This window comes from Protomyctophum parallelum (assembly GCF_964188405.1).
Source record: "Protomyctophum parallelum genome assembly, chromosome: 9".
Taxonomy (NCBI): Eukaryota; Metazoa; Chordata; class Actinopteri; order Myctophiformes; family Myctophidae; genus Protomyctophum; species Protomyctophum parallelum.
The window spans coordinates 11,826,506-11,898,594 of NC_139706.1; the positions used below are offsets into that span (position 1 = coordinate 11,826,506).

Consider the following 72,089-nt stretch of genomic DNA (forward strand, 5'->3'; position numbering starts at 1 on the left):
GGCGGAGCCTTTGGCTTTGGCAGTCCATTGTGTATAATTCATACGTACTGTAATGTGGTTGGCGTGGCGCGACCTTGCGACCTTGAGTGTTGCAGGTCCTTCTCGAGTTCAGGTGGTCAATGTAGGCCTAGGCTACTTTTTCTTTTGCTATACCAACTCATCCCAGATCAACATTTTATTCTTTTGACCAGTTGTATGCTTTTCTGAATCTGTGTTTATCTGTGTTTATCTGTTATATCAGCAGTGTGTGTGTGTGTGTGTGTGTGTGTGTGTGTGTGTGTGTGTGTGTGTGTGTGTGTGTGTGTGTGTGTGTGTGTGTGTGTGTGTGTGTGTGTGTGTGTGTGTGTGCGTGCGTGCGTGCGTGTGTGTGCGTGCGTGCGTGCGTGCGTGCGTGCGTGCGTGCGTGTGTGTGTGTGTGTGTGTGCGTGTTCTTGTTCGTGTCCGTGCACGACTTCACAAAACCTACACCTGATTATAACTTGTTATAAGAAAGAAATGGTCTCTTTACATTGGCAAAACAGTCATACTCTTAGAGATAGAGTAGTAAAAATGTTACCTACTTTGCATATTGGACAGTAAATTAGTGCTCTTGAAATATGGGGGGCAAATATTCTGCACATTCTGCATAAGCAATGCAGAATGTGCAATGCGGAATGTGCAGGATTAGGGGGGAGGTGTGAGGTATCATACAGATATGTACTACTGCAAGTAACAGTGTGAGCAAAATGAGCATGGTTATTTATGGGTGACTGCCTTTTTTCTTTTCTTTTTTAACTTTTTGTCCTTGTTTAGCCAGTGCAATTGCTAATTGTCGATCTTGTTAATCAGTTCTTGTGTATAGGCCTATCTGTTTTGGCTGTTCCTATGCCAGCTCCGAGCAATATTACCCTGGATTTCTGTCTTGGCTCCTAATCTACCATACTGATCTGTGTTCTAGTTTTCTGTGTTCCATCTCAGATTCTGTTCTGCCGTCTTTATCCGTCTATTTGTCCCTGTGTCTGTCCATGATCTCTAGATAATTGCCTGCTATACCCTTTTGGATTTGTTTTCCTGTTTGTACCGCTTTCTTAGTTTTGACCTCCACCATCTTCAACATCCTTTAAGCCCTATCCCTCATTAAATAAATGTATTGTTTATTTATTTATTCCATTTAGAGTATAGCCAATTATTTATTTTTTTACCCTTGATTCCTCCTCACACACACATTTATGTCAGTGTTGTCACTGCTGTTGTATCCCACTGACTCACCTGCCTGCAGTGAAGAGCCCCCACCGGGAGGACGTAGAACCTTTGTCCTACTTTTCCTGCCCAACACTGCAGGAGTACATGCAATGGGCCAATATCCCCCTCCCTGCCCTGAACATGGGCTAATTGTGTTCATATAGAGACTATAGAGTCTATAGGAACACAATACACTATACAACGGAGCACATACAATTAATCCTGTTGTACTTATTTTCTCCGGAGTCCGGACACAAAAATTAATGACACGTTTATCACATCTAAAGGTGTAGTAGGGGGGGGGGGTACATGTGACTTACTGTGACTATTTATACTTGACTTGTTAAAGGGTCTTTTTCCCCACTTTAGCATGCTGACCGATGAATACCACTGGAAAATATATGGAGGAAACAATACAGCATTGAGTTGTTATGAAACCGTCCAATTTTAGCGGCTACTCACAATATTTTCTATGTTTCGCGTAAAGGAAGAGAGATACAGTAAATAAAATAGAGAGGGAAAGAGTTAACTTTCTGTAACGTGGGTGACCATTGCCACATCAATAATTGGTGGACATTGACAACATATTAAAAAAAGAATATGTTCTTTTTGAGTGGTGCAACCACTCCATTACACAGCTACAGTATGTGTGTCCCTGGGGTCAGTTTATCACTTTAATTACCACTTAAACTCTCAGCAACTACTTAGTGAAATGGACCCGAGTTGTAACTGTACTTGACCTGCTCCTGTTTCCTTCTACACCAAATCCTTTTTGCCCGAAATAGCCGATCTACAAGCTCACAATGTGTTGCGTTATTTCTCTCCCAGCATATAGATGCTAAGTGGTTAAGAAATACATCTGTGTTCTCATTTTGCCGTCCAATGACTTACAATCTTCAGAAAAATATTGTACGACTATTTGATTTAGCTATGGGTCATCAATCCTTTAGTACAAGCCAAAGCACAATTGGTCGTACCTCACTGCCAAAGTTAACTGTAAACCTGAATAATAATCAATGGTGGGACAGTAGAGTAACTATAAGTATTTATTGAGGACTGTACTTAACATAAGGAATGTAGTACATCTGTACTTTTTAGTAGGCTACTTTTGAATACTTGAGTATTTACTCCAGTAGTAGGTCAACTCAAGTACAGATTTGACAGAGCAATTCTCAATTGCCACAGATTAATATTTGACCGGGAGAGTATCTATACTTTGATACAAGTGCTCGGACTAAACCACCACTGATTATAAAAGCCACTGCAGTCAGACAGTGAGTGCTCAGCGAGCAGTCATGGTAGATGAATAGAAATATGGCAATTAAGCAATCCATATGGCATAATCTGCCCTCTGTCACTGTCAATCATACTGCATCTCTGTCTGTATCTGGCCTGTGTGCATGTATAGTTCACATGAGGCCCTGCTGGCTTTAACAGGGGTTACACAAGGCTTCAGAAGTATCAGAACCATTCAGAGTCAGACATCATCAGGAATGCTGTCAATCACAGAAGCATTTATAACTCAAATGTTGTGGTAGCGTACTCGTTTCATTGTCCTGCATGCGTAGAGAATGTGAATGTGCTTCCAGAGTGGAATGAAACAGAGCATTAGAAATGTACATGGAGATACAGTTTGGACAAATTGTTGTGCTGGAGATATAACGGCACAAAAGGGAACATCCGCCATGCTTATAATGTCCTGTTATGGGAACAAGCCTTTGTTGTACAGTGCTATTGGTGGACCGTAGAGATTAACCAAGTACATTATTGAGTGCTGCAAGTAAACTGTCACACAACCAGTTTCTCCAAACAATAAACTTCCTGTTATAATTATGCTTATTTAGGTCCTATTTTGTTATGTTTCAGTCTCTATTTAAACAAGCAACTGAGGTTACAGGGGAAAAGTTCAGAAGAGTTCACAATGTGCATTAAGGATCTCCGCAACCTTCAGACACCAGGTAATGGGGGACAAGATCGCTAGTAGAGAGATGTACAGACAAAGAGGCAGACAAGACAGACTAAGTGGTGCCAGGTGACCTTCTGGTCATTACAGGTATAAACAACCCTGATATCTGCAATTACAGCTGAACAAACACTCACTGAACACACAATTTATATTCTGTCGCACAAAGGTGTCGCACATTGAAAATAGGCGGTCTGCTATTTTTGATGCTGACTTAAGCAATCACACATAACATGGATGCCTACTCTCTGTCTAGTGCTAGACTAGTAAAGTGTTATTTTTATAAAATGTCAAGTTCCCATCGGTTTCACATACAAGAGCCAAGGGATTGGACTATTGAAAACTCCCTACCACTGCACGCACGCACGCACACACAGACAGACAGACAGACAGACAGACAGACAGACAGACAGACAGACAGACAGACAGACAGACAGACAGACACACACACACACACACACACACACACACAAAGCTGTGGCAGTTTTACTCACTAGTACACCCTTGGAACATCCACGGAGGGTCTGCTTCAGTGTTTAAGACGGTCCTATACAGTATTAACAATATGTAATTAAGATAGCACATTAAAGTTGGCATTTAGGGGACAGGTCTGCTTTTTAGCCTTTATGTCATAATAGAGATGGACTGAATCAGAGAAATTCCATGTAAATATAAATTCTTATCTTCAACAGAATACACCAATTTAAATAGCATAATTATGTTGGTATACAGTTACATTGACCTCAGAACAGAGACTGTTAACACTGATTGAACAGCGAAAAAATGGAGTTGGTACAACTGAGGTCCAGGCAGAAGACAACCAAACACAATTTGCCCACTCCGCCCAGTACGTGCCATCTCCTGGTCACCAAGCAATTGACAACTCCTCCAAATGCCAATCAGTGTAGCATTTAACCCATTCTGACCTGAGATCAGATTCTAAAAATGTCTATTACATCCTGACAGTTTCATTATTAACCCATTCTGACCTGAGATCAGATTCTAAAAGTGTCTTTGATTTTTCAAAAATAGCAGACCTACAAGCTCGTATCGCGCCACTCGGTGGCGCGATATGAGCTTGTAGATCTGCTATTTTTCAATAGCTAAAACACAACATGATGCCAACACCAAAATGGGTGCCCGGTCAGAATGGTTAAAGAAACCCAGCTGCCAAAATCACTCACAGACTGTGAGATGGTAGATCGTGTGCACCGTTTCCTCTTCTTTTTCTCCTTCTATCCTCTTCTCCAGGTTCCAGGTGGGGTCCCTCAACCTCCTCACAGGCTTGCGCCTTGGACCCCTAAGCCAAAGTATCTGGGTCCGCGGCCCCCCAGAACATCCCTCCTCGGTCACACCCCTTCCTCACCACTCCTGCCGTCTCATCTGCTGTGCTCTTGACCATCTAAGCCGCACACACCACACTTGCATACAAGTAATAATAATAATAATAATAATAAAACTTTATTTGTATAGCACCTTTCATGACATGAAATGCAGCTCAAAGTGCTTTACAGAACAATGGAGAATAAAAGAAAAGCAAGGCAACGACATTAAAAGAAAAAAAACAAGCAGTAATGCAATACAGTGAGGACATGAATAACAAAAAATAAAAAATAAAAATAAAAGATCAATTAAAAGCAATGTTGTAGAAGTGGGTCTTGAGCTGAGCTTTAAAAATGTCTACAGAGGCTGCCTGACGAAGGTACAGTGTGATGACCTTAGCATCTAAGGCTTAGATGATCACGCCGAAATGTCATTTTCATGCCCATGGCCATCTAAGCCGTACACTCCATGCTCGCGTGTACTGATGACCTTAGATGACGCTGGCACCCCAAATGTCATGTTCATGCCCATGGCCATCTAAGCTGCACATTCCACAATTGCGTGTAGTGATGATTTTGGAAATTTTTGCTGCACGTCCCATGGCACATAACAACTAGAGATGCTCCGATAATCCGGTGATCGGCAATTTACCCTATCTGGAGAAACCGATATTTTACACCATTTAAGTCGTATAGAAGTAAATCAGATATATAGTATAATATAATTTTGCATTTTTGTGACAAGCCTAAACATTATCCCCTCCCTCCCCACACAGGAACAGTTTTGACGTGTATTTTGACATAATAATTTGGGAAATATTCCAATTCGCCTCTTACGCACAAGAGCGGTATCGGTACCGGCCGATCGTGAGGAAAACAATCTGTGATTGGGATCTGTCCACAAAACCTGATATCTACATACGACGCGCGTTTCTTTCAATAAATATTTTTTATTTTTGTATAAAGCTTGTCTAAAGATTTACAATTGTTCCTGCATTATAATCTCTCCTCGGGTCTTGTTCGCCAACGCGCACTGCCTGAAAATCTGTGTACACTATTATGTGGAGGAGAGGGTTTATGCCTATACCCACCCTTGATACACATTGCCCCAGGCATTTCCTGGTTGTGCAGACTGCTGATACAGCATTTTGTTTATTGCCGGAGGTGGTGGTTCTGTTTCATGATGTCGTGCACGTACCTAGCAATGTCATCTGTGATTGGTGTGATTCGGTCTACTTTTGAGATACGGTGCAGACAAACCATGTTATACGGTGATGGCTTAGCCTATCAGTGCACATCATTCAAATAATTGAATCTTCAACCGTCAGTAGACAATTCATTGAGTGTATAGGCCTGACAATATCTGACATGCACTCATTCTGCACTGAATGCTTAAAGGAGCATTCCGTGATTTGGGTGATTTGGAGAAAAAAAACAGTCCGCCCCGGTAACAAGATGTGCACATGCACACACTCTACAGTGGGGAAAGTACAACAGACCAACAGCACGTGCACCAAGGCCCGTCCCACTCGATCATGATTGGAGGAAGGCCCCTCTCTATCCTGATTGGATGAAGGCTTTGCCACCCAAAGCCCAAACCGAAACTAGGGTTTTTTGACACCATGCAGGGGCTCACTGGTGATAGGGAGGAACTCCTTATATGGTCAGCTCACTTCATAGTAGGGAGGAGTATCCAAAAAATAAGAAAGAATAAGTGACATTTGAATGAAGTGAAATCACTGAATATATACCTTTAACTGTCACGTCTCCCGTGGGAGGAGGAGAGGGAAAGGAGTGCCACTGTGCCAGTGAGGCTCATGCTGGAGAAAAGAGGCTTATCGTTTTGTTTCTTTGTTTTCTTCTTCTCCCTTTTCCCTCACACTACTCATTTCGTTCTCATGCCTGCGGTTGCCATGGCAGTTTTGTGTTTGCATGAGCACCTGACTCACAGAAGCTCTTCTAGTTGTGGGGGAGGAACTCTGAGCTAGGTCAGATGCCCTCACTCTAGGTAGCCAACCTGCATAGTGCATACACTACGTCGTCATAGGCTCTCTTCCTACATAAACCAGGCATCCTCCTACACAAACCAGGCAGCCGCTGCGCTCCGTCTCTCACACCCCAAATGCATACCAGACAGCTAGGGTGCTCTACCGGCCACTCTACAACTGTTTCTAGAAAAGTCTAAATATATTGTAACCTGTATAGACACATCGACATTCGTCAACTGAATCATCCAAACGAGTTTCAGAAATGGCAACTGTAGATCAGTTCCAAACATAACCTTGTTTTTCCTACCGCTGTTCAAGTCGGCAACTTTAAATGGAGTTGGAACAACTGTGGTTTGGAAGGTTTGACCAAGCAGAAGACAACCAAACACAACTCCATCAGCCATTAACAACTCCACCCTGTGCCACCCGTGCCAACGCTCTTGACCACACACTACAGCCACACGCTACACGCTTGTGTGTGGTGATGACCTTAGATGATCATGCCGGCACCTTTAATGACATCCCCCGCTCTTGGCCATCTAAGCTGCACACTATACAAGCTTGCGTGTACTGATGACCTTAGATGCCCATGCTGGCTCCCCAACGCCATTTCATGCCGTGGTCGTTTATGCCGCATGTTCCAAGCTATACGCATGTGACACATCCATAAACGACCATACTCCCAACCCTAAACCTATTTTGTCTAATGCGTGGTCTTTTTTGTCCTTTTTTGGAAGTTTAATAGGCAGTTAAAGTTAGTTTTGCAGAATAGATGTCAGAGTGCTAAAAACACCATAGTAAAAACACCATAGTAAAAACACAAAAGGTTACTCTCCTTCCGTGATGGGGCCATTGTACTTCTTATTACTGGTTACTTTTATAACTTTGCTGTAAATCACTCTGAATAAGTGTCAGCTATATGCCAAAATAATATACTCATACATTGTGTACGTGTTCTGTGTTTTCTGATCTTATCTATACAAATCGTGCTGTACAAAATCAAGCTTGACGTTGACAATCATATAAAAAGTGCTTAATGTTATAATCACATTAGCACAGAGCAAACAGTCTATCTGTCTCTGGGGAATGAAAGGTGCACGGTACAGTACAATAACTTCTCAGTCTGACCTATTTCTAGGCTATTTGTCTCCCGAACAGGCCACCGATTTACACCATTGCGCTCAATTATGTAAGCCGGTTGTTGCATAAGAGAAGTGAGCACTGGCCCACCAAGCGTGACGAGATTCAACTCTTCAATGTAAGTTGGTAAAGCCAGAGTGTTATCAACAGTCCATCTGATTGTGTATTGTGGACTGTTATCTTGTGATAGAGGACAGCAGAGGGGTGTGTGTGTGTGTGTGTGTGTGTGTGTGTGTGTGTGTGTGTGTGTGTGTGTGTGTGTGTGTGTGTGTGTGTGTGTGCGTGCGTGCGTGCGTGCGTGCGTGCGTGCGTGCGTGCGTGCGTGCGTGCGTGCGTGCGTGCGTGCGTGCGTGCGTGCTTTGAGTGGGCGGTAGGGAGTTTTCAATAGTCAATCCCTTGGCTCTTGTACGTGAAACGGATGGGTTGAAATTTTATAAAAAGAACACTTTATGTGCTGTACAGTTTCCACCTGCATGCCAATTAAAATAATGTAGCTTCAACATTTGACTGGTCTAGCACTAGACAGGGAGTAGGTATATCCATGTCATGCGCGATTGCTGGATTAAGCCAGCATCGAAAATAGCAGACCTAGGCAAGCTCACAACACGCCATGATCGATGCAACGCTTTGTGAGCTTGTAGGTCTGCAGTTTTTGACATGCGACACCCTTGCGACAGAGTATAATGTAGGCATTAGTCCACACAATTAAAAGCATCCCTTATTTTGCGGCTTCAAGTTCAAATGCTCATGTATTGCGGATAGCGGATTCAGCTGAATCCTACTCTGCACTTTGCTAGGATGCTCTATTCCACTGACATCAAATAATGTGGTGATAATAGTGAAGCAGTCACCCAAGATGTGGAAGCAATTCTGTCTTCTCAATTCTCCCCGAAAAAGAAAACAAGTTCCATCTCTGGTCCAATTTTACAAAACGTCATGTTTTCTCCATCTTTTGACGATGATGGTTTCTGGCGCGCCCCCTGGGCCTTTATATTTAACTCAACTATTTGACAATTACCGCTGCATCATTCTGCAAACTTGAATCGCCATAATGAACCAATATCGTCCATGTATCGTATCACCCATGTATCATACGTATCGTATCGCTGTTAATCGTATCGTTACACCCCTATGTTGCTCAGATGTTCATGATGATTTCTTATTGAGAAATTTGAAATGATGTTCCGCTTCACTTCCTGAAATCTCCCAGTGCTTATTTCCTAATACAGATTAAAATGAACAAAGGTGATGGTGGATCCATTCCTTTGCCATCGTGGGACCATACTCTATTAGTGATTGACGTGAGGAGTAGACATTTTACCCGCTTGAGCACTATCTGTCATTGGCAAGAACGGAGAGGATGGAGACGTTTCACCACGGCCTTTGGAATGGAATTTAAAGGCCTAAGTAAGTATAAGAGCCCTAGAATCCCTATCCGGTGGAGAAACGTTCGCAGAAAATAACCAATAGGCCTATGCGTAAACTCACAATGCGTTGCAACGTGACACGTTGCCAACTCAGGTCTGTTGTAGCCTACTATAGCACTCGCACTTTGAACCCTGCTGAGTAAATGCTGATTATTATTATTATTATTATTATTATTATAGTAGCCTAGCTATGTGTAAACCACACATTGGATAACAGATGCATTTTTAACTTCAACAGAGGAAGACAGGAACACATATAGGCCTACACATATTGCACAACTAACAGAGGATGCTTGGCTACACAATGCAGGCGCATAATGCAGCCTAATTAGCACACCAGACAGAGGTACATACAAACTGAACATCAGCTGTTCTTTTACGGTTACGGTATAGGCCTACCCCCAGAGCAATGCAGCTTGTCTGAATGTTTACAATTAAATTCCTTGTGTCATCGTGATGCTTTTCGAACTGCCACCACTCTGACTGTATAGTGTATATAGCCTACTATCTATGAGTATGTCAGAGTTAGTTAACAAAGTGCCAAGGGCACAAGCCGCACAGCTCTCCTTTCACGTCAACAGTAATAAGGGCAGCATCATGTTTACCAAAGGCATCCGTCATCATTAACATATTTTGCTAGCAGCAAATGTTAGTCAGTAGTCACATACTAAATAAAAGAGTGCACTGTCTGCTGGCTGGTCTTCCAGATGTTCTCGCATGCATGGTTGTCTTCTTCTCGCACACGTGCAAAGGCCTCCTGCTGATGAGGAGTCTACTTTAAATGCCAATGCTGCGGCACAGCTGCACCGTGTTGTGTGTGGTACAGAACAGACTCGTGCAATTTGTGGAAACTTACTGACCTCTAGCGGTGATTGGTGGTAATACGGTTCCAAACGCTCAGCTGAAGTGTTAAAAGTCCTATAGTTAATTTAATAGCACAATAATGCCACAAAAGGTTCGGAAATTTTGGTTTGGTAGATTATTCCTCTGTTGTAACAGTGCTTCTTGGCAATAACTGGTATGCCGTTGGAAAGCCTGTTTATTTCCCTTTTAAATAATGGCACATTTGTAGGGAGCAGCAGCTGAGTCAGTCATTTGTGTATACTCAGCACCTAAATAAAAGGCTCTAAATAATGGTTAAAGTGGCTAAAACCAGGGGATCTTGGACTTCAGTGACGGAAACCTGGGGTCTGAGAGCTGGAGACGTTGGATAGGGTGCATCCTGGAACTTCTGCTGGGGGCCACCACCATCAGGCTTCATAAAGGAAGGAAACGGCCAGGCACAGCAGGCAGCCAGGCAGCTCATGAAATGACGGTCCGTGGCTCAAATGCTGAATAACTTTGGCATGAAAAGGGTTCAAATGTATGCTGCACGATTTCTTGCTCAAAAGGTGAATCTCGATTGTGTGTTCTGTTTATTGCTGTGTAACTGTTATTGCAACATTACTGGGCCTACATAACTAACCACACAGAATAGACTTGGTGTTTTATAGACATAAGAAATTAAACTTGAGAACTGATTCCACAAAATCCTTGCAGATTTGAGGTAAAACGTTCACTGGGTTTGGGCCACATTTTCACGATTTAAAAAAAACAGCAAATCCTTGTAGATCTGCCAACAATCTAACGGCTTTTAAAATGATGGTTAAAGTGTTTAAATGATATGACTGTTTTCTGAAAACCCTAGATGTTTCTGTATCTCCAATCTGAAAATGTTGTTCCAGGGACCGCGCTACGAGCTTGTAGGTCTGCTATTATCCTGAAAATGTGCAAATCTTTGAATATATTATTTCAGAGCAAACGTTTTTAACTCCTCTTTGCTTCTGGGTAGTCCCTGGAACAACATATTTTCAGATAGGTGTCTGTAGCCAATTTCATAATATTTCTGAGGTCCTTGACATGACATAATTTGAGAACCACTGATATAGAAACATAGGTTTTTCAGAAAACTGTGGAATTGTGGACAGTCTTATCCAACAATGTTCTGGTGGTTTCAGGAAAGTTGGTGTTTTACTGTTTTATAGATTTTAGGAGCCAGTGGTTCTCAAAGTGTGGTCCTAAAGTGCATTCTCAGCAAAATGGCATAAAAATCAACCACTTGTATTCTAAACTTGTCTGTTTTAAAATATTTCCATGTTTTTTTATGTTTATGTGCCTTTATTTATGTTTAACATGGCTGTATAAATGTTTTCGTTGTAACTTTTTTTTTTCCTAATAAAGAAACAAAATTAAGTATACATTTGCTGCTTTATTATGTTTCTATAAATATGTGGGAGGGAGGTGAGCATGGGGGAGGATCGAGGGGTCGCAATATATATGGGGGGGGGGGGGGGGTGTCATAAGACAGCTTCACGCTGTCCTGCTGCTGCCGTCCGTAGCTGACGTTCGAGTCGCGGCAGAGAAGCGGGGCGCCGGCTACACGCGCGTCGGGGCGCGCGGCCCCCGCTGATCATGAACGACTCACCCACGTCGCGTCACGCGCCCGGCGGAGGACACGATCCGCGGCGCGCGGGGACCGCCTCACGTCGGCGGCGCGCCATGACTTGCTAGCTGGGTAAATGTCCGTGCTGCTCCAGTCTCTTCTCCTTATGCAACTCTGATGTCCCTGCACCTGTGAAGCACCGGATCAGCCGTTTCAGGCTTGAGGCGCGTTGGTAGACTCCCTTTCTAGCAGCAGCTGAGTATTGTACCCTTGTTTACATTTCAGTATATCAATCTGCTCAGTGCTCATTTTAAATCTAAGAAATAAAAACACTCAGCTGAAATTATGTTTTATTTCATTTTGAATAAAAACGCATTGCATTCTGTACAATAGAAAAAGAATCCAGTGGTACCATTTAAACAATATTATTCTAAAACGGTCTAAGAGCCCGCTCACCTGGTATAAGACTTAGCTGAGGTGCTGGAGCAAAAGAAAATGTATCAAACTGATTTAAAATGGCATCGGCACTCTCACATCTTTTTTATTTTTTTAACTCGTGAGCTTTCCTTCAGAGATCTTCAAAGCATTAACAATTTATTACATTCTGTACAATACAAAAGATCCAGTGGTACCGTTTCAACAATATTATTGAAAAAATATATATACAACAAAGACAAAATTAAATTACTAAAGCAAGAGAGACTGCTAAAATCAAGTGTCTATATCCAAAATGCATTGTTCCAGCTCTCCTCTGAGAGGCACTACAGGTCTATTATGGCCCAGCACACCAATTTGACAACTTCAGTTCTTCCCCAAAAGCCATATCCCAGCTAACTGGCTTAAAGCCAGTGGTGGAAAAAGTACTGACCTTTTTTACTAAAGTAAAAGTACCAATACTGCAACATTAAAATACTCCGTTACAAGTAGCCTAAAAGTCCAGAATTCAACATTTACTTGAGTAAAAGTACAAAAGTATTGGCTTCAAAATGTAGCCTACTTAAAATACCAAAAGCAAAAGTACTCATTGTGCAGAATGTCCCATTTAAAGTTATCTAATGTACAATAATCTTTTGAAAATAGCAGATCTACAAGCTCACAATGATTGTGAGCTTGTAGATCGGCTCTTTTCAAATGACCAAAATCTATATAGGGCTGAAGTGGTTAATGTAAGTTGTCGTAATAATATTCAATCTACAAAGTAACTAGTAACTAAAGTAACTAAAGCCTACAACATTTGGATCTGAGATGTAGTGGAGTAGAACTGTAGAAGTATTGGAAATCGGAAATATTCAAGTAAAGTACGAATGCCTCAAAATGGTACGGCACTTAAGTAAATGTACTTAGTTACTATTCACCACTGCTTAAGTAAATGTACTTAGTTACTATCCACCACTGCTTAAAGCTGCACTCTGTAACTGTCATTATTGTTGGCCCACAGCGGATTCAAATCCCGGGGGCGTGGACGGATTAAAAAGAAAATAGGCCCTGTGCACAACATCGAAAGGCCAAAGTGGCCCTTTTCAAGACGATTTGGCCATTATCTCTGGAGCGGAAAGTCCAATCTGCTCAGAGGCCCTGTGCACGTGCACACTTGGCACGCACCAGCCATAATTCGTCCATGCCCGGGGGTAGAACCCTAATAACCCATTCTGACCGGGCACCCATTTTGGTGTCAGCATCATGTTATGCTTTAGCTATTTAAAAATAGCAGATCTACAAGCTCATATCGCGCCACCGAGTGGCGCGATACGAGCTTGTAGGTCTGCTATTTTTGAAAAATCGAAGAGCGACTGACATTTTTAGAATCTGATCTCAGGTCAGAATGGGTTCATCAGACCAGTGTGTGTCCGGCGGAAACCTCGTATGAATCTGATCTCAGGTCAGAATGGGATAAGAACCCTAACAGAGCCTGCCGGCTTGCTCAGAGGAGACGTTGAATTGTGACCCTCAGCCATGTACAGTACCACTTGGTACAGATCTAAAACGTCTGTCTCAACCCCAATTCTTTGTTATATTGTATAAACATACCAACCAACATACCACCACCAACCAAATAAACAAAAAAAAACCATTGCATTCCCAAAAAAACGCATTTAGTAAGATACAGATTTATCCAGCACCGCCCTCCTCCACCCCTGTATCCATCGACTGATACCCGCTGTTACCTCCTCTAATCAACATGCATTAAACATCCTGTGGACTGTACTGTGCAGGATGTTCTTGCTCTCAATTGCACTGCCTACTGTTCCTTAACAGTACTTACTTACTATGTTTTGCACACTGACTCTCTATTCATATAGCCTTAATTGACTGTATAGCTTAAACATTAAGCTAAAATAATAATAATAATAATAATAATATTGCACATCAAGCAGTAGGCTTGAAAACTTAAGAGAATTAAGATATCAACAAACTGTCACCACAATCATAGTGAGCAAAATTTGATTTGTCCACATTACACTGTGTGCAAAAACAAAACACATTCAAGAACCCATGGGTGTCGGTCGGAAATTTTGAAAACAAGTACATTTACTTCTGTCAAGGTGTCAGTGGGTTTCATATGATTCACATCTCTCCTGTTGTCTCTCGCTCTGTCACTCCACTGGCCTTTCTGTGCCTTTCCCTGATATAATAGGAGAAAGAAAACCAAATCACATATTTAACGTTGTCTGATCAATTAAAGCATTAAAGCTGCTATAAGCAATCATATGTCAACATTTTAATGACCTTTATTTTTATTTTTATTTTTTAATTCAGACAGCCAGCAATGGGTAAAAACGCTCCCAAAAAATGAGTCTCTGTGACACATCTAGGGGTCGCAATTTGCATTCATAGATTTTCCTAGAAGCTTTGCCCGTCTACTTCCTTTTTTCGACCAATGACAAAGCTTCTAGGAACATCTTTGCATGCCGATCGTGGCCCCTAGATGTGCCACAGAGACTCATTTTCTTTGGGAGCGTTGCTGGCTTATAGCAGCTTTAACAGAACAATCGATAAGCCACTGGAGCCAAAACATTTGCTGTATAAGCACAACAATCACACCTGGCCTGAGTCAAACTATATAATGTCATATAATTGGTCCTCACAAATGCTCTTAAGAACGTGGTCGAGTATGTGGGTTTCAAACACACAAACAAAACAACAAGATTTGGAGTAGAGGGAGATAATTAAGGGGCCAAAGATAGACCGTGCTCAATATGGTTACTCAATAGGTATGAAGTGCTTATTGACAGCACACCTGTGAATAATACCACTGTCTGTATTGTAGGCTACTCATGAGCATAAGCAGTTGAGTTGGTATACTTATTGCCTGTGTTAAATATGGATAAAATCAATCTGGATAAAATCTAGAGTATATACCTGTTCCACGTGTGGGTGTCATGTATGGGGATGGAGGTACAAGATGGCCCCCAAATCCTCCAGTCTTTTTAAGGCATCCGCTTCTTGATTGAGGTCATGGTAGGAATCCTGAATCAGAAACATTTTAGAAAAGACAGTGTAATTCAGAAACAAAATCAATGACAATAAGTATTCACAGCAATGGCATATCTGCTTGTTGTTCTTCTATTGAATTTGAACACAGTCTACCAGCATCATGATCCTGTTTTGTAGTAATTTGCCCAACCCTCAATGTTTGTTTGTTTGTTGTCGTTTTCTTTTCTATTGACTGATCGATCTGTTTACTGTTAGTATGATGAACAAGTAGCCAGATTGGACAGTTAACAATTTACACTCTTCAGTACACATTATTTTCAATAATGCAACATGGCAAACCAAGTCGCTCACTTCAAGTAAAACTAAAAGATTGTTTTAGTGGTTGTACGTTCACTGTCGCCTGTAAATTATTGTCAGATCATCTTTAGCACCAGCCATGAGGATGACACGCTAATCTAAACAAGAATGCAAGGTAAATATTTATCCAGCTGGGAAGAGGGCCTTTCCTTTTTGTCATCAAGTCACGACAAACCATGCAACTTCTCACTAAAAATAGAATACCCACTCTTAACAGCAATTTCTATTCTCATTTGTCCTGCAAGTTAAACTTTAGCAGCTTTGACTCAGTTCCAACACAAGAGTACACACCCACCTACACAACCGCAAACAAACACACGCAACACATGTCGCACACACATACACATGCCCTTTATATACGGAGAAAGCCCAAGAAACATTATGTTTATGTAAGCCATGCAAAGAGACATTGGCATACATTGAAATATTTGTTGTAATTTTATACACTCTCTGGTTAAGCATTTGGAATTGAACACAACTGTAAGACAAGACACAAACATTATGCATGCACGCACCACACCACATGCACAACACATGGCTCTATGAACCACATTTATTTCCCACAACATGATGTTTAATGTGCAAGCTCAGTGTTATCGTATTGCACAACAGCAAGCCACCTGTCACATTAACTCACTCACACCTAAGACAAGACACACTTGTGTGTTCTGTGTCATGGCCGCCTCAATGCATTTCCAATGGGAATCACATGGTTTGAAGGCACAACCTTGTTGCATGGGGGGGAGGGCAGAAGACAGCCATGAAACAGCCATGCAACAAGGTTGCATCATGAAACCATGTGACGCCATAACACACAGAAGACACAGGACACCAGTGTGTCTTGCTTGTGTCTTAGGTGTGAGTGAGGCCTAAATAAGTCATGTATGACATTGGAATCGGATATGTCGTCGACCAACACTCAGGTATGGTAGGCAATGGTATAAACATTAGAGACAGGCCTGTGCTTAGGAGGAAACCTATTTGAATCCCTAGGCTTTCTGGCACAGTGACATTATACAGTAGGTGAAGAAATTGAATGGCAACATTTCCCTTCCATTAGCAATTTTCAGTTGCGTTCCAGTTGAGCAAGGCATTTGAACCCCTTGCTTAGGGATTTAAACGCCTTGTGGTGCTTCTCAGTGGCTAATAGCGGAATACTGTGGCAGCATTGGACAGATGCCATGGGATCATGTGTACGTGTGTGCATAACAACATTAAAGTGCAACAGGGCTGAACTGCCTGTGTGCAAAAAAAAAAAAAGATCCCTGGGAAACAAACACATTGTACGGAGCCCTGAATGGCCATGCATTCAAAATATATTTTATCTTGTCCGTACAAGACAATATCTCGTCCGTACACGATAATATCTTGTCCGTACAAGATATTATTTTGTCCGTACAAGATATTATCTTGTCCGGACAAGATAAAATATATTTTGAATGCATGGCCATTTGGTTCCATTTGTACACACACACTCAGAATCAGTTAACTCGGATGATGTTACTGTGTAGATGCCTAGATGGATAGCTAGTTTTAAAGTGAAGTGTAATGCTTTATTATAGCTTTATTATGTAGTCATCTTTTTTTTTTAGCAGCTGTATTTTGACCTTTGTATCTGTCTTCATTTGTGCAGTGGTTTGTAAAAACAACATACAGACAGACAGACACAATCTGTTTGTATGTTGTTTTCCAAAGTTCCAAAAGGAAAATAAAGTAATTTGAAGTTTGAAGTATACAGGGGATTATTAATTAGTACCTTCATAGACTTCATGGTGTCATATCCATAATAGTGGATGGGATGCTTTTGGTTGTTGGCAACAGGGTATCCAAACCCAGCGATGTGGACGACGTCACAGTAGTTGAGGGCAACAAACACAGCGAGGATACCTGTGGTTGGATGCGCCGGTATCTGGAACACAAGAAAACAAGCCTTCATAAGAGTACTAACATATCTCTGCTGTCGGGAATAAACTGACCGGCCAAAGCCTATGTGGCATGCGCCTGGACCACTAGGCCAGCGGGCGCCAAGATCTACACTAACAGGTCTTGTAGCCATAGTATTTTCCACCTGGAGAAATGATTTAAAAACCTGAACGCTGATTTATGTGAATCTATGGGAAACTGACCCAACATTAGCTGGCATAAATGTTTTACACTGAGCTATGTACAATTTCTTAAATAAAAGATAGTGCCCCAGAGCCAATATCATCTGGCCAAGCTACAGGGGAAATATTATGAGCAACAGGTACTGTAGTAGTAGTTATCTGAATGAAAGAATAGTGAGCCTCCAACCATTACAGATGTACAGTTTTGAGGTATTAACATACTATAGAGATTGGTTAAAATAGCGATTTATTCATTAACCACTTATGCCCAATTTTAAGCTTTAGGTGAACATTTTCACCTAATTGTCTGAAATGTCGTTATTAGGAGTAACCCCTTGAGATAAACCATCTTGTTCTGCCAGTTAAAATAAGTTAAGCCGCTTTAGACCAAAATAAATATGAAAAAGAGATAGAGAAATAAAGCAGCAACTGTGACCAGCAGGCTGGACCAGAAATTAAAAACTGGCCAGTGGCCAGCCTAATTTCCAACAGCATACATGTATTATGGGCTTCAATGACAACCTCCATCTTTAAGACACGCAGGTTAATTGTATTCATCGTCTTGTCAAAACACTCAGCAGACCTTCGATGGTTGGGGGTTGTTAGTGTAATGAGATGTCAAAATCCTGCCAACACACTGACCAGTATTTTGTGAGGTGGCTAGTTGTTATATTCCCTGGCAGCTTTCGTGACTTTATCGACCGCATAATGTTTTGTAAACAAAACAAAAAATTTTGGTTAGCTATAGTACTGTACCTGCCAAAAGTATGTTTGTTACTTAATGTAAATCACCCTCCACCTACTGTATGCTGTAGCAAAGACGATCCATTTTGAAAGGTTTGTCTCTATGCAGTTTAAAGATTTCATTCACAATCTTATTAATCTTGAGTAAAACTAAGCTGCAAAACATAAAAACTTCTCTTCCTCACCCACACTCGGGTACAAACACATACTGTTTCACTCTCGAACAGAGTGGAGTAATCTGCTTTATTTCAAAACAATGCCAGTCAATTGCAATCCAAGGACATTCTTGAAAACTGCACGGAAATAGCTAGGGACCTGATCTCCCCCATGGACAGAATTTGCCACTTTTCTCTTAGCTTTTTAAGACTGAAAATAAGATTAATTATTGGTTACAGTAGTTTAGTTTTTTCTTTCTTTTTTCCCCAGTGTAGTGCCTCAGGCTCATATTATGCAGAGCGATTTCCCAATGTTGTTTGCTGATTCACTACGGGACTCTGTCAGTGATTATCCCTGTTCACAGAGGCCGGGGAAAGGAGAATCGTTTCCACATGAACTGGAGAGGGAACAGGGTCTTGCTTTCCAGCCCTTTCCCAAATGCCACACTGTCCCTCCCAATAGCCTCACAGTTGTCTTCTCTCTCTCACACACACACACACACACACACACACACACACACACACACACACACACACACACACACACACACACACACACACACACACACACACACACACACACACACACACACACACACACACACACACACACACACAAACCCCTGTTCCCGAACAAAAGATTCCACAAAGCTCTCCTCGGGTCTGGCTCAAAGTGCAGACAGGTCCCCCAATTATATCTCATTCATGTTTCCAATGCAATAAAAAAAGAAGTCTCCTGTGCTGGATCGCAATTTCCAATGGAATTTCTGTTCCATATCAGACTGGATCAGTACATGCCCCCAGTGTGATTTCCACCACAGGGCTAACTCAATTTCAATTCAATTCAATTCAAAGGGCTTTATTGGCATGAGAAAACATACGTTTACATTGCCAAAGCAGAAAGAACAATACAACAATACAGCGATACAATCAAAACGAAAATGATGTAACTCACTGTCTGGTCAGCTGTGCCCAAACATGTGCCACAGAGGGCATATTTCCCTCATTTGCACACCTTCAAGCACTGCACGGTTAATCTAATCAGTGAAATCAGCCAGTATTGTGTTTGACAATGACTACTATCCTAATAATAATAGAGCGAATGTCTGAATGTCTGTCTGTCTGTCTGTCTGTCTGTCAGAAACAAACACTTATCTCCTCATTGCCTGCACCAATCGCTCCCACTTTTCACACAGGCATTGACCATAATAATATGGAGGTCTTAACGAAGCCATTTTTCCAATAAGATTAATAATGAATTTATTAGTGAATAAAAACCAGTTTATTTGTCCGTGCTCTATCTCCGACCGAGCCACACTATTAGCACACATCTCTCCATGCCAAAATAAATCTGCACGCTCCCACAATCCAGCTAGGCTACTTTTTTACCGACGCAACTGTCGTATTTACTGTACAGATATTGTTTTTACATCACCACACGATCATGGAGAATTGTAACTTGAAGAATTGTGTGCCTGTGGAGGGGGTGTGGGACGCATAATTCGATAGGTCACCGTTTGTAGTGTGACGTAGGAAGCGAAACCCAGCCCCGTCGGAGCATCTGTTCTGTGTCCGTGTTGGATGTGAATGACCAGCGACACACAGCCAGGACTGCAGCCGCTCCGAGGACACTGTTTCTGGGCTTATGATCAGTGACACACAGCCAGGACTGCAGCCGCTCCGAGGACACTGTTTCTGGGCTTATGATCAGCGACACACAGCCAGGACTGCAGCCGCTCCGCCGCTATATATAAATGCACCATTTACACTGTCCGCCCCCTCCTCAACCACCTCCTTCGCCGTGCATTACACATGGGCTACATGCACGCTCAAAGCCTGGACACTGACAACGACAGCTTACAGCCCTGCGCGCACCCAGCGTGGCTGCGTGACACACTGAAGCTCCCACTTTTCACACAGGCATTGACCATAATAATATGGAGGTCTTAACGAAGCCATTTTTCCAATAAGATTAATAATGAATTTATTAGTGAATAAAAACCAGTTTATTTGTCCGTGCTCTATCTCCGACCGAGCCACACTATTAGCACACATCTCTCCATGCCAAAATAAATCTGCACGCTCCCACAATCCAGCTAGGCTACTTTTTTACCGACGCAACTGTCATATTTACTGTACAGATATTGTTTTTACATCACCACACGATCATGGAGAATTGTAACTTGAAGAATTGTGTGCCTGTGGAGGGGGTGTGGGACGCATAATTCGATAGGTCACCGTTTGTAGTGTGACGTAGGAAGCGAAACCCAGCCCCGTCGGAGCATCTGTTCTGTGTCCGTGTTGGATGTGAATGACCAGCGACACACAGCCAGGACTGCAGCCGCTCCGAGGACACTGTTTCTGGGCTTATGATCAGTGACACACAGCCAGGACTGCAGCCGCTCCGAGGACACTGTTTCTGGGCTTATGATCAGCGACACACAGCCAGGACTGCAGCCGCTCCGCCGCTATATATAAATGCACCATTTACACTGTCCGCCCCCTCCTCAACCACCTCCTTCGCCGTGCATTACACATGGGCTACATGCACGCTCAAAGCCTGGACACTGACAACGACAGCTTACAGCCCTGAGCGCACCCAGCGTGGCTGCGTGACACACTGAACAGCACGATCACAACGGAATGTCGGGGTCTCGGGGTGGCCAAATGGAGACGTTTGGAGAAGACAGATCCCGTGCCGTCGGAACAACACAATGACAAAATACATACAGACAGATGCAATGACAACGACACGTTCCTAAATCACACAAAACATCTAATTCTTATCCTGATTATATAAAGAACAAACTACAACTTGCTTTGAAGCCCAAAAAGCCAACCTCCGCGTTCACCGTTTAATAGCTTATATCTCCACGGGCAGCAGACGGTGAGCGGTTAGGGACCGTCTACAAAGTGCAACACCGACCTTGAAAATATTCAATAACTTCCATTTATAGGCAGAATATCACCACCATATTTACATCACACATCAATGGTGTACTTATGATTGTACTACAGCATTTAATTAGCCTATACTTTAGTGCCCAACCCAACTTCCCAAGACCATCTGTAAACAATTCCCCCCCCTATCAGTAATGTGATCTATTACATCACACACTGAACATGATTTGCTGTTTGCATATATTCAGAACGGGTAAGGACTAGTAATGTTCTATAACACATCATTGGACACCTTCATTGTCTAAGTCAAGTGTTTTGTAACTTTGCACCGACATTGCTAAATTGCCTGCATACTCCAGGACTCATCTTTTTCAGTACATTGCTTAGTCTCACCCACACGCAACTCCCTCCTCTGTTATGATTGCTTTCATAAATTGCAGCAAAGATGTATCAACTGAGGACATCTGGGTGGTGCAGGGGTACATTTCCGGCTTGGCCAGGAATTCCAATGAACATAATTGGACGTGTTCGCAGATAGGAAGCCTCCTTTGCATGTGTATCTGTCTTTATCTCTAGGCCATTGCTGAGAAGAATTTAATGAAGTTCTTGTGAGACAAATGATATACTTGTAGACTTACTACTCGGTGTGTCATCCATACCCCCCATACTCATATTATTGCTACCAACAAATCTTCAACTGATGGTTTGATTACCCTGAAAAACAGTTGCAAGTGTTCTGAACAGCCTGAATGTCAGGAAAAGAAAGATGAAGCATAAATTGGTTGCTTATACACTCAACAGCTTTTTCTGAAGCGACTCACAAGTGTGTACAATGATGGGATATGGCTGACATTCGATGTGTATTAGCCTCATGTTGTTCCCTTGCATGCCAACCACAATCTCCCAGCTCTGCATGCAGTGGCCCACCGCATAGTTTGGACATTGGCCCGTGTATCCTTGACGAGAGGGGCAAGAGACAGGGTGCATGCATACTGTCACCACCAAGAACCATGCAGGCCCACAAGCTCAAGGGAATCGTTTGTTTGGGGACAGGAGGGGCGTGCTGGCATTTATGTCCACGTGTGTTTGAGTGAGAGGGTCAGCGACAAGGGGGTGGGATATAGAGAGAGAGACGCCCGGAGGAGAGGCTGAGTATGAGAAAGAATGAAACAGAGAAATACGTTACGTGGAAAGAAAACAGATACAGCAGCAGATTGAAATGAGATACAAAAGTACATAGAACATACTCACGCACGCACTCAAATAAACGCAGGTTGAAAAGAGCGGTGAGACAAATATGCAAGAATAAGAAATAGGAAAGCACGAAAACAAACGAGGCATGTAAAGAAGAATATAAGAGGGCAAAGAGTGGTGGGCTGTGGGTTGCTGTATATTTTGGTATGGACCAAGGGCCCAAATGTAAACATGGCTGTGTGCCAAAAATGATCTTACTGGACTTTGCTGAGTGCTATTCCAGCTAAAAATAAAAACTGATTATTTAACTATAGTATATGATCAGGATATTTGTTATTCTTACAAATAAAAGTGTGATCAACTAATTATTTTCTCTTCTTTTCTTTGTCATGAAATTGAAATTGAAGAAGGTGTACCAAAACAGAACGTCTTGCAGTGAGAAGGACAAATATTTGGAGGCCTGCATGTGTGTCCTCCATTTTGTGCAAAGGGTTTTGATCAGCATAGTCCTTGTCTTCCACTCTGTCCCTTCACACAGCCCTCCCCCTGGCCTTTTGAATCCATGCAGATGGCCTTGTGCTCCTACTAGCCTCCTATTGGGTCGGCCTGCTGCTCGCCTGTAGGACTCCCGGCCTTCCCGCTGCTCACTCGTCTCACGCAGCAGCCAGTTGTGTTTGTGTTACTATCCAGGAAGGGTAACACCCCCCCACCCCACCCCCACGGTCCCTGACATAAAACGGACTTGAGTAAAGAGTAAAGAATGAACGGAACCAAAACAAAAGCTGGCTTTGGACCATAACAAAGTCCACCCCCACCCCACCCCCCCCCCAACCCACCGGCCAGCCACTAAACGCGTTCGAACAAGTCCGCTTGGCAGATGCAATATGCCTTGAGCCAATAAAAACATCATTCTACATGAGTGATAGCTTAAATCAAATCGGAGTCTATTTCAAAACCCCAGCACCTTAGCCAAAAGGGTCCGAACAAAAACATGTCAGTGGCACATTACCGAAAAGTCCTGCATCATGATTTCTTCATTACGCAATCCGTTCACTTCATTATATTCTCATCAGAAAACATTATTTTGATCCTTTACTGTCTTTGTTTTTACATGGGCTTTTCCTTCATTTTTTTTTAATATTAGCTTTTTGACTTTTCGACTAGTGGTAGTGGAGAGTGACAGGGAGTGACACGCAGCAAAGGTCATCAGGCTCGGGAATCAAACCTGTGACACGCTGTCAGGCTGCAGTATGGTTGGACCTTAACTAGGCCATCGGCACCCCTATATGGGCCTTTCTTCTTGTTGCTTTATCAGAAATAATAAAATAAATACAAATCTCACTACATTAACTAGAAAAAGTGGCACAGGTCTCCACCAGGGCAGGTCAGGTTGTGGCCTCCTGGTGTTGCTATAATAGGCCAATGTGAAAAGTGGGACATTTCTTCTTACGCCTTGGATGGCAATTGCCTGCTAACTAGACTTGCACCTCCCACTGGGTTTTTCTTAGTCCCCTTTTTTAGTCCCCTTTTTTGTATACATATATATATATATATATATATATATATATATATATATATATATATATATATATATATAATTTTTAAAGCTGGATTAATGTTCTTTAATCAAATCTCGTAATCTCGTGATTAGCATATATGGATCAAATAGCTATCCACGAGATATCTTGAGTTTGGCATAATGTGTTGAGTAGATTTCGATGTCAATATCTTTGTACTTTTACTAAGTAAACTTTGAATTCCGAGTATTTCTACACTGCAGTATTGATACTTTTACTCAAGTACAAAATGCAATTACTTTTCCCACCTCTGTCAGTGATAGCAGTGATAATCAAGTTTGCAGTGAAAAGGCCAGCGCCTGCCATCTTTCAAAACTGCAGCTGGCTGAATTATATACAATATGTTGGCTTCCTTTTCAAGAGCCAATTATTTCCAAGGGATTTTCTGTGTAGAACATGTCTTGTAATGGGGCTGCTCTGATATCAAGAGGAAGCTAATCGTTGTCTGGTTTCGCAGTAATTGGTTCCACAGAGCTCACTTTGGCATTTGAAGAATTATACCGGAAAATGGTCCTCAGGGAAGGAAGGATGCAACAATCAAATGTTCAAATAGGAGGGAAAGAAGGGAAGTAAATGGAGATAAAACGCATCAACAATCAAACAAATAAAGGGATTTTAAAACAGAATAAAACAAAGAAAGAAGGAATAAAGGATAGAAGGGGGAAGAGAAGAGAAAGAATTCTCACGGTGGCTGCCTCCAGTAGGCTAACCCCAGTGATCAGAACATCAGAATAAGTCAGTGGGGGGAATAGTGTCTTGAGACAACTTGACTTGTTGTGATTCCACATGTAATGTAATTGAATTAGACTACATGCAATCTATAGTGCAGTGGTTCTCAGTGGTAGAGCCCAGGGACCCCAGCAAAATGAGTTAATAATAGCATCAATATAAATGTAACCACCTTAAAGCTGCTATAAGCAATAATATGTCAAAATTATAATGACCATTTATTTAATTTTAATTTTTTTTGTATTCAGACAGCCATTAATGGGTAGAATGATCCCAAAAGAATGTAGTCTTTAGATTGCGGCCCCTAGATTTGTCACAGAGACTAAAAAAATCAGTCATTTTTTGGGACATATTATTGCTTATATCAGCTTTAACCCTATTTTATACTAAGATATTTGAAAACAGCCTTTTGTTTTTCCTTCTTTTTCTTTCTGTATTTTTTCCTAGAAACATTTCTGAATATGTGGAGTAATAATAATAATAATAATAATAGGTAAATGGTGCATTTATATAGTGCCTTTATCCAAGGCGCTTTACATAGATTGTGCATTACATTCACCCATTCATGCAAGGCACCAACCAGTACATCAGGAGAAATGCAGTGTCTTGCTCAAGGACACTTTGACACTAACTCTGGGGGAGCCAGGGTTCGAACTGGCAACCTTGCGTTTACCATCCTGAGCCACCGCGGTATAATAATAATAATAAACATTTCAGATGGGGGTCCGTGGCCAAATACATTTTAATCTGAGGGTCCTTGACGTGAATTGTTTTGAGAAACATTGGTTTAGTGAATGGGAATGGATCTCTCACCTGTTTGCTGTGTTTATGTGCAGGACAGACTGTTTGTGGGAAGTGGGAAGTGTTTGATCACCTGTTTATTCTTAGGAACTAGAGGGATCTGGAGCAGCCTTTCTGCAGTCTGGTGTATGAAGTGAGGGTCCAGTACTCTGATGTTTTTGGTTTCACCGAGCCAGATCTGGGGAGGGGGCCTCCAGAAACCTTTCCTCACCTGGTGCGCACGCACGCAAGCACACACACACACACACACACGCACACACACACACACACACACACACACACACACACACACACACGCACACACACACACACACACACACACACACACACACACACACACACACACACACACACAGAGATAGGAGACAGGGGAAAAAAGAGGTGAGAAAGCGGGTGAAAATGTGTGTGAGAGACGTTTTGGTCAGAGCAATTAAGGAATTCATCAGGGCAAATTTAGATGCTATTGAGCCTCTTGTTTACTCCCAGTTCTCTTGGAGAACTGAAAGTCAGTGTTATGTATGTGCAAATTAGAGGGTAATGACCCTGCAACTATCAGCACAAAAAGGCCAGAGGGGCCCCGAGCTGCAGAGTGGGTGACTTTGGATGTGGAAACTACATTTAAGAGCTGAAGAGCTTTGACGTCAGTGAAGTTAAACCCTTTAAGAATTTGTCCCTGTTATGGATGGCTAACAAGTACCAGAGAGCAATGGTGGCTGCGTGTGTGCGTGCGTGAGTGCGTGCATGCGTGCGTGCGTGTGTGCGTGCGTGAGTGCGTGCATGCGTGCACGTGCATGCGAGAGATTGAGAATTAAATAAATAAATGTATAAATGTATAAATGAAAAGAAGCTCAAAAGAGTATGCATATTATGTTGACTACGGATAATGCATGAGAAGTAGAGTGTGCATGCACTCTCACACATATGTAGTACCCTCTTCTCATCGTAGAGGATCTCTTTGAGCCAGCGTAGGTCTTGCTGTTTGAAAGGCACCAGGACCATGAGCGTACTGGGGTGATTGTGGAGGGAAGGGTTGTAGGACGCCGACTCAGGGTAGAACATCCTCATGGTGGTCTTGTTGCCCACATCTTCCTCATAGCCCCTCACCGGGGCATCGTTCAACCTGACATATGGGTAGGAGAGACTTTTCACACCTATTTGCTGTGACATGTTGGGCAAAGGTTTGTTATGGCAATTTCCAGGCCCGCCATGCAGGCCGGGTTGCCAACCCTGTGTCAGTCGTTGGGTGCAGCCATCAGGACACGAGGAAGCTGCGGGGACAACCACTCGCTTTGAATGTTAACAACCGATAACAACCAGTAGGTTAATTATCAAGACGATGCAATGGAGCCAGTATAATGTATATAATATGCTCTACTGGAGCCTACTGGCTCTGGAACATGGAATATGGAAGTGAAATTGCTGCTGGTGTAGCGAAAACATCATGAAACTGACTTAGCCTACGTGGCTACAGTAGAGCCTACTGGCTCCATTGCATCGTCTTGATAAGTAACCTACTGGTTGATATCAGTTGATTTTCATACAAATCCGCTAGGGAAAACCGTTTGTACGACAGAATTTGTAGCATTTAAAGCACTAGTCCTTACCCGTTGTGAGATATTTGCCCCCCCCCCCCCCCCCCCTTGTGGCCATGGGGGGTACTGCGCCCGGGTGCGTTTGTAATTGACTAATCAAGTCATTAATAATCATTAATGTGTCAAATCGAAAAAAGGGCTTCGTTACGCCCTCCGCATGCATATGGTCAATGCCTGTGTGAAAAGTGGGAGTGATTGGTGCAGGCAGTAAGGAGTTACGGCAGTGTTTCTGACAGACACACACACACACACACACACACACACAGACATTGTTAGAATTATAGTATGATGATGATGATGCAAGCTTCCTTGTATCCTGACGGCCACACCCCATGACTGACACAGCCCTGAGTTGGCAACCTGGCCTGGCAGGGATGTTCAACGGAGCACACATTTTCAATTGTAGTTAGGTTTTCTTCTGTAATTTAATCTGATTTTAAAAGCAATGCAGTACAATGAAAAGAAGTGTTTTCTAAATTCTCACACAGACACGCACACGCACACGCACGCACGCACGCACGCACGCACGCACGCACGCATTGTGACCAGGCCAAACTACAGGCTGTTTGAAAAGAGGCTTAGAAAAGCTCCAAATGCATGTGTTCATTCAAAGGCTATAAATCTGATTTGCAATGCTTTTGTCCCAGGGAAAAAACTAAATCCCCCGCTGCTCATTTATATTTAAAAATAAAAGTCTAACTTGGCCTAACGGTAACTGGGACGAAGGCTTTGCATCAGGGTCAGGTTGTCATGATGCAGCCTAATAATGCTTTCCATTGCTTACATTGAATGTAGTTGAAGGCCTTTGCATGACAAGGCACTCTTAACACACCTGTTGGGCAGATGATCTTTTTTTATTCATACTTCCTCAGAAATGTCTTCCAACAACACATACAGTATGTTGTTGGAATACATCTATAGCTGACAGTATCCTGGCAGTAGTTGTATTGCAGCTAGCATTAAAATCAGTATCACATATACAACATTCTGTAAACAGCCTTAGATGTAAAAAGAAAAATGCCCCTATAACTAACACATCATATTAGTTTGCAGGCTCACAAATCCAAAATTATAGTTGATTAATAAGAATTACTACAATAAACTATAATATCAAATATTGAGTCAAAAAAGCAGATTGTTAATCTTCACAGGTAGACCTACAATGGTAGCTGATTGTATTTTAGGCAGGTATAAGTTTAACCATTCAGAGGGAAATATTTGGGCAGTAATGATCATTCTAGTGTTTTATTTGTCTGTTTAAGTCACCCCAAAATATTTATTTTAACTATTGTTTTGTCATGATTACATTCAGACAGAATATTACTCGGGCGCTAAAGTGACACCATTTTACCCCTCTCTTGGCTAGGTAGGATAGCTCTTATCAAAATGAATATTCTCCCCAGAATACTTTAGGCTGGTTAAGTACTTTCATTTGGAGTGGGAGGAAGCCTCGGCTGAAATTGGCCAAACTTCAAATGGATAGCGCAGATGGTGGTTTAGACCTGCCCAATATAAGGCATTACCAACTGGCCGCGCACCTCAGGGTGCTTACGAATTGGCTTAAATCGGATCCTTCCTCGATTTGGCTTGATATTCAATCTTAACAGTCCAAATGCCCTCTTTGGAATCTATTATTCATAAAGGACCTTAAGTCTATTAGGAAATTTTGTTCTAACCCCATCACTCTATGTTCAGTCAAAGCCTGGAGGTCTGTGTGTAATATTGAAGGCCATGCTAAATTGACATCTCCCCTTACTCCAGTGGTGGGCAACCCTGACTTTAGGCCGGGACACACAGATGCAGGCTTTAGGACCTGGCATGAGAAGGGCATTACCAAACTTGGAGACCTTTTTGATGGCCATACCTTGAGGTCTTTCACACAATTGCAGCAGCGTCATGGGTTGCCAAAATCTGACTTCTTCAGTTATTTACAAATTAGACATTATTACTGAGGACACTTCACTTTTAGCCAATAGTTCCGCTTCACAGGTAGAACGAGCCCTCTCTTTGCAATTATCTAAGAAACAAATTTCAATTTTCTGTGACGTATTGAATTCCTACTCATCTATATCCTCTCAGATTACTAAGCAGTCCTGGGAAAAAGATCTGAACGTCTCTATTCATGATGAGGGCTGGGCAGATATGTGGGCCTATGCGAAACAGATTTCAGTTTGTAACCGAACTAAATCCATCCAGTTCAGAATATTACATCGTATACATATAACTCCTGCTCTCAAGAACAAAATGGATGTCAGTGCGTCCCCATTTTGCTTTAAGTGCAAGACAGAGATTGGTAATTACGTTCACTGTCTTTGGTCCTGTGTGAAGCTTCAGAACTATTGGTATGACATTGTGTCAGAACTCTCTGTTATTTTTGGTGTATTTTACTTGGTCTCCCGGATGTTCATGTCATTGATGTCAAACATAAGAGGTTGTTCAACTTATTAACGTTTGCTGCTAGGAAAAATATTCTTTTGTTTTGGATCAAGGATGTTGCTCCATCAAAGAAATCATGGCATAACATTATAATGGGCTGTATTCCTTGTGAATACATTACATGCATGTTGCATTCTAAATTGGACACTTTCAAAAAAGATTGGGACCCTTATTTGAATCATATTGGAACCACACTGTCTGCCACGATACTTGGAGGTTTTCCGTACCAACCTTAGATATCTTATATGCCAGCATTCTTCCCTAGTGGGTGCTCTGCTTTGGGGCGGGGGCTTGTCTGCCCTTTGGGTATGGGGGGTGGTCGCCCGGGCAGGGGTCTCGATGCGGTGCGTCGGGGCCGCTTCTTGGGGCGGTGGCCCTGCCGCCTGGAGGGGTGGTGGTTGCCGCCTTTGAGTGGAGCATGCATGGGTCTGCTCTTGTAATGATTTGGTGCCTATGATAACTGTTGTCTGCCTTTTTAATATATGTATTAATGTACTGTATGGATGTATTCCCTGATTGGGAGTCTATGAAAATTTGAAAGTCACTTGTCATTATAGTTCATTGTCCTTGTCATGTCTTTGTACATTCAATCTTTTTATTTACAATAGTGTTGTGCCTGAGCTGTTTTTCTTTTCTTTTCTTTTGTTTGTTGTTATGTTCTTGTTGTGTAATGTCTGTGTCTTTAAAAACCAATAAATATACTTTATAAAAAAAAAGTGACACGATTTTGACATCAACAAAGTTGATTTTTCAGAGCTTCCACACCACAAATAAATTACAGCATCAAAAGTAGTAGCATTTTGATTCATGATCAGAGACACTGATCTATTCTCTGACTTTGCCATTATTTACAAATGCATCCAATTAAAACAAGAAATAAAAATAAATAGCATTTTCATAGCATTAAGCCCTTAATGCTCATAATGCATACCCCCCAGGTTTGCCCCAGTTAGAAGATTGTACAGTTTTCTATCTTATATCATCACAAAGCTCAAATCCAAGGGATTAAGCCAAGGTGATGAGTCATTGTGGCAGCTGTTCAAAGGACATGTTCTGAGGAGTGGATTACAGCACATTGTACAAATTCTAAAGAGAGGTTAAAATGACAAACACAATGAAAGGAATTGAGTGTTAAAATTAAACTAGTTCTCCATCTTACCGGATGACCATGTCGTACTTGTTGATTACACTCCCCAAGGAGCTGTTTTTAATGGCAAAGCCGTTGCCTATGACTACACAGGTTCTGCATTCAAGGCTGTGAAGAAAAAACGCACGCACGCACGCACGCACGCACACACACACGCACACACGCACACACACACACACGCACGCACACACGCACGCACGCACACACACACACACACACACACGCACACACACACACACACACACACACACACACACACACACACACACACACACACACACACACACACACACACACACACACACACACACACACACACACACACACACACTTTAACCATGTATTTATATCCACACAAAGGAGATGCATTCAAGGACACAAAGATTATAGGTGTCAATAAAATTGACCCTTGCGCAAAACACATCCTCGGCTACTGTATGCTTTTATTATCTGGAAAGTAAACCAGACAAAGCACAAAGGCTGGGAGAACGAGCCCACACCCCTTCCCTCTCATTCATATCTGCTAACACAGGAAGCCTGTTTGAACCTTCCCTAAAACACCCTGGCCAACGCTCCACATGTCCTGAACCTTCCCTAAAACACCCTGGCCAACGCTCCACATGTCCTACTTGAACCTTCCCTAAAACACCCTGGCCAACGCTCCACATGTCCTGAACCTTCCCTAAAACACCCTGGCCAACGCTCCACATGTCCTGAACCTTCCCTAAAACACCCTGGCCAACGCTCCACATGTCCTGAACCTTCCCTAAAACACTCTGGCCAACGCTCCACATGTCCTACTTGAACCTTCCCTAAAACACCCTGGCCAACGCTCCACATGTCCTGAACCTTCCCTAAAACACCCTGGCCAACGCTCCACATGTCCTACTTGAACCTTCCCTAAAACACCCTGGCCAACGCTCCACATGTCCTGAACCTTCCCTAAAACACTCTGGCCAACGCTCCACATGTCCTACTTGAACCTTCCCTAAAACACCCTGACCAACGCTCTACATGTCCTACACGTTACCTTCCCTAAAACACCCTGGCCAACTCTCCACATGTCCTACACGTTTCTATTTGAACCTTCCCTAAAACACCCTGACCGACGCTCTACATGTCCTACACGTTACCTTCCCTAAAACACCCTGGCCAACGCTCCACATGTCCTACACGTTTCTTCCTCCTGGCTCCAAAGCTGTGGAATAACCCCCCCCCCCCCTTTGCAGTCAGAACTCCAGACTCCCCATTTTCCACTGCAGTCTGAAAACGTACCTTTTCAGACTCCCTGCCCTTTCCTTAATGTATCCTGTCTTGTCACAGTTTTGATAGATGGTGTGTGCAGATCTATGCTGGTTAATGAATTGTTCACATTTGGTTATTTAGATTAGTTTTTGCTTGACCACACATGCTGTTAATGTCATTTAGAAGCATGTTTAGACAGATGCAAGGTTTTATCCTGTCCTTTGTTGATAGGGTTCATGTAATTTAGTCTGATTCACATGTTTAAGTAGTTCTGGATAAGAGCATCTTCTGCCAGGTCTATTGGGTGCCCTCTTGAGACAGACCGGCTCACACAATTTTCGACTGCTTCCTCTTAAAAGCATATCTCTATATATCAGAAGCGCTGAAATTGCCTACTCCCTAATGTAAAATCTACGTCATTTGTTGAAGCCTCATCTACAGTAGCTTGCTTGGTCAATTACCCTTCCAGTTTAATAGCGGATGACAGCTTCCTGTTTGTGGCTTTTACAAGGCGTATAGTCACACATTATCTGTAGCGTAGTCCAAGAGTACTCTAGCGTGAACGACTTCATTCACTTGATACTCTGGACAAGTGAGTCTTGACAAAACGTCAAAACTTCTTTGATCTTATCACCCTCTATAAATCATATAACACAAAAGCTTATTCAGATGTCCAGTCCACTAAAGATTAAATCCGTTATTTACTCCCAGTGCTATGACACTGTGGGTTCCAGGGACCCTCAGGGTATGTATTCATATATTGGTACCTGTTTAATGACTGTTAATGATTTGTGATAAAGCAATTTCCCTGCTGGCATTAATAAACTACTACTAATACTACTACTACTACTACGTCAGAGGGAACTGACGACAGCAGGATTTCCTTCAAAGCTCACTTATATTTCCAGTCCATCAACAGAAACACTTTCCCTGCCTTTGTTAATGGTTAAAGTACAACATAGACAGCCACACAAAAAAAATAGAGTAGCTTGATGCACAACAATTATGTAGTCACACCTAGCTCAGAGTGTAATTAGTCCACCCATTCTAACGTCCTAACATCTTATTTACATGTAGCTATAAGCTGCATGGTAAGCAGGGTACATACGTAGCTACTGTACAGTTGACACACCGGGAATACAAGTGAAGTTTGATAGAAACCCTGCTGTCATTCGGCATCAAAGTGGCCTAAATTGGCAAGGAGCAACAGACTGGCTAGCAGCACGTCTGCCAGCCCCGGCAGTCTGGGGATCAGCAGCGCTAGAGTGCAGTTTCGGCAATAAGACGGTTTTGGTCATGTACCAATTTGGCTATAGTGTACACATACTTACTTTTCGATGTTGGCAGGCATTTTGGAATTGGCAATAATAGCTAGGACCTTCAGTAGCAGCAGTTCTGGGGGGGGGGGGAAGCAAGAAAAAAAATCCGTTTTAGAAAGCTGCGATTGTTTTGGAAACTTTTACACCTATCAGATGCTCCAACAATGAGTAATTGCATTGATATAATGTACTAAGCATTGACTTATAAAGCTTCAATAAAACCAAACAAAAAAATGTCCTGTCCAGCTATTTGTATGATTAGCTCTGGACGCACACACGCGCACGCACACACGGCACACGGCACACGGCACACACACACACACACACACACACACACACACACACACACACACACAAGGAATGACAACAGCGCAAGGATTGTTTCCTCAGGTGGATGCATGGTCAGGCTAATGTTGATGGTTCCTGTTTCCCGTGCAGAGGCCGAGAACACAATGTTGTTGTCGAATGTGTGTGTCCCCAATGTAGAAGTGAAACCTCTCTCTACACACACACCCCTTGACTCATGCGGAGTCAAGGCAGAAGGGTGATTTTGTGGTGTACGACACCACATTCCTTTCGGCCATAGAGAGAGAGAGAAAGAGAGTTGCGACACGTGTCGCTTTGATCTCGCCGCAAAGCTGGCTGCAATGGGCTGTAGTTCCAAACATTGGAACTTTCTCAAAGAGATGTGAATGTGAAAGAGAATGAGAACTTCCACATTCCATTATTACACTGGGAGGCTATGCTAGTGACGTAACTCTCTTGTTCTCTCTCTCTCTCTCTCTCTCTCTCTCTCTCTCTATAGGTCTGCTTTATCTTAAAACAACAAACGCATAAACAAAAAATAACATTGCGTTTCTGATAACGGTAGTGAATTACAGTTTTACGCACATACCATGAGTTTACCACACATGATTCAACAACAAAAGTCTGTATTATTGATGAACCTTCATGCCTGAAGGTTTAGTGGTCTGTGGTATGATGGCCACCACTGTAAGCCAAGCATAAAGACAATAGGATAAAGGATAAAGTTGAGTGGACGTACCACTGCCCTTAATGCCGTAGGGTAATGCCAGCTTTGACAGATGCTCTCGCCAGAAGAAATCCTCCAGCTTGAGGAAAAGCTTTGTCTGTCTGCTAATGCTGCATGGGACATGGAAGAAGAGGGAATGACTGCACAGTCCTGTACAAAGAATGTATCTGTGTGTGTCATATTAAAGTATGTGGCGGTCAGAGAAAAAAACATATACGTTCATTTGAATGAGAAAATGGACACGGCGGACACCAGGCTGTTGCACCACTGCATCAAACACAGAACAATGGACAATACAATGTGTGCTGCCAAATCCTGTATTTGTTCTGAGCAAAAACCTCCACTGAAGTGCATGCAGTACCATCCTAATTGTTAAACGCTTTAGTGTCTAATGATCAGGTGTGTGTGTGTGTGTGTGTGTGTGTGTAAACCTGTGTTCAGTTGGTATTATTTCCCAATACAGTATATGTATTTGTCATTCAACAACAATTCCCCTAATTAAAATGGATGCTTTTCACTGCTAGAGAGCAGGGTAAAAATCTAACAATAATCATTCACAGACAGACCCTGTGGAGTGTTATGGGATGTAGCACTATAATAAAATGTATTTCTTGTGTGTTTGGTAGTTGGGCATTTAGCATGCCAGCTACCCTACTGTTTCACACTCCAGCTGTTTATGACCTACTCTTGTTTGACAGTGAGTCTGACTAATTTATAATAAGAGGAAAAAACTGTCACAAAACAGTTGTGTGTAGTGGTATAAATTAGCCCTTAGCCTCCTGCTCCAGCTAGCTCTCTGCAATTGATCAGGCTACATCTTTGTAAGGCCAGGTGGCCTGATTATTGTGAAGGCCTCCTAGTACTAATGAACTTGAGCATCTTTAAAAAAAATGAACTGAATGTTAACCCTCTCTCTCACTCGACAATTTGAAATCGAAAGGCTGTTCCAGAGCAGCACTTTAATGGAGATTGAATTAAAGAATTCTTTCCTTTCATTATAAAAGTGTGTGCTTTCTCGCAGAAATATGCTGACTTTTGCTTAATATGACTGGGCGAGTGCAGCCCTGAATTTCCAAGGAGCTAGGCTGGCACCTCGGATTCCAGTAAAAATGTTGGCATAGCATCATCCCCTTGACAATCCATCCCCTCCCTTCAGGTCTTAAAACACGCAGACATGCCATTACTCACTTAAAGTTGAGGCTCTCCCACTTTTTCTGAGTTAGCCAGCCACCGCACAGCGACTTGCTGCTATTCGGAGACTTACTGGTGCCTCCATAGCTGAAAGACAGGCACATGGAACACAGGGGTTCATGAAAGCTGGCATGTGCACCTCTGCTGACTTCCTATAAGCACACTGTGCCAATAGCACTTAGAACGTGCCAATATGGACATGTTTTAGGTGCCCAAATTTACCACCATTTTAGCTACTCTGACCTCTGGGGTAATTGGAATGCAAGCTTCATGGTAGTGGGCTGTGTCAATATCTGGTGACTCAGCAGACTGACTGCGTTTTCCAAATATGTGTAGATGTCTAGCAGACAATTTCTATGTTAGACAGACAGACAGACAGACAGACAGACAGACAGACAGACAGACAGACAGACAGACAGACAGACAGAAAATGACTGATATATTCACCTCTGAAGGATGGCGTGGGAGCAGTAATAGGTGACAAAGGAGACCAAGAACAGGGCGATGAGGAAGAGCCTAAGGCACCATGCTGAGGAAACAGAAGAAATGGTTGGATGTCATTTTTTTTATTTGATGTGTCTTCCCTATTTTGTGAATGGCACACTTTTGTAAAATTATTATTATAATGTTCTGCAAGCTCACAACAATGCATCACACGGTAAATGGTAAATGGTGCATTTATATAGCACCTTTATCCAAGGCGCTTTACATAGATCACCCATTCATACACCGATTGCGGCGGAAGCCATGCAAGGTACCAACCAGCACATCGGGAGCAATTTGGGGTTCAGTGTCTTGCCCAAGGACACTTCGACATGTAGACAGGAGGAGCCGGGATTCGAACCGCTGACCCATGGATCATTGGACGACCTGCTCTACCTCCTGAGCCACAGCCGCAGCCACAGCCACGGTGACTCTTGTGTGTGAGCTTGTAGATAATTATTATCTTGTACGGACGAGATAATATCTTGTACGGACAAGATATTATCTTGTACGTACGAGGTAATTATTATCTTGTACGGACAAGATAATATCTTGTACGGACGAGATATTATCTTGTACGGATGAGATATTATCTTGTACGGACGAGATAATATCTTGTACGGACAAGATAATATCTTGTACGGACGAGATATTATCTTGTACGTACAAGATAAAATATATTTTGAATGCATGGCCATTCAGGGGCTCCGTATTCAGGGTTTCCGTATAAATTACATTGGACAACACAACTTTAGTGTAGTAGTAGTAGTAGTAGTCACCTACTAGTTATAAATTGTCCGTTGATAATTTGATACTTTGACTACAAATATATATATACTGTATCTTTTAATATAATTTTTATCCCACAATTTTGTAAAACATTTTTCACCCCTGTGTCAATTATCTAATGTGATCCTGGGCTCTACACACCCTCCGCCAACATGGGGAGAGCAACGGACTTGAACTCATGCTTCCTTCATGCATGAGTGTCCAAGTTGCTCCTTTACACCTGACAGGGGGGAGTTTCCCTGGTTGGACGTAGCACGTGGAAGGAACACGTTATTCCAACCAGTTCCTTTCCCTTCCATCAGGCGCCTCGGCTGTCCAGGGGGAGGCAGTTTAGAGACCAGGATTACTGCAGGATACATCCTTATTCCTGTATCCTATTTTGTGTTTTGCTTATCGTTTCCCCTTCTTGTGCCTTTAATACTATAAACAAATTACTACATATTTGTCCTGTGTCACTTCCTACTACTGTGCTGCCATGACAACTGAATTCCCCTCGCGTGATCAATACATTTATTAATTTATTGATCCTGATGTCCGAGAACTCATGCCAAACTAAACAAAAGTTTAACTGAGCTTGCCTTCCCAATCAGTGCAAATGTCAGGGTTTGTTTTTATGTTAAAACTAAATATGTTAATTAGAAAAGTAAGGACTGCTAGACAGCACAGTCCATGTTTTCGTCCAGGTGAAGAAGGGAAAACATTCTAAGCAGGGACAGGCCCATCGATGGCGGGTGGAAACCATAAAACGGATTCAAATTAAAAAATAGCAGATCTCCAATCTCAAAACCCGTCTCTTTGCACTGAGTTTGTCTATCGGCTACTTTTGAGCGGTGCCTCCGCTCCATAACACAGCTATGTGTGTCTCTATGTATGTGTACCTGTGTCCGAGCCATAGACTGTAAAGAAATATGAACAAAGCCGGCCGGCACCCTGCGAGTGTTCCTGTGGGTCTGGATGTTCCGGGAACCGCCCGGGGAACCCAACTCTTAATTATTAGCCATTCATTTTCTCAAAGATTTTTTCCAAAAATGAAGTACAGTAAAGAGCACAGAGCACAGTACAGTACAGTAACTATAAATAAATGTATAGTTGCACCGCTCAGTTAACAACTTCAGGTGTGATTTTGATACTTTTGTGTGAAGCTGTAGTGTGATCAAGTAAGGGTTTTCAACTGATTATGAACCAGAGACCACCAATCTGGCTAAGAATCAACCTGGGGACCATTGTTGTGTTGGGAGGGGATATGGGCATCCATGGTGTGGGGGAAGCTTGAAATTAAATAATGACTACTAAGGGCTACATTCAATTTGTTGCAAGGACACAATACTACGTGCAACAAATACGAAAATACTGACATATGCTAGTCATCTAGAGCTCAAAAAAGGTTATAAACCACTGATCGATTCTATCCCACGGTTACCCTAAGTCCGTTCTCAACTTCTATATTAAACTCATGTTAACTGATTTACTGTATTGATGCAGTATGTATTGATACAGTATGTATCAATTATTATTATTATTATTATTATTAGTGATATATAGGCAGACACATTAACACATTAAATGGGCACAAAAAATGGGCACAAAAAGCTAGTAGCCCTTCAAAAAGAGAAAGGTACAGGTTCAACATATTAATTGCTTTGTGCTATGTCCATATTGCCACTGACATGACTTACAGTTTTAATCATAGCTGCTGGCTTTCATCTATTTACACTATTTTATACCAAAATGTACAGTATGTGCAGTAGTGACGCGCGGGACGGCCCGTTGTCCACAGCTCCTACGGGTTGCCCCGCGAGGCGGGCGGACGGGGCCAGGGTATGAAAAAGGCCAGCTCAATCACTGACTCAAGTACTGAGCTGAGGTCAAGCTGACCTCCTCAATAAAGTACGAAGACGACAAATAACAGTTTAAGTCAAAAATGTATTCTGACCCCTCCACGAAAAGGGCTAGTTGTCCTGACCCCTTATCTATCATTTATACATTATGGATAATTAGTGTGGACTTAAAACTGTTCGTCTATATAGTATTAGTCAAGAACAGTTGGCTGGCAGGGGGCAAATTAACCCTAGCCTATCCCTGCTGTATCCTCAATTAGGCTTCGTACACACCTACACAACAAATGTTCGGTCTGTGTGCGATGTCTGATTGCCGTTTGATTGCTGCTCCAATTCATTTTCAATGGGAGTCACATGGTTTGACCAAACATTTTTGTTTGATGAGGGGGGAGCAATCAAACACAAATGTTTGATCATACCATGTGACTCCCATTGGAAAAGCATTGTGGTGGCCCCAAAAAACTAAAAAACGACCAAACATTGCTTGATTGGTGTTTGGTACGTGTGAATGAGGCCTGACTGAGCACCTGTATCCCCCACCACACGTATAAACTGTACTTTTTGGCCAAAACGGGATTTTGTTTCCACCGGGGAAAAAAAACTTTTAGTTACTCCGCTGCGCCTTCTACCGATATTGCCCAGAGAACTGCCTCATAGAGAATATTTTTCCTCCGGTGAAAAGAAATCCCTTTTTGGCCAAAAAGTACAGTTTATACGTGTGGTGGGGGGCTCAGAGTGCTTCCACTAAGGAAAGTAGGCTTTCTAATGACACAACTAGCCTTTGTTTTGGTGAGTAGCAAAAACGTTGTTTTTATTTACACTAAAGACTAAAGAGTAGAGGCTGGTCTGCATTCATGCGAGCGGCAGAAGTTGAGAGTAACAATAGCTCTAAATGAAACGCATTAGAGCTATGGACCAGAGCTAAGGTGAAACCTGATGTTCTGTTCATTCACAGACCACAGCAGCAGCGACAACAGCAGCAGCTCACTCGTTGTAATGTAAAAGTGTGGAAATGTTTGCATGTTTAGGCAGGTGTAATGTGTATTTCGTTGATGTGTATGATTAATGTTTTCTGTGTGTTTTCAGAACCACACACATGCTTTCTGTACTACCTGACGTCACTTCAGTAAAATCCCTTAAACCCAAGTGTTTGCTTGTTCTTGACCGAACCACCTGAAGCGGTGCAAAGCTTCCAACCCCCACAATACAGGGACAACATGGACCACGGACAAAACACAAAAGTTTAACATATGGAAATAAGGGGTTTCTGTCCGACAGCAACAACAACAATGACAGCATTTCTTTTAACTGTGGAATTATTCTACCCTATATTCTTCGCAGAGGGGATACATTGTTGACCTCCAATAACTGGCCGTGTGTGTCCCTATTTCGTGGTCATTGTAAAAAAATAATAATAATAATAATCACACCTGTGTGAAGTGAGGGGCGCTAATATATTAAAGTCTGTGGTGATGTAAAACAAACGGTGACGAAACAAACATAAAATTCTCTTTATTGTTAAAGGCGTTTTTAAAACTAACATTAAACTTAAACTTAAACTTTCGGAACTCGCCCTGCACGCTCGTTCCTGCAGCATCGCAGGCGTGCATAATGCATTAATGACGTTAAACCACCCTCTCGAGTGTAATATTGCAATTATACAATAATAATAACAACAATAAAACTTTATTTGTATAGCACCTTTCATGACATGAAATGCAGCTCAAAGTGCTTTACAGAGCAATGGAGAAAAAAAGAAAAGAAAGGCAAGGCATAAACATTAAAAAACAAGAGCACAGCAGTAATGCAATACAGTGAGGACATGAATAACAAAAAATGTAAAGATCAATTAAAAGCAAGGGTGTAGAAGTGGGTCTTGAGCTGTGCTTTAAAAATGTCTACAGAGGCTGCCTGTCGAAGGTACAGTGGGAGTTTGTTCCACGCCATAGAAGCAAAAAGCTGCTTCCCCGTTTAGTTGCCATTTTTTTAGGCAAAGCAAGCAGGCCAGCAGTGGAAGATCTTAGGGGGCGGTTTGGGACATATTTAGGCAGGCAGTCATCTAGGTAGGAAGGTGCGAGACCATTGAGAGCTTTATAAACAAGTAAAATCACTTTAAAATCAATCCTAAAAACAACCGGAAGCAAGTGCAGTGAAGCCAAAACTGGAGTAATATGTTCTCTCATCTTAGTTCTAGTTAGTAGTCAGTAGTCACTACTTAGTAGTTCTAATTATAGTCACTACGACCAACTTCTGCTTTTTGCCTTCTTCGGCTTATATAATTTTTTTCCTTATGCTGGCATACACAGCGTATTTGTGCTACAGCCAAACAGTTACTGTCGGCTGATGCATGATTTACACACGCAAGTTTTATACATTATGTATTAGTTATACTATAAAAGCCGATCTACAAGTTGTATAAATCATGTATTAATTATACAAAAAAGCCGTTCTACAAGCTCGCAACACATAGCTAAATTAAGCGTGACATCTTATTATTATACACTGCTGTGATGTAACTATCGAGTATATAGGCCTACCTTGTCCTTTTCTCTACTTCACTTACCTCTATGTCGGAATTGATATGCACTGTATATCCTGACATAAGGCTGCATTATATTCGGCAAGTAACTCCATCGTTGAGCCATATTGATGAAACTGGGGATGAGCAGGTGCACTCTGCTCCAACCAGAGCAGAAAACACTTTGTATACAAAGTGAATGAGCACAGCAAAGCGTATATCTATTCTATTATATGCAAACTAAAAAGCATTCAACCTGTGGACAATGATTTCCTTACAGCCAAAGTACAGCCAAAGTCTGGCAGAACTGACGGTTGTATGAATATGCCAGAACATAACACAAGAATACAGTGTTTAGTGTTCGTCTACCCAGACACCACACCACTGGATCACAATCACAATTTTAAGCAAATTAGTCATCTTGAAGAGTTTTAAAGTAATTGGAATGAGACAATGCACCACACATACACGTTGCGATGTGAAGTATTTTCCCTCTAATTTCCCTCTAATTAATGCATTTTTAGTTTATTTGAATTGTGTTATCTGAATTTTTGTTTTAAACTTGTGGAAGAATTGTTAGTTATTGGGGGATTCTTTGGAAAACCTTTTGAAATAATCATCATCAAAAACAAAATGTAGGAAACAAAATAATTAAAAGGTTATTTACTCGCCTGTTTGGGAAACAGTGGCCTACACAGACTGTAAAGAGTTAACGGCACTGGATAAAAAGGAACGTTTCTCTGATGCACAGATGTGCTCATGGCCACCCACATCAGGAGAACTTACTTTTAGCTGCCTTATGGGACATCTTCTTCACATGCTCCTTGGCCCTCTCGTCTCTGTGCAGCACATGGTGTTGTTATCCTGGTGAGGGGTGGGGGTTTAGAAACGAGAGAGAGAGAGAGAAGAGGAAGAACAACCTATTAGTGCCTCAGACAGCTGACTCGCTCCACCACTGTTGATCCTTCGCATGCCAACAAAATTAAAGTCCTTCCGAGCTCCTTTAAAAAGGCTTCATAAATTCTCTGACATCCTCCCCATTCGCAAAATGACGAACGAGGTGACGGGACTGCAAAAGAAACACAGCAGTGGCATTTCATTGGGTCTTTTCGGTATGTGGTGGGAACCCCCCGTGGTTTGTAAAGATGGCACTGTGAGAGGGTTTCAGTTTGAGAACTGAAGATAAGACGTGGCTGAGTGACGCAGATAACACTAAGCGTAACCCGAACAAAAACTAGTGGTAAAGACAGAAACGGATGCAGGATGCATGACACACAAACAAAATAAATGAACAAAGCACGTTGAGAGCACCGAGCTGGTAAATGAGCAAATAGAAAATGAAATATGTATTAACAGTTTGCAGAATGACAGTACATTTCATGCACAAACTCAATACAAAGACTGTTAACTATGAGTGGACGACCCAATAAAGCATTACACTTGTTTACAACAGGGTCCACCATGTTCAATTCATCAAAACATTTAGAGACGTACAAATAGACACTTCTATATAGTTAAAGAACAGAACAGGAATTCATCATAAAGGAAGCAAAAAGGGAAAAGAAACATATACAGTGAGGGGAAAAGGGGGGGGGGGGATTCAGATTTTACAGGGGTCAGTTTTGAATTGCAGCCGTCCGTAAGTGCCCTTTGAGAGCGGTTTTTAAGGAGTCAAGGGATTCACATGTCTTAATGACTGTTGGTAGGGCGTTCCACATTTTGGTGGCCTGTCAAAGTGCAGGGTTGAGGTGGGTTCGGGGGGTGAGGCCAAGTAGGAGCCTGACCAGTTTGTTTTGGGAGGTCTGGAGCCTTGTTTTAAGGGCCTTTGAGGTGCTGTGGTACCAAGAGGTGGATGCATAGTCAAAGAAACCTTGTACGAGGGCTCCTGTTAAGGTCTTCAAGGTGTTTTTGTTGACCAGTGAGGAGATCTTGTAAAGGAATCTTGTTCTTTGATTGACTTTTTTGATTACGTTGGTGGCCATTTTATCACCGGAAAGATTGGCCTCCAGGATGGAACCTAGGTAGGTAATTTAATCTTTTCGTGTGATAATATTGTCACCCACTCTAACCAAGAAGCCATCTGCCTTGCTGAAATTACTATTTGATCCGAAGAGAATGGATTCAGTTTTTCCCAGCAGAGCTGAGGGTCTTTTCATCCTGCAGTTTGTTCCTGTCCGAGACCAGCAGTGCTGAGTCATCTGCGAACAGTTGCAGTCACAAGCTGATGACATGTTAGGGTTAGGGTTTAAGGTATAGGGTGTCAGACTATTGCGTGTCGGATTGTTAGGATGTCGGACCAACGATATGCACAAGCCAAAAACATGGTAGATCAATTGATGGTAGATCAAATTAAAACAGAATGTAATATGAAAAAAGGAATAAAAAAGAGAACAAAAGGAGAACAGGTTCTGTAAAAATCTTACTCTGATTTTTGGAGCTGTAGTTCCAGACTCTATATAGCATTCGGAGATTGTGGAATAGTTGTCTGGCTACCCGAGACTATGCAGCAAAGGTCGTCATGAACGGGACTCGAACACGCGACGTGTTCGAGTCCCTGTCCGAGTCCCTGAGACCACTAGCGGGCGCCCCTGCAGATTTCTTTCCTGTTATCCATCCACATAAATGTTGCCTCAAACAGATACCAGATACCATTACCAATCAACACCAATAAGCAATAATGCAGTGGTTTTCAACCCTTTTCATATCAAGGCAAATTAAGTAATGTAGATGTTTAACAATAATTTAACTCTTGAGAGTGTAAAATGAAACCATATAGACCCGTACAGCGTACGGATCCTGTACCACTGGTTGAAAACCACTGCAATGATGCATCACAGGCACACTTTGGTAGGCCTGTAGCCCACACATAAGCTGAAAGCTTTGTCATTGGTCCAAAATTTTCAAGGCAAATGAGTATAACCATTCAGGAAGTAGACAGGCAAATTCAATGCATTATTCCTCATCTTTGAAGGCCGACCGCGGCCCCTAGTGGTGTCACAGAGACTACATTTTTGGGGGGAGTGTTAATTCCATTGCTGGCTATAATGTATATAAAAATAAAATCATGAAAATGTTGACATATTATTGCTTATAGCAACTTTAATGTCCTCAAAGCCACGCCTTGCTGATCTAATCCGAACCTCTAGCCGCTAGAGGTTTAGCTATCCTTTGTAATTGTGTACATGAGAAAATTTGAAACTACACACTTTCACTGTTGAAAGAAAGCTCCATGCACTGTCTGGACATTACAATATCCACGTTGATCTATTCTACATGCATCAATTGGTTAATGGTTCAGCACCACCAACAATGGACAGCGACAGGCCAGCACGGGTCACAGCAAAGATCTTGCCAAATACAAAGTTATCTTTAAACTCTAAACATTAAAAGATTACATTAGAAGGCAGTGGCACATTCAAAGACAAAGTTGACATGAGTACAGTGAGGGGATAACATTAGACACAGCTGTGCATAATTGATAAAATAAGCAACACATCTATGTATGTACAGTATATTGAGAAGAGCACAGCTTTGTGCGCTGTTCGGTTGGCCAAGTCATAGACCTTGACGTATGCAGAGTATGTGGAAGTGCAGTTTACACCGATGCCTTGCGGCTGTGATACGTCACTGACTTTACCTCTGCGTTTTCAACCCAGCTTTGTGGGTGTTCGCAGTTCCCCTTTCTTGTCAATGCATCTAGTGTGAATACAATTACAGCAACAGCACTGCCACTACTGAGGCTGAAAGATTACGGCACATAAACTGGCCATAGCAAATACTGCAGTTTCTATGAATACCAAAGTCTGAGAATGCAAAGTCTGTGCATTTTACTGCTTTATAATGTAGTGTAATTTAGCTTCTAAATTCTGACTTTGTAACTTTTGTTGTTGTTTTTCATTGGTTTTAAACATACAAAGTAGTACAACCGATTGAGGTATGACAACAAAATACAAAAACATAAACAAAAAGTCTAATCGCAAATCGGTGAAAAAGCAATACACAGCTTACCCTGAATCCCTGCATAAACCACTACCTGTCAGCTCCAGCCATGTGAAAAGAGGCTGTGCTGTTTCCATGATGGTGTGCATGAGAGAACTTCATTGAGGGGAACTTTAACCGGCTCCACATGGCTCCCGAGATAGAACACAGGAGGCATAAGAGGCACAAAACTGCCTCGCATGGAGCAAAAGGCAACACAGGCACAGAACAGCACAATGGCTGTCTGTGTGGGGCAAGGGTAAAAGGGGCAGGGGGAGTCTGGAATAGGGTCGCTACTCTGAAAATATTTCTGCAGAGTGACATGACACGTTTTCTACCCCTTAGATTCTGACAACGCACGCACGCACGCGCGCGCACTCACACACGCACACACACATGCATGAACGCGTGCAAAAAATGGGTGTATCAATCTATACAGAATATAAATGGGTTGGAGGTTAACATTAAAGAAGCAAGATGTAGGTGTTTCTACCATGTGAGTAAAAAGAAAAAAAAAATATATAAAAAAGAAATGCTGGATGAATGCGTTAAACATCCCATCCATAGGACGTCTGGAAACGTCATAGGGAATCCAATCAACGCATACATAGGACGTGTGTACACACGCCCTAGTGCATCCTGTGACTGTGGCTCAGGAGGTAGAGCAGGTCGTCCAATGATCCATGGGTCGGCGGTTCGAATCCCGGCTCCTCCTGTCTACATGTTGAAGTGTCCTTGGGCAAGACACTGAACCCCAAATTGCTCCCGATGTGCTGGTTGGTACCTTGCATGGCTTCCGCCCCAATCGGTGTATGAATGTGTGTGTGAATGGGTGTAATGCACAATCTATGTAAAGCGCTTTGGATAAAGGCACTATATAAATGCACCATTTACCATTTATTTACCATCCTCAATGATATCAGGCGAGAGAAGAATATTCTGAATTTCTTCCTTTTTTATCTCCACCAGGCCGAAGGCATGGGGAGAGAGTATGGCCCTTTCTCAATTCCTTTTTTAATCGGCAATTGAGCCACGGACCACCATTTGATGAGGTTTATCTTCTCAGACCCAAAACTTGCTGTATTGTGGTACCATTAGGAGAGATAACAGGCAAACGTGAAGGGAAGTGATGCAGATGTTTAACAATAATTTAACTCTTGAGAGTGTAAAATGAAACCAAATGGACTGGACCCATAGGGGTCCATTTGCTTTCATTTTACACTCTCAAGAGTTGAACATCTCCAACTCTCCAACTCCAGCACTCTATCATTTAGCTGGGGACCACCTGGAACCCCCTCAAGGACCACTGGTGGTCCCCGGACCACTTGCTTGAAAACCACTGCAATCAGGCTGCTATTAGGCCGTAGCACTTGCCGTAGCACTTGCCCTAGCCTCGACGACCTTATAGGCGTATGCAAAGGCTCAACTTATGTAAAAATAAATATTTGTATTTTTTCAAAATAGGCCTATGTCGTCTTGGACATGAGATTTTAGGCTACAAACAGAACTAACTGCCACATGCACCTGTTAACCCCCGGGTCCCTGTGATACTGAATGATTGAGGGAGAGGGAAAAAAGACTGACAAAACAGCTTGTACAAAATAAACAAATGATAACGGTCGCTTATGAGGCAATACAAGGTTAAAAGGGGCAGAGTGACAAGTGAGATGACATATTTTCTACCCATTGGATTCTGACAAAATACACAAAGGCTCACAGGTAGCTCTTACCCTACCCCCTTAGATAGCATTTTTTGTGTACTTACAGTAGGTCACATTCCCACCTAATACTTCGGTAGTATGGGTCGATGTGTATGGGCGGAGAAATTGGGATTCTTGCATATTTAATTTGCTATGGTTTGCCTTCACACTGTCATCCGCAGCAATTGGAAACGCAGCAGGGGGGACCTTTATCAATGTGTTCCATTCATAAACTAGCCTACACAGTGAAATCTATGGTGATAAAATGTGTCGTGCTGTCTGGGACTGGACCCCCCCCCCCTCTCTCTCTCGCTCCCTCACTATACGCATGCAGCCACGCACTGTTCTTTTGGGCATGGAGGCACAGCGCTGAGTGCACTGATATAACAGACAGCAGCGCAAAATGTTTACAAGTTTATCGAGATGAAAGTCCCTACTCCCCAGTCCCCACACAGTGACAGCACTCCATGTTTACGGCACGCACAGACAGACAGAATATTCTGTAGGCTATAATACACTGCAGTTTTCTTAAGCAATTGATTAACGTAATCGTCCTCATTTTGATCAGGGCTTCAGTTTCCTCATTCAACCACGTCTATCCATGGTAACGGGACATCTTTGCGCTGCGTAAAATATGCCTTCTCCGTCTCCAACTGTGTTCAGCTCCTCACCCGCCACGGCCGCCACATTGTTTGCTTCATTTCCTTTATTTACTGCGGATTGCATTCACACCTGCACCGAATCACCGAATCGCAGCAAAGCTCTCTGGTGTGAATGTGACCTTAGATAGCATTTGATACAGACTAACATGTAGACACTGACAGCACTAGAATTGCATTGTATTGCATTGTATGTAGTCATAGCACTTCATATTAGTATATGTATAGCATAATATAGTATGCTATATAGTTTCATTATATAGATATCCCACTGTTACGTTCTTAGCTTACGCGTGTTTCATGATAACTACTTTTTATGTATGTGATGTATTGCCATGCTTTTTGTTCTTTTGTGTCTGCTAAATGCCTAAATTGTAAATTGTATGTACTTTTGCTGTCGAGGAGTAAAAATGAAAACAGCCTCTCCCATCGCCATGGTAATTTATTTGATGGACAAATTATCTCAATTTAGTTTATTATTGTTGTTGTTGCCGAACACAATGTTACAGGTTAATACTTAATGTAGTCTAGTCTGTGCTGTGTTTTATGCCATATAATAGCCAGGGTTGGGAAGTGACCAGAAGTGACCGGAAGTAATCAGAGTAAAAAAAAAACGTAACTGTAACGTCTTAGAGTACATTTTAAAAAAGTAACGGGGGTGTTGTAACGGGGGTTACATGAGGATTACATTCTCCCCTTCCCCTCATTAATTTTACAAACAAGTTATAAATTATTATAACACCAAACGGAATGGATTGGAGTTGAGCGCAGCGCGCACCTCTCTGACTCTGTGTAAAATCCTCACAGTGGAGGCTGCTGCGTCAGGGCGGTGTTGCCAATTTGCGAGAGAAATAAGCAACCAGGTCTATGAAAACAAGCCCAAAAGAAGCGACTATAAAAGGCCACACGAGCACTTCAAAGCTATATATATCGTCCATTAAACAATGTGCATATTTATATATGTTGGCTATTTGAAAATAGACGATCTACAAGCTCACAACCGTTCTACCATTATTTACAAGCAACTTCAGAAAAATAAGCCCAATGTGGCTTATAATAATCAGACCAGGCAACACTGCAGAGATACTAGATAGGAGAGCATATGATATATTGGATTGGGGATAAATAATGGGTAGCGCAGTCTTCTCTTTTAGGTCAAATACAATGAGGCTTTTTATTTAAAGAGTAGCCTACGGGGTATAAATATAATTGTATAGGGCTGAGTTATTTGTAGACTATATAAATTAGTCTTTACTGTCTAGTCAATGTTTTAAACTCATGCCATGTCTATCTAAATTAGTGTCAGCCAGGAATGTCAAAAAGAGTTTTTATTTGCCACTTTGACCATACATGGATGGAGTTGTTGGTTGTCAAAGTTGTTGGTTGTCAAAGTTGTTGGTTGTTGTCAATCAAACAATCAAAATGGTTCTGTAGGTCAAGATGCATTTTTCTTATGATCTGTTATAAGTTGACACAATGACTCTACAGTAATGTAACTGTTCAGAGAGGTCAAATTCTTAACAATGAAATGACGTTAACCATATTTCAGTTGTCCTTATCTTAATTTCATAGGCTCAACATTCTTGTCTATCAATGGTAAAACTTGTATTATCTAATTAAATTGAGTTTTACTTAAAAGTAATCCAAAAGTAACTGAAAGTAACTTGTAGTTACTTTTTAAATGGAGTAATCGGGATTACGTTACTGACTAAATTTTTTAGCAAGTAACTTGTAACTGTAGGGGATTCCTTTTTAAAAGTAACCCTCCCAACCCTGATAATAGCCTAGCCTAGTGATTACACGTTTTGTAGGAAGGAAGTGTGTAGGAAATGCCATGTCAGGACACACATAATCTATTATTGTACTGTACTGTAGACATTGGCGTGGGATCGTGGGCATGCAATCGAACAGGTTCCCAACGTCAAAAATGGGTTCAGATCAGAACAAAAAAGATGTGTACTCTTATGTACAGTACCTGTACACAAGACAATAAGACATAACAACCAGGCCCGTGGTAGTTGTGGGGTGCAGCCATCGTGTTTGTGGCGGCTGCTAGGGGCAGAAGTGAAAAGCAGTTATGGCTAATGGGAGTTTGCGTGCAAAGTTTAAAAAAGGTCCAGCAGTGCCCAAAAGTAAATCCAGTCTGATCCATGTTTTGAACTATAAATCGTAATGTCAAAAACAAAGATTCCCCTGGATTACTTTGATCATGATGCATCTGTTTTTCTACTAAATATTATCTCTGTAGGCAATGCAATCAAGATTAATCTGTCAGATTCCTTCCCCATCGGCTATGATTGGCTTCTACATTTTGAAAGAGTGGCCCATTTTGCAGAAGAACCATCACTCCACTTTTTTCAAAGTCATCATTGGCAGTGAGCCAGTGAATGAGTTTGTAGAAAATGTTGATCTCAACCAGTTGAGATTCATTTCAAAATGAAATGAAAACATTGAACTACACGTCAGTAAAGAGATGTCATTTATGTGAATATGTTATGATCTAAGAAAATTACATTACAAAATACATTAACAATGCATCCACTAATTTATTTTAACAATAAAATGGTAACTGAATCAATATACAATTATGTATGTAATTGAGTTGCTGTATTAGAAAGTTTGCAATGTTGTTAATAAGGTTAGATCCATAAACCCAAATGAGTAGATCACTGGACAATAAATCAATAATGAAAAACCATTAAGGTGTCCTTCAACTTGCATAAAAACAAGACTAGGGTCTGATTGATTGATATTTATTTATTAATAGTTTGCAGAATTACAGTACATTACAAGCACAAACTCAATACAAAGACTGTTAACTGTGAGTGGACGACCCAATTAAGCATTACACTTGTTTATAAGGGGGTCCACCGTCCTTGTTCAATTCATCAAAACATTTAGAGACGTACAAATAGACACGTCTATATAGTCAAAGAACAGAACAGGAATTCATCATCTAATTCCGTTGTGACTTCCATGTGGATCTCAAATACAATGTTGATGACATCATATTAGCTGCTTTCTGCATATTCTGAAGACTGTAAAGTGTCCAGGGAATCAGCAGGTCTGGACATTATCCGGTGTCGGCCTTTCACACATGTAGCATGCAACAGGAGAATGTCCAGATGTTTCAGATGCGTTCACACATGAAGGTAAATAGCCTGTTTGAGCCTGAGGTGAGGGGCGGTGTCTGGGTGTCTAGTTAGATGCACACACTAGCTACTCCCATTTAAATATAACAGAGTGAGGGAGAAGCGAGGATCAAATTCTCTATATATTATAATTATATATATATCCCCGTTTTGGGCTCAGTCGGGCATTACCCGGACTTAACTCAAGGGTCCTGCCAGCATAATGTATGTCGCATGCCTGATGCTACTGAGCCAGTATGTGTTGTGTTCATAGGCTCTCGGGCAGAGACTCCAGCATCCACACTGTGTAGGAAATGCAGGCCAGTGACCAATGTTGTCAAAGTGGACATTGCCAGTGGGTGTGCATGGCATCCCAGATTTTGTGTGTGTGTGTGTGTGTGTGTGTGTGTGTGTGTGTGTGTGTGTGTGTGTGTGTGTGTGTGTGTGTGTGTGTGTGTGTGTGTGTGTGTGTGTGTGTGTGTGTGTGTGTGTGTGTGTGTGTGGGGGGGGGGGGGGGGGGCTGGGGCCTGCTGGGGCTGCCTGGCACCCCATCAGATTTGGTGACTATTAGTCTGGTTAGGCTACTTGCATCATTATCCTACCCGGTATGCAGTTTCCGAAATGAATGTGTCTGGTCTTAATTACCTCTGTGGAAGAGAGAGTCAGCACAGACATGTTTTGACAAACAACACTGGTTAACCATTTCCAGTTGGTCACCAACGTTCCCACAGTAAAAAGGAAACAAGAAGACTCAGTAACTCTCATTAAGTTAATGGGATGCTGCTGGGATAAAATAGCCTTCAGAAAATGCCCTAAAACATAGCAAACTAAAATTGGATGGGAATTTCAAGCCATTTAATAGGCATAGGCATTAAAAGGACATCACTGTGGATTTTACCAATCCATGATCAGTATCAGGTTCCTGTTTCATTCTGTGGCAGCAGCCCTCAATGTGGGCAATACCCTACACACTTCTGCTCTCTCCATGCTTGTCCATTAGGCACATTCTCACCACGCAGCCCAAAATCCCCTGTGTGACCCGCGATTGTTCAACATTGAGCCCGGATTTGTTATATCATTCATGAGGTGGGGTCACGTAACCTTTGCCCTTTGTGTCTTATCCACATCTCTGATGTATAGTATGTCGTTCTAATGCAGCAGTGATGGTGATCAGAATGGCAAAGGAACAGCCAGGCACAGGGAAACTCATCCAATAAAAGCCCCACTGCTTTTTGCTTTTACATTTGCCCAATCTTTTAGTGTAGTTATGATTGCATTTGCTTCAGATGCTTTACACAGGGTCTGGATTTCATTAATGATAACTTCTATCAGATTATCCATTCAAAAGAGCGGTCCAATGTTACCAGTTACCATGTTATATTTCACTGGCATATCATTTTATGTAGGCAACTAAGGCATGGTATACTTAAAATGGCTGTATCTCACATTACAAACTGAAAATATCATCGGTAAAGCTAACCTACATATTATGATTTTACTATTTTTGCAATTAACTCAACTGTGCTCAAAATGCCAGTTTGTCATCAACTTCCATGACCATGATGATATCTGATGCAACAAGCAGCTCTGCTAAAACTACTGTCAATATCATCATGGACTTACTGTTTGTCACATGAAATATCATGTGCACAATATAACTAATCCCTGTTAAGGGCAACATCTGTATACAAAAGTCCCTTTCTCTTAAGTGTTTGCGGCAGCCAACAGCTGAAATCAAATGATGAAGAAATTCAGTACTAACACATTTGAAACAAACAAAACTCCTTTCTTCTACTTACTTGCCCTGGGAGCCAGGAGGCTTTAACAAGGGTGGTCAGTGGTGATACATTAAACCAATTTTTGGGGCATGTATACGTAGATGGCCCTATAGTTCCAAGAATAGAAAACCACTGAATCAACTGTTCATATGCTTTCCTGGAAACCATATTGCATTCAGCTGTTCGTAGCTGTTGCCCATCGGAATTGCTCTAAACGGTGTGCATTGGATAGTGTCTGAAATAATCACTAGAATTGTTGAGTATTAATCAATTAGTGAAAAGCGCTTTAGTGAAAATAACTTAAGGGTTTGGCACATTTAAAAAAGAAAAATGAAGAAGAAGAAAAAAAAGGCTATTTCTATAACTAGCCTTTAATGAACTCTCAGTTCTAGGGTCATTATCTCTCTCTCTCAAATTCAGTATTTAATCTATCTGTTCGGTGCTGTCCGTCCACACAGTACAGATCTCCCACATGCATACCAAAATGACTGATATAATAGCCTGCCCTGCGCTACACTACACTGTAGGTTACACCGTTAGACTAACAGCGAGATTGATTTATTGGGGGCCAGGGCCACTGTCACTGATAGAAAGTTTCAAGCAAAGATTGAATAGAGCTGAATGTATTTGACAGCCATGTGATCAAATGCAGCCAGGGTGGTACATTGTTTTAGTGCTGTTGCTCTGTTATAGGTCCTATGCCCCCATGCCGGATAGAAGCACCGTTACTTCTTTGAAAATGATCTAGGCATTTAGCAACAATATCATAGATAGCTTACTTACCAGCAACGCTGCCCACTAGTTCATGTAGCCTATATTCCGCGTGAGTCTGGTTGGTACAAGGGCAAGGATGTTACCACCAAGTCCACGTTGGTTATTAATGGCATTCGCTGTTTGTAAATGAGATAAATAGGCGTCCGTCTTCGCGCACCGAGTGGGAGGTGCCCACGAAGCACTGGCATGAGCAGGAAAGCTCATCCCTCTCACATTTAGCGGACTAAAACATGCGAGGACCACATCGTTGTTTACAATAGATCCTGCTGGGAACTGCATGCATGCGGAGCAGATAGCGGTCCTACTCCTCTGGAATGCTTTCGTTGAGCACAACGCGTACCCTTTGCTCAATAGACGCATGCGCATGCCTAGGCTACTAGATGCGCTGGTCAGTCATGGTGCTGAACAGATGCAAGTTCTTCACGAACTGTGAGAAATTCTGATTTGTGAGTGACCAAAATAGTAGCCTATAGTCCGTCAATATGACTCTAATGACCGGTGTCATTTAAACTTTCCCACTAGACTGCAGCAGCAGCAGCAGAGCTTGTTGTGCGTTGCAGCGTTGAGTGAAGAAATAATGTCTCTAATTGATATGAAGGAGGCGGACCCCGATTGAATCAGTTTTTGCTTTTGGAGTTAAAGGAGTCTTTAAGCAGACTTTGTATTGAACAGACTTTGTCACTTTGTATTGACCCTGTCCTTTTTTCCTGCAAACTGTCAATCAATCAATCAATCAATCATAAAATTCATTCAAGTTTTATTTATTCTCGAAATTACACTGAGTATTATTAAACTCTTTTTCAGTGTCGTCGAGTAATACATAAAAAACATCACAATACATCAGATTCAGAAGATCAGGAAAACGAAAACAAAATAATTGTACATGGTTACAAATGGAAGCTAAGACAAATTTCAAAACGATCTAAAAACAGTTACATATTGTGGGGTTCTGTGGGGATCAATCAATCAACCAATCAATCGGCATCCACTGCTGTGGGCTGTGTGATAGACAAGATAAAAACGCAATGTATCCACAAGAACACGTGTGCATTTTGATTGATTGAATATACTTTATTAACAGTTTGCACAGGAAAGTACAGTTCAATAGGTATATAGAAGATTTAAAATTGAAGAAAGCCTATGAATCATATTCAATTCATAAGAACATTAATGACATACACACACTAAAGAAATATAAACGGTTAGAAATGAAAAGAAAGAAAATCAAAAGGACCATTCTAGTCCATCCAGTCTTCCAGTGGAATAGGCCTCATGATTTATGGAAACATGATGTTGTAAAGCCTGTAGGCTACGTAATAATAATAATAATGATTACCATAGCAACCAACCACCTGACTCTGACGGATTGACATAACGTCATCATTAGGAAAGCCATGTACGTCATTAATTGACTGATTGACATAACGTCATCATTAGGAAGGCCACGTACGTCATTAATTTAAATAAAAAACTAAACTAAATAAACAGAAGTGCAATTTGGCTCCAACAGATGTCTACTATGATTTCTAAAGCCCAAACCACACCAAAGGGTGGAGACTGTTTTTAAGGTCAACCATAGCATTGCATTGCTGTGGTTGACCTTAAAACGGTTTTGTCCCAAGGAGTCCATACCAGTGTGGTTTGGGCTTTAGACTATATGATTTTCAAACATCACGCAAATCGATAGTCATGTGGAGATACATGGAGGACTCTGATGTAAACAAGTCTTAGTGCTTGCTGGTTTTATCCTCGTAGCAGATTTTGTATTGAGCTCATAGACTGTAAAAAATATGGACAAAGCGTTCCCCGGGTCTAACATGAACGTAAAATGAAGCCTGAAATCCCTTGCATTCTAATGCACTGTAAGTCGCCATCTTTCTAGATCCGTTTTAGCCCAGCTGGCCATTGGCTGGCCCAGACAACGAGGCGGGACTTCCCCCCTTCTTCTCCGTTGGTTTTTATTTTGACTCGAGTGGGAGGGGAATCCCGTTCATAGACTGTAACGGTAGCCACGCCCCTCAGAACATGCGCGACTTTATGGTAATTCTTTTAATAAATGGGACCATAATTTTCCAAAAAGAATATTATGACATTAGAAATGAGACTTTAAACTAGTGACTGGAAGCAGAAAGTATTCATGACCATGTTTATTAAGGTAATACAGTCTAGGTGAAGTTGGGCCAAAATACATGGGCCTCTATGGAGCTATGGGGCTTTTTGGGTCCAGTCCAGCGCCACAACAGGCCATTATATGAACTACCGATTTCAAATGAGGCTTCACGAAATATCTGGCTGACTGCCCCCCTGATTGAGCTGTACTTTCGTTGAACTGTATATTCATTCTACAAACTGTTAATACAATTTCCAATCAATCATGCGTGCATGATCAAGACGGATCTGTCCGACTTTTCACGTTTCATCCTGATTGGCGAATTTCGATTGCAGGCCCAAATAACCTATACCTGCCCTGGCGGAGATGTGCTCTGAGGAGCATTTGGTATGCAGTTATAATATAAGTCAGGCTGAGAGGGGGTTAATTTAATGGGGAAAGGTGGTTGGTGGAAAGAAGAAGAAGAAGGAAGCACTAACAGAGCCAGACAGTGTGACGAGAGACAACATGGACAGACAGAGCAGTCTCTTTGTCCTCACTCAGCACCCTCTGAACCCATGCAGTTATAGCCTGTATTACCAGTAAGACGCCTTAAGGGACTGCAGTTTGCGGGGAAACAACAGGGTTTAAAAATAGTCCTTCAATCCGTGTAAATCTGACAACGTCTTTAGTACTGTGTACTTGCACTGCTGTAATGTTGACCCCCTCTAAAACAAGATGCTGCATCTCAAGGGGCCATCCTCTCAAAGTTTAAAGTGCACACGCACGCGCACACGCACATACACAATCATGGTGAAAAGTACAAATGCAACAGTCTAAGTAGGCTACATCGTATGAGAAGCAGTACAACTAAAGCATGAGAAGTTACAATTCAGTGGTTGAGCTGCTAACAGCTCAACCACTGAAGGGGGGGGGGGGGGGGGGGGCACGCAATGGGCAGAAGGAAATGCAGATCAAACCCAGCCAAACCCAGCCAAAACATCAGTGTCCTAAGTTAGTGAGTCAGCTGTGAGGGACAGCAAACGCTAGTGTTTATTTATTGCATATAATCTTGTTTTACATTATTTTAAGGGCTACTTGCTGCAGTAAATATTTGGACAATGTCAATGCTCAGTAAATATATAGAGAGGGATCTGTCTATCTTGATACTGTACCTCTGCCAGGGAGAAAGTCCAGAATTTCATAACTGGTTCAGCCATTCCTATTCTCACACTGTATTATGTAGTAAAAAATAGCAGATCTACAAGGTCAAATTGCGTCACTACTTCTTAAACATTTATTTTCTAATTAATGTCGGCTCGATCCCTTCATGGCTTCTATAGTAGGGAAACACCAAATGCAATGATTTGTTTTCAAGAGTGTTGCATGCACACGTCAGTAGCATAACAAAATGATGTAAAAAACCCAAAGCCTTCCCCACTATTTCCCAAAAGTGCGTTTGTCTTATATTTGTTTTTGTCTTATACAATGCCAGTGCCGCTATTTGAAAGCTCTCGAATAATGGTGAGTAGATCTTGTTGAGTTGGTTATTTTAAAAATAGTTCTCAAGTCAAAAAAGTATGGGCACTCTTGATCTACAGTATGAAATACTCTAATTGGAACAATAAAATTCAAGCTATTTTTCTATCACTCATGTCATCTTCACTTCAATCGTGATAGTCCGGGAGCTAGGCCCAGCCCTCATGTTTTCTGCTAATGTTTTTTCACTATTATTTCCTGTTAGCATATACCTTGGGCCATCTCAAAATGAAGGGAACACCCCCAACTCAGGGCCATTTGGTTTCAGGGGCCCCAAAACCCCTTTTTTGGTATACCGTATGTCTCTGGCGAAATGGTGTAAAGGCAAATATTAATTAACTAAAATTACATAAATACACATGGAAGTGATACATTTGGCATGGAGTATCCTGACACATATGGGTATGTAGCATTGTATTTTTAAATATGACCTACGTCATCCCCCAAAACACGAAAAAAATACACTGTCCGCTTAACAAATAACAAAGATGGTTATTTTCCAGCACATTATGGTGAATATCACTGCCTCACTGTTTTTTTCAACCAAGGTTCATGTTTTAGGTTGTTATAGAGAAAGTAAAAGGTCATTTGCTGCTTTCTTTCGTTTTAGGGATTTTAGCTGTTTTTGAAAGGGGGCATGTGCTGAATATGTATTTCTTTACAGAATTTTATAGCGATTTATTTTTTAAATATTTACTATAGTCCTACTAGACCCCAAGAAATTACATCTGGCCACAAAAGATCACGGGATCTACTGAATGTGTCAAACTGACATATTGAGCCTATGATGACACACATGCAGTGTGGCTTCCCCCCAGTAGGCTACCTTCACATTCAGCTAAAATCCCTAAAACGAAAGAAAGCAGCAAATGAAAAAATAATAATACTCATCTTTTACTTTCTCTATTAGCAACCTAAAACATGAACCTTGTTGAGCGCACTTTGTCATGTGGTGTGCATGGCAACACGTTGTGAGCTTGTAGATCTGAGAAGAAATGCTGTACTGTACTCCTCCCTGGCCTTTGTGTGTGTGTGTGTGTGTGTGTGTGTGTGTGTGTGTGTGTGCGTGCGCGTGCTCTACTGGCCACTTCATGCATACACGTACATACGCATACATAAGATAGATAGATAAGATAAGATCTTTATTGTCACTGTATGAGACATACAACGAAATTCTGTTTAGTGCAGCACAACATATAACAGTATCAAGAGAGGACGCAAAGACAATGAAAAAAACACTGAGGGGGCTAAAACTTCATGGCATAAAACTGTTAGTCCGTCATCATAGTCCAGTCCAGTCAAGTCATCTCAATCCATTAATAAATATTAAATATTCTAATGCACTGTTAAAATGATAAGATAAAATAAGGGGACCACACAATCATAAAATTCATATGCAAATTCATCAACAGTAGGAGGGGACCATGGGGGAATATATTATATACTATATACTATTGCACTTGCCCATATGCTATTGCATATATACTATATCATATTGTGTTTGCCCATAGTCTATATTGCACTTGCCAGATAGGACAGTCATATGCAAGTGTGTGTGCGTGTATGCGAACCAAGCAGTGTTTTCACTGTGCACGTGTGTGTGCACGTGTGTGCGTGCGTATATGTGAACTGAGCAGTGTTTTCACAGCCTTTGGGAAAAAGCTGTTGGACAGCCGGTTGGTTCTGGCCTTAATGACCTTCAGCCTTCCGGATGGAAGGGTCTCGAACAGGTGATGTCCGGGGTGTGAGGGGTCCTTGGATATCTTTAGGGCTCGCTTGTGGAGCCGGCTTGAGTAGATGTCACTCAGGTGTGGTAATGGGGAGCCAATGATCCACTGCGCTGTCTTGACCACTCGCCTCTCTACGTCGGTGCAGCTGGAGTACCAGGCTGTGCAGGCGTAGGTCAGGATACTCTCAATGGTAGAGCGATAGAAGTTGATGAGCAGGTTCTGCGGGAGTCCATTCCTTTTCAGCTTCCTCAGGAAGAAGAGCCGTTGCTGGGCCTTCTTGACCAGACATGAGGTGTTAAGGCTCCAGCTCAGGTCTTCTGAGATGTTCACTCCAAGAAATTTAAAACTAGAAACCCTCTCGACCTCCTCCCCTCCGATACTCAGACCCCTGTGACATGGCTTTGCCCTCCTGAAGTCCATGACTATCTCCTTAGTCTTCTTTGAGTTCAGGTTTAGGTCATTGTCCTTACACCATGCAGCTAGTGCACTGACCTCCTCTCTGTATGCCACCTCGTCGTTGTTTGTTATCAGACCTACGATGGTTGTGTCGTCTGCAAACTTGACTAGAGTGTTGGAACTGTGGTGTGAGATACAGTCACTGGTGAAAAGAGAGTAGAGGAGTGGGCTAAGGACACATCCTTGAGGGACGCCGGTGTTGAGGGTGATAGTGGACGATGTGTGTTGACCTAGCCTGACCTTTTGGGGCCTGTTGGTAAGGAAGTCCTTTATCCACAGACAGAGGTGAGGTTGTATTCCTAGGGTCTGCAGTTTAATGACTAGTTTACAGGGGCTGATGGAATTAAACGCGGAACTAAAGTCAACAAACAACATCCTGACATAGATGTTAGCGTTCCTCTCTAGATTCTCCAGGTGAGAGAGAGCCTTATGTAGCACTAATGTGACAGCATCATCGGTTGATCTGTTAGCCTTGTAGGCAAACTGGTGTTGATCATGGGTGGGGGGGATACAGGATTTGATGTTGGCCAGCACCAGTCTCTCAAAGCATTTCATGATCACCGGCGTGAGAGCGACCGGCCTGTAGTCGTTCATGCAGGTGATGGCTGAGGCTTTGGGGACAGGAATGATGGTAGTGGCTTTTAGACAGGTCGGGACAGTCGCTTGCTTGAGTGACCAACCAACCTGACTGGTTGATCTCCTACATACACACATAGCTCCGCATAGGAGTGGCGCTAGCACCACTCAAAAACGATTTTCGCTATATCAGACAATATTGCTCCTAAATGTCTAGACCTATGTCTTGATGGTCAAGGATCTCAGTGAAACTATTCTTAAACGTTAATGTTAACTTATCCAAGCGAGCTGAAGCTATTGTGGAAAAACCAAACCCTATGATGAAGGGCAGGGATGGTTGAAAACCAAAGGTGGGTTGAATTCAGTGTGGTCCTGCAGTCCAGTCCAACCAACCTGACTGGTTGATCTCCTTGTCACTGGAGAGCATGGACAAGAAGACAAAGAAGCAAGTTCTATGGCTATTTTTAACGTGACTGCATTGTGCATTTGGTTCTGCATGGTGTAGGCTAGTGTATAGGGCCAGGGTGGTCACTAGCTGTTTACACATTGTTGCTTGTCTGTGAGTGTGTACAGGGTGGGATACTGGAACGGATTGTGTGTATTCTATAAATACTGCCATTTAGCCTACTATTGTTCATACCCCATGCTCGAATGCCCCCGCCCCCCCCTGTCAGAAACAGCAAAAATCCCTAAAACGAAAGAAAGCAGCAAATGAAAATAAATAAATTATACTCATCTTTTACTTTCTCTATTAGCAACCTAAAACATGAACCTTGGTTGAAAAAAACTAAAGTTGTCCTTTAAGCTTCAATTTAAGCCTAAGATGACCTTTCTATCTTGAAAATTGCTCTTTCTGTAGACTGTAGCCAAAATACCTCTATATACCTCACTATACCTCAATGGGTCAGTCAGTATCAGCTATACATTATTACATTTGGAATAAATGTACTGAACTGACTCCACATCATGGAATATTTCCTACTTGAATGAGCTATATGTTCAAAAGTTAATTGGCAAAGTGTCCCATCTGTCATTTTTATGCAAATGAGTGCCGCAATTATATAAAAACCATATCCAGCTGAAGTGAGTGGTGCTGTTGGGGTGTCTGATGATTGGTTGTCTGACTATTTGTTCTGTTCTGTACTGTACTTCATAGTACTGTACTGTAATTCGTTGTACTGTACTGTACTGTACTTCATAGTGCTGTGTGTGTGTGTGTGCCCGTGCGCTCTACTGGCCACTTCATACATAGCCTACTACATACGCATACATACACACATAGCTCCGCATAGGAGTGGCGCTAGCACCACTCAAAAACGATTTTCTCTATATCAGACAATATTGCACTTAAATGAACAAATAACGTGTCTAGACTCTAGACCTATGTTTTGATGGTCAAGGATCTCAGTTAAACTATTCTTAAACGTTAATGTTAACTTATACAAGCGAGCTGAAGCTATTGTGGAAAAAAACAAACCCTATGATGAAGGGCAGGGATGGTTGAAAACCAAAGGGGGGTTGAATTCAGTGTGGTCCTGCAGTCCAGTCCAACCAACCTGACTGGTTGATCTCCTTGTCACTGGAGAGCATGGACAAGAAGACAAAGAAGCAAGTTCTACTGATGAGTGACTGCATTGTGCATTTTGGTTCTGCATGGTGCAGGCTAGTGTATAGGGTCAGCCGGTCAGGGTGGTAACTGTTTACACATGTCTTGTGAGTGTCTGTGACTGTGTGTACAGGGTGGGTGGAATACTGGAATGGATTGGGTGCATTGTGTGTATTCTATAAATACTGACATTTAGCCTACTATTGTTCATACTGAGGATGTTTTTTGTATGATGTTACGCTATATGCTATAAAGCAGTGGTTTTCAACCACTGGTCCGGGAACCACCAGTGGTCCTTGAGGGGGTTCCAGGTGGTCCCAAACTAAATGATGGAGAGTTGGTAACCAAATGGACCCTTATTTAACTCTTGAGAGTGTAAAATGAAACCAAATGGCCTGCACTATGCAGAACTAAATACAAAACAGTCACACAATCCATTACAGTATTTTGCCCTGTACACACTCGCAGGCAAATATGTAACCAACAGTATGCCTAGTACACAGTAGAATAATTGTTATTTTGAACGACTGTTATCTCTCCTATAGTACCACTACCAACATCAATACAGCATGGAATTGTGGACAAAATCCATTCCGACAAAACATAAATTTCCGTGGCTCAAATGCCCAACAAATAATGGACCCTGATATGAAAAGGGTTGAAAACCAATAATGCTCGCTTTAAAAATGTGTCGATACCATATTTGTAAACATATGTGGTCACTTTAAGAATTGTTTCACTGAGAATCGAGATCCTTGAACCTCTAAACATAGGTCTAGACACCTTATTTGTTCATTTAAGTGCAATATTGGCTGAGATATAGTGAAAATAGATTTTTCGATAATGGCGGCACTGATTTGCATAAAAATGGTAGCTAGGACACAACTTTTTAACATGGCTTATTCAAGTACGAAACAGCAAGAAATATTCCATAATGTGGAGTCAGTTCAAACCCAGTCATTCATTAATTTCAAATGTAGGCCTATAGCTGATACTGACTGAATATACAATTTTCACCGATTTTAGGTATAGGTATATTCACCAAATAACAACAAAGATGTAACCATCTTTGTTGTTATTTGTTAAGCGGACAGTATATTTTCTTGTGTTTCGGATTCGTCGGATTCCACCGGATTAGTTTCCGGTAGGGGTTGGCATCTGCCAGGGCTGCGTATTGTCACCTATCCCGTTCGTGATATTCATGGACAGGATCGAGACACAGTCGTGGAGGAGAGGGTATACAGTTTGGTGAGATAACAGTGCGTTTTAACAGCGGGCGAGCATCGGCCGACACATTGCCCAATCGTCCGTTAACCCCCGAAAAGATTCATTATTCATTATTATCGGGCGACGTTGCTCCGCCCACTTTTCGACCATCACCTGTTCGCCTGCTATCACCGGTAGTTGCCGGGTCACATAGACAAATAATGCACTTCCGAAAAATCCGTCTAGCTGTCGCCCGCTGTTAAAACGTACTGTAAGGGTTGCTTCACTGCTTTTTGCGGATTATGTGGTCCTGATGGCACCATCGATCCGAGACAGCCAGCTTTCACTGGATTGGTTTGCGGTCGAGTGTGCGTCGGCTGGGAGGATCAGCTTCCCCAAATCTGATGCTGCCTTCACACTGTCAGATACAAAAGATACAATGTTACACTTACACAGCATATTTGTAGCTTTATATCTTTGTAGCTGAAGTTGAAACAAGCTTTTTCTGTAGCTGTTGTAACCTTTGTAGCAGCTACAAACGTTGGATGTATCTCTGTATCTTAACAACGTTGACTTTCATTGAAAATGAATTGTAGCCTGTGGCTTTGTAGCTGCCAGTGTGAACGCACCAGAAAGCAGATGAATTTGTGCACTCCGGGTAGGGAACGACTCTTTTCCCCAAGTGAAGGAGTCTAAGTATCTCTTGTTCAGAGTGAGGGTGGTGAGTTCTCAGACAGGTGGCCGGCCTCTCCCTTAGAGATAGGGTTCAGTCATATGCGAGAGACACAGAGTAGATCCTCTGCTCCGTCACTTAATTGGAAAGGAGGCATCTTAGGTGTATTGGTCATCTACAGATGAGAGCGTCTCCCTAGAGAGGTCATCGCTGCATGCCCCACGGGGAGGAGACCCCATGGCAGACCAAGGACCAAATGGGGGGGATTATATCTCAACACTGGCCTTGGAACGCCTCGGGATCCCCCAGGAGGAAGTTTCTAACGTTGCTCTGGAAAGGGAATTCCCTCAAATAAAAATGATGGCATCATTAAAAGTTTGTAGGTGCACTAAACTGCATGCTCTAAACAAACATTAAAAGTCCATAGACTTGGCTGTACTCTATTTTTGTTTAAGTGTTCGAAACAAACATTTTAAAAGTCCATAGACTTGGCTGCCATTATGATGTAATTTCAAAAGCCTAGAGGCAGCGTACATAAATGTGGTATTGATCGGTCCAGTGGTTTGTAAAATTTGCTTCAGACATAACAAAGACAGACAGACATCTAGATAAACATTACATCTATAAAAAGAAAAATCTATGACATGTGATTTGACTCCATAGGGGCACGGTTTTGGCCTGATCTGATATTTGAAATACAAAAGTCCCCAAAAAAGTGAAGTCTGCTACGTAGTTAAAAAAAAAAAAGTGAATGAAGCCAGCCAGGACAAAAAGAAGAAATGTGGTGCCGATTGGTCCAGTAGTTTGTGAGCTCCAGACAAACAAACATGGACACACAGTCACACAACAGACCTTCTCTTATAGATGGCCAGCCTTTTCTTCAATTTAAAAAAAAGTACAAAACAAAAAAGTACAAAATATGTACTATAAATTTACTTACTGCTGATCGGGCCAGGTCTTTGCGAGATTAGCTAAAACCACAAAAAGAAAACGCACACACATGCACCTACATGCGCAGTTTGTGCGCACACAGACAGACCCTCATAGAGATGGCTAGCCTCCTTCTTTCGAGGTACTCTGACAGCGGGTATACTGCATTACTTACTCTAGCTGCGTTCACTTTTGGTGGTCAGATGCTGTAACAAATAAAAAATTGAATCATGGATCCCGGGATCCACTTGGAACCGCTCGGCTCCAATGTGGATCTCGGGACTTCATGTGGCCAGCCTGTGAAGTCAGTGAACAGTTGTTGGTCCAGCAGTTTGTGAGATTAGCTCAAGAAACATATACACACAGACCAACCCTCTTATAGACGACTATAGTCTTTGCTCCTGTAGAGCCACGCTCTAAATAAATAAATAAAAATAACACCAAAATTTGTAAGGTGGGATTCAAGACATAATAACCATACTTACCACACTATTCATCCCCCTGTCATTTGATTTCTCCATCGTTGTTAATCCACGACACCCAGATCCATCCCTCCCTTCCTCCTCCAGTGATCCATCCCTCCCTTCCTCCTCCAGTGCTCCTTTCCCCTCCCCTGTTCATTGGTGCAGCTTAGCTTAGACTACGCTGCGTCTGGTGGGGAGGAGAAGGACTCGATCTGCAGCTGCTCAAAGTTGTCATCTTCAGTGGATAAAGCCAAGCCAATTGTAGCCGGGATCTCGGGTCCCGAATTCTGGCTGTTGAAGCCACATTCAGCAAGAGTTTTGCTGTCCTCTAACAACGTGTCCTCTTTGTAGAGTTTCTGTTCTTCAGGCGCTTTATTTAGAATTCCCTCAACAGTGCGCTTCAGGTCATAGACGGTGCTGGTCTCCTTGGCATCTGCGAAGATTGTGGTCTTCTGACGCCTAATCATTACAAATACTTCCATTTCTAGAGGCTGTTAAAGTTTAGAAAATAATATAAAAGTCCTATATTGTGGCTTGAACAGAATCCCTCACTGGATATTTATACCGCTGCGGGCTACAGATCTGAATCGTCACATCTTATTGATGATGTATGTCCCATATATGGTGCTTAAGCACCATTTACAGTATGTACTGTATGGGAAGGAGACTCCAGGACGCTGGACCCAAACCAAGGTGTATTAACTTGATCTGAACGTTCCAACTCTCACTTATGGGCATGACATGTGGGCCATTACTACACGACCAAAATAACAAGTGCATACAAGTGGCCCAAATTAGTTTTATCAGCAGGGTGGCTGGCATCACCCTACTCTCTCTCTCTCTATAGGTCATCCTCAAACGAGCATCCCTCCCTTGTGTCCATCCCTCCCCCGTCCCCCCCGACTCAAAGTGCGTTGGGTCAGATAGTTCAGTTTGTGAGTAATGCCAATTTAAATACCGGTAAGTATTTTTCAAATAAACGGTTAATAAGTTGTGCATCATTCATATCCATCATATTAACATAGTTTATATTATTAAACAACGCTTCTCTAACCGCATCATTATATATATATATATATATTATATATATATATAATTTAACATTAAAATATTTTTTGACAGAATCAAATCACCACCAGGATCCTAGATGGCTTTGTTCCAGAGTTAAAATAACAAGTAGTGTCACCACCTCCCTCGGCCATCTGACATGCAGGTGTGTCCTGACTTGGCCCTTACATTTCACAAACAAATGCCGCGGTCAAGTGAGCCTTGAAAGTTCGCCGAAATCGAATCCTTTTTGTCAACAACACTACCTGGAAAAAGTCATCCACATGCCTTCATCTCCTCCTTTCTAGATTCTTGCAACTCAGTTTGGAGTGCTTCTCTCTCTAGACCGCAGCTCATCCATAACGCTGCTGCTAGACTCCTGACTGGCATCCGAAAGTGGGATCACTCTAAGGATCACTCCCATCTCGGCTTCCCTTCACTGGCTTCCTGTCAAATTTGTTTTTAAAATTCTGGCACCATCACTTTGGTCAGCCTTTGGTTGTTTTTAAATGTGCTTTATAAATAAAATGTACTTGACTTGATTTAACGTTTGTGCTGCTGTGCCAATATAAGTCGTATCTTCAACACAACATCAGTGGTTTCTGACAACATCATATTTAGTTGATTGGTTGTATGGTAGTGGTGGTGGCTACCTCCCTGTGTAATCTGAGAACGGGTACAATGGATTAGATACTAAGGGCTCCATCTTGCGCCACCCTTATCCCTAAACGTATTTGCCACTATTTTGAAAAACATAAAATAAATAGTTCAACTAGCCGATCTACATGGAGACATTGTGAGCTTGTAGATCGGCTATTTGAACTATTTTAAAGGGTTTTTTTAAATAGTAAAAATGCCCACACGGTTATGCCGGTTATGCCCACTGGGCATGCATTCCCAACTTGCATCGTTCAATTGACGATCTCAATCTTCAAGATCACAAGACTGTATAGCTGCTTGTTGTGAGCTGTTATACCTTTTTTTTATATAATATCATGTCCAAAGAACCAACACCAGGTTCACATCTCAACTCATGCCATCTCAGCAACCATATCACTGTTACATCTTAATTTGCACCCTTTCCGCTGTCTTTTCGCTCGCTGCATAGCTTATACTGTACATTCACGTGAAAACTAATAAAATGTCTGAGGTAGGTGGATCACCCACTTTCCTTTAATTGAGCCAACTGGCCCTTCCATGGAACAGAGAGAAGCTGATTTTTCAGCCACCACAGCTAGAAATGCACAGGTCAGTGCCCCACCCTCCGGTGACTGCCGCAGTGACCACAGCCCTGAGTGCTTTTCCAGGATGTTGGTGGTCCAAAACATAGCAGCTAGCCATGCTCAGGCCCAGCTCCCGTGGTTAGTTTGCTTGGTTTGTGTGGTAGGTGTTGAGCAGCTGGCACATAACACGCCTCAGCTGTAAAATCCTGAGTGTCCATTTAACTCAGACTCTCGGACTCCTCCAGAGTGTATGATGAGCATTTGTAATTTGAGACACAGAGAGAGGATTGTACTGTCTTTCCCATCACTTCCACAGCACAGTCCAATGTTATGGCCATGGGTTGAAAAACATTTACCTACTGTAGAAAGTATAGATTATCAGAAATAGCACTTGTTGATTTGGTTATTAAGAATCAAGGAGTTTATTTGACACTTTTATGGCATCATCCAAAAATACAGACAGTTATTGAGAACTGAATTGCCTTTCAGCTGTAGATGTGTGGTGTCAATTAGGTCGGAGACAAAGAGAGCATACAAAACAAAACAAACTCATTTTGTTATGCATTTAGTATAGTGATCCTCCCGGCTGCATGGCCACTTTGCCAAGGACAGACAAATAATAATGATAGACTGCAATAAAATGAAATCAAAATATGAATTATTATTATCATCATTAACTATGACGTTATCAGCCTTAATTTCACCAATTTGAATTCAAGGTAAAAATATCTTGGACATTGTATTACAGAACAGTTGACAGATGATGAATGACATACACAGACAGTGTCGTAGGATGTGCACAGGCGGAACACCCTCACACGCAAGTTCAGTATGTGTTCAGAAGCAGTTAAGATTAAGAGCTTACTCTACATTGCCCACTTGTGGTCAAGCTACAAAAAAGCAAGTATTCAGAAACTTCAAGTAGCATTATAATGATGCCATGAGAATTTTACTCAAAAAGCCTAGATGGTGCAGTGCAACTTTTCAAGCTGTTCTCCGGAACTTAATGCATAGATTCATGTGTCGCTTGGATGAGTCTGTGAATAGCATCATCGTCAGTATAAATAACCCTGTCAAAAGTTGCACTAGATACTCCTCTAGCCTTAGAAGACATTGGGATGTATTTTGCGTGTCTTAAGTACCAGGTCTTATTACTTAACTTAAGACCTGGAGGCGTGATCAATGCCATTTGGCTATTCTGAGTGGCCAAAGAGCATTGACCACGCCTCCAGGTCTTAAGTTAAGTAATAAGACCTGGTACTTAACCGTTTCTCTGCGGGAAAGGGACATTTACGTGGTTCGATTTCCAGCGCTCCGATGCGGGAAAGGGAGATTTACGTTTACTGTATGTTTTTATTGATAACTTTCAATCGCCTTTCTACACACCCGAGCACTTTACCTACTAGCATTGGACGGTAGCACAACACTCCGATCACGTGATCACAAAAAAAAAGAAAAAGATGCCTCTTCCCCTCCCTTCCTGAAACTCAGGACGGGAGGGCTCAAATGCTCACTATCACACAATGGCGGCCCCCATTGCGAGCGTAGCTATTAGCTAGCCCTTAGCCAGATTACATTTCATGACATCCGATCGTATCTAGCTAGACAGAGCTGTTTCTCAGGGGAGGGAGGGAGGGCCCCTGTTTGCTCGCGAGGAGGCGTCTTTGTGTAGACTGTTTCTGTCGGAACATGCTCGGACTTGTTCCCATAATAGACACGGCATGGATCTAACCTCTGGTCTCCCTTCCTTCATTCATTGCCGAGGGACGAAACGGTTATGTTGTTATGATGTATTTACAAGACGCACGCGCCACTGTTCTGACTTTACAAGTCAACAACAACCTCGGCGAGCCAAGTTGGAACGATACACTGTACACAGCAACAGATCACAGATGGATAAATAACGACAATGGATAAATAATGGATGGATAAATAATGACAATGCGTCTTCGCATCGTTCCATCTGCTCGCCGGGGGTCTTGATCCGTCATCATCATAATCTTCATAAAAAATAAACAAAACAGTAGTAACGTAGCCCCAATATGTTCCATCAGTCCCATTATGCTCATTATTTAGCTCATACAAAAGCCATTTAGTCACAGACATTGACAGGCAGATATACAAATGAACACAAATTATTTCCTATACATACAATACACCGAATGAAAGCCCTCAATGTCTACTTTTAGGAGGAAATCAATATACACATTGAACCCATGTACAGTTTGTCAGTAATTGTTTATTGAATACAGCTTGCGGCCACCAGAGAGAACTTTCGAGAAGGCATGGACCTGAACAAATATTCACAAAATAAGGCCTATAGCGACATGTACATACTATATACCGTATGAAACAGAAGACTCTCTGCTTTCATAAGAAAAAACTAATACTGTAATAATAATAAAAATCACACCCCTGTGAAGTGAGCAGTGCAACAGTTGCACTGCTCACTTCACAGGGGTGTGATTTTTATTATTACAGTAGAAGTAATAATTCATTCATTCATTACTAAATTATGCATGGTCAGGGACCACATGCAATATCTCCACGTACCAGCTGTTGAAAAACACATGCTCATCATAGAAGTGTTGTGTTAGCAGCGACACTATCTGTGCCACTGCCTACACATCTTTAATAATTAAAGATTTAAAAATGCTCTCTTTGGCCACACAGGTACTTAAGACACGCAAAATACAGCCCAGAGTCACAAACCCTATTAGCTGTTGTCACTTGTCACACAATGACAACAGAGCAGGGCCAATGGAAATTATGACAAATTGTACCAATAATACATGGGAGGATGTGATATTATTATTACCTTGATCAAGTGTACAGAATCAATCAGATAACCAATTTTGTTCCAATGGACATGGTAATGAGGGGCCGCAGGGCTATTTATTTTACAAATTTAGCTTGGATGGTAAAAGTAATGATTGAACATTGAAGTGAATTCTCATGTCTTCTGTCCTATCCCTGAAAACTATGGGACCCATACTCCCCCTAGTGGTAGCTAACATATCGACAGTATCACATAGTTTCCCCATCACATTGGTGGGCCATGAAGCTGTCTTTCTAGTAGGCTAGTGCCTGTGCCTATAACTCAATAGAAACCCAACAGCAGTGGTGGATGAAGTAGACAACTCACATTTTTTTACTCAAGTAAAAATACCAATAGGCCTACTGCTATATAAGTACTCAGTTACAAGTAAAAGTCAAGAATTAAAAATGTACTTGAGTAAAAGGTATTGATATAAAAATGTACTTACTAGTACAAAAATCACACCCATGTGAAGTGAGTGGTGGAACTCTGTGTGTGGGATGTGGGTCCCCGGAATATCCAGACACCCACGGGGTGTCCTAATCCGGCCCCACGTCCAAAACAATTGAGAAATGACAGAGTTACCGTGTGGGGATCCCTCTACTGTACCCTGAATAATCATTGGTCAAGACCAAATCTAGTCTTAAAGCTACACAAACAGCTATAGCCAAACAGCTGCTGAATACTGCACCAGCATGTGCACTAGCTGAGAATAACCAAGCAATGCGTGGTCATAGCCAGGTTTAAGTAGCCAGCCAGGTGATTGCAGGATGGAGAACAGCTGGGTGATTGCCAGGAGTCAGGACACACCTCCTCGCATGCAGAGGGGAGCTCCAAGTTAACTGGTTTGTCTATTTTCAAATAGCCAATAGCAATCGGGTATTTTGCATAGTTTGGAATTTCAGGTATCTTTAGGGGGATTTTGTTTTTATTTGAGGATAATAGCCTATATACGTATGGGCTCTTTTGTCCCATATCTTTATTTTTTTGTCATATTGCTGTGGTATATTAGTAAATTTGTTTTTTAAACCATGACTGTAAATGATTGGCACTAGCAGACCTATATATATCCCAGCTGTAGGTTCCTTCTAATGCCCGGATGAGCCTCGGTGGTCCGGGGTGCAGGCTTCAAACCTGTAGCTGCCTAGCGGCAGAGTGGTTCAATTCCACCTTTCGAGCGATGGGTTGAGTAGATCCTTCATGGGCCGCATCGAACCGCCCGCAGCTGCCATGACACTACTGTAGTATTGGAAGTAAGTACACAGTTCAAGATTGTCAGTGTACTCTACATCATGGGTTCCTTTTCCAACCCGAAAATAATGCTGCCATTGACTCACAATGCCAACCTAACCCCGGAGGTAATTTTATGCACATAAATGTGCACATTTGTCCTAGGGCTATGTACACGCTGGGCAAGGCCTACACTGTAGACGCTATACATTTTTGTGGTGAGGTGCAGGGCACATTTGGGCAACATTTGTGCAAAACTAATGCTTGGAATGGGTTCAGAATCATGATATAACCCCTAGTTTGAGATGTCACATGCTACTTAAAGCATAATTCAGATTTTAAATCATTTTCAATGGTACCCCAACATTCAACCCCAGCTGAATTGACCATGATCCAAAATTATAATAATACATTTTTGAGGGGCTCCTAAAACACCATTGACAATGAAGAGAAAATGTACGTCATCTTGTCCCTAAACACAAACATTAAATGCCATTAACAATAAATAGAATTTAATGTTTGATTTGACACCGTTTGTTTTACATCATCTAATCATAGCAACATGAGTTAGACTTTAATATGGCTTGGCTCCTCGATGTTGTAAGATGATAAGAGTGCCCCTCACTTCACACGGGTGTGATTATGTATTAATATGTTATTTCCGCGAACCACTCCATACTGGTTAACAAGCTAAAAGCAATTGGTTTTGATAGCACATCAGTGAGCTGGAATGGATGCAATCCTACCTGGAGGGGAGAGCACAGATGGTGGAGGTGAACGGAACACTGTCCCCCCACCAACAGGGGCCCTCGTACAAGGTTTCTTTGATTATGCATGCACCTCTTGGTACCACAGCACCTCAAAGGCCCTTAAAACAAGGCTCCTTCCCAAAACAAACTTTGACAGGCTGGAAATTCCTGGAATGGCTTAGGGTCGACGACAGAGTACAGCATCTTGCAATGGGTCTGGTCCACAAGATTCGATACCCCACGAAGATGTACATATCTAAATACTTCCTTAATGTTAACGAAGTCCACACCCACAACACCAGAGGGAGTGCAACATACCATGTGCAACCCAGATTCGGCACAAACAAGGGACTAAATTATTTTCGCTCCTACGCCACCAAAATGTGGAACTCCCTATCTACAGTCATTAAGAAATCCGAATCCCTTGACTCCTTCAAAACCGCTCTCAAAGGGCACCTACAGACGGCTGCAATTCGAAACTGCATGGTCCCCCAAATCTGAATCCACCCACCCCTTTTCCCCCTCACTGTGTATGTTTATTTTCCCTTTTAACCTCCTTTATGATGAATTCCTGTTCTGTTCTTTGGCTATATAGAAGTGGATATTTGTATACGTCTTGTCTCTAAATGTTTTGATGAATTGAACAAGGTGGACCCTCACC

The 72,089-nt window shown here is 42.1% G+C and overlaps 1 protein-coding gene across 2 annotated transcripts; it reads right to left on the reverse strand.

The window, feature by feature from the left end:
- Positions 1–13,376: 13,376 nt before the first annotated feature.
- Positions 13,377–53,393, reverse strand: st3gal4 (ST3 beta-galactoside alpha-2,3-sialyltransferase 4). Of its 2 annotated transcripts, XM_083773344.1 has the most exons (12): positions 53,102–53,393; positions 41,859–41,936; positions 35,892–35,973; positions 35,442–35,531; positions 34,266–34,363; positions 33,233–33,296; positions 30,669–30,764; positions 26,412–26,601; positions 25,555–25,692; positions 17,032–17,184; positions 14,844–14,951; positions 13,377–14,106 (listed from the first exon to the last, which is right to left on the reverse strand). In XM_083773344.1, exons 2-11 carry the CDS (start codon positions 41,878–41,880, stop codon positions 14,862–14,864), a joined length of 1,023 nt encoding a protein of 340 aa, XP_083629470.1. In that variant the 5' UTR covers positions 41,881–41,936; positions 53,102–53,393; the 3' UTR covers positions 13,377–14,106; positions 14,844–14,861. The 2 variants fall into 2 exon arrangements, with proteins under 2 accessions (XP_083629470.1, XP_083629471.1); XM_083773345.1 differs by lacking the exon at positions 35,442–35,531.
- Between the last annotated feature and the right edge of the window lie 18,696 nt (positions 53,394–72,089).

What these genes read in the sequence shown, in the direction of transcription:
- st3gal4 (XM_083773344.1), bottom strand. Translation starts at nt 41,880, where the DNA reads ATGTCCCATAAGGCAGCTAAAA. An exon ending in CTACGGCATTAAGGGCAGTG is followed by an intron (nt 33,297 to 34,265) that starts GTACGTCCACTC and finishes CCCCCCCCCCAG; the next exon opens with AACTGCTGCTACTGAAGGTC. An exon ending in AAGTACGACATGGTCATCCG is followed by an intron (nt 26,602 to 30,668) that starts GTAAGATGGAGA and finishes CCCATATGTCAG; the next exon opens with GTTGAACGATGCCCCGGTGA.